Below are 72,089 nucleotides of genomic sequence, written 5' to 3'. Positions count from 1 at the left end.
TGTTAAGCAAGGAGACACGATCTCCCCAGTGCTATTTACAGCTTGCTTAAAGAGTGTATTCAAAGGCATGCAATGGGAGCAGTTAGGCATCAGGGTCGATGGAGTAATTTGCGATTCTCTGATGACACTGTCTTGTTAAGTTACTCAGGGGACCAACTGCAACTAATGAGGTTAACGAAAAGGGTTCTACTTAAGTTGAGGACAGCGCAGAGGGCCATGGAACAGAAAATGGTAGGTGTAACGTTAAGAGATATGAAGCGCGCGGAGTGGGTCAGAGAAGTAACTCAAGTTTCTGATATTCTAGTCGAAATTAAGAACAAGAAACGGGCATGGGCAGGACATGTAGTGCGAAGAGAGGATAACCGATGGTCTCTAAGAGTAACCAATTGGATTCTAAGGGAAGGTAAGCGCAGCAGGGGGCGGAAGAAAATTAGGTGGGTGGATGAGATTAAGAAATTCGCAGGGGTCAAGTCGATGCAGCCAGCACAGAACCGGGCTAATTGGAAGAAAATAGGAAAGTCCTTCGCCCTGCAGTGGTATCCCTAGCGAAAAAACCCTGTGAGTCACAATAACCACATACACATTTCTCATACTAAACTCGTATAAATCTCATATAATCTCATACAAATATCATTCAACGTATGAGAAATATATAAGATTGTTTGAGATTTGTATGAGTTCAGTATGAGTTTATTATGAGAAATTTGTATGCGGTTATTGTGACTCATACGGTTTTTTCGCTAGGGATATTCTTGCTGCTGATGATGTATTTCGTATTTCTCTCACTGCTCCCGTACAGGGTGAAATGGAAAACTTCCCTTCTCCACATTGCTATCTGTGAAGCGTGACAGGTGGATTTATCGTTAATCACCTGTTGCTCGGAGGCTGCACTCCCAGATGCTTTTTCGCTAGCGAGATACTTATTGCAAATGTGAATTCGGCACTTTGTTTCTCACTTCGGTTTCGCTTTTCGGATCCTCTGCGCACAGATGAAAGTTGACGAAGACGGCCATCACCTGCAAATCACTTCATGATAGTATGGCAGTTTAGCACGCGGGATATTCGACCGCGGCGACGTCGCGGTGGTCAAACGCTGTGGCCAGCGATGCGGAGTCCGTGTGTTTCGTTTTAGTTTCTGAGTGCTCAAAGGTTGAATCCCAGACATGACTGCCTTTTCGCTTGTGGGATACCTAATGGACACCCAATATTAGTTAACTAGTACCGTATAGGCTCCAGCATAATTTTAATGTGAGGCGAAAAGATCAGATAAACCTTGCCGGTCCCTACATTAGGCCGATACTCCATCACCTTAGCCTAACAGCTCACGCGCTTAGCTTCCAATCAGTGCACTGTGCTTTGGGTTTCATGGTCTTCAACTGCTTCCAGCCGCGCGCAAGCCGGTCCAAATTCAAGAGCTTGCGACCACTTGCAACTGAAGGCCGAAGTTCGAAGGCGTAACTGCATGCTTTACTGACAACACAAAGGAAGCGCAATATCTGAAACATGCAGAAAATCACGAAACAGAGAAAGATTCGAACCAGTAACCTAATTACCGTTTAAATGAATCTATTTAAAATCCTAAATGCTGTTACATCATTAACCGGTAATGGTTGTTAAGATACCGCGATTTTTTTTTTTCTTCTGGCGCGACGGAACACTGATTTAAACGACCATAACTGAAGCTCTCAACGTCGCTTTAAACCTGCGACGGAACCTTCCGCTGCGCCAGTGGTCCAGGCCCTAGCACATTCAAGCCGTCGTCTCTCTCTCTCTCTCTCTCTCTCTCTCTCTCTCTCTCTCTCTCTCTCTCTCTCTCTCTCTCTCTCTCTCTCTCTCTCTCTCTCTCTCTCTCTCTCTCTCTCTCTCTCTCTCTCTCTCTCTCTCTCTCTCTCTCTCCCCTCTTCCATTCGATTTTTTCTGATGATACGCTGACCGCGTGTCAGTACCTGCACGATGTCAAAAACATTTCGGCACACGCCGTCTCGCTCGCTGTCTCCTGGCCGTGACCGCTGCCGAAGAGCTAGAAGTTCCACCTGCCTTGTGGATCGAAGAAGGGGGCGGCACTCGGTCTCACTGATGTTTCCGTCGGCCGTGCCCGTACAACCTCCTTGGCAGCCGTGTCACGCAGCAGGCGCTAACGGATTCACGGAGTGCGCTACGTCGGAAAGAGGGGGGATAGATAATTGAGTTACCGCCAGAGTCCCCCGCCTAGATACGTAGCCTTCTGCCACTCATTTATGTCGGCGGTAAATGGCAATCAGCTCACACTTATTGCCCGCCGTAATGATTCAGCGATTAGGTCATTCGATTATATAACCGAAGGAGAAATGCAATAATTTTTTATTCAGTAGAATACTGATAACCTGACAACTTTATTCTTTGGCGAGCGCGCACGCACGCACGCACGCACGCACACAGAGGATATTTTCCTTGGGGTCGAATCATAGTTAGACTCAAAATAAATTACAAAGCGTATTAGAGGTCTCGCCAAAATAGCACCAGCCTTGTGCCCTGGTAAGTTTTGTGCATAAAGTATTGCGCATAAGCTCTGAGCCATGAGAGGTTTAATTAATTTTAACAGCACTCACCTTATTCATCCAATTGAAAACGTCTTTAGCCGTAAAAACACGTTTTAATACCTATGGACAGTCGGACAATAATATAATCAGTGAACAGAAGTTCAGTCTACGTTTTCGGAAACGAGAGTGATAAGTGGCTTTTTTCATCTATTTAAAAGCTGTCTGATGCTTTTATATATTTTCTCAGTAAAAGAAATAGAAACGAATTCAATCCAAGTTTGAACAAGGTGGATCATTAGAGCAGGCGAGCTGCATATTTGAAAGCGCTCACGAAGAGCACGCTTTCACAACGCACTGACGTGTTAAATGCTTCCAGCCACTTCAAATGTTCTAGAGTAACTCTAAAAGCTCTCATTATCGGCCGACATGTGCTCAGCAAAACTTGTTATGCTGGATGCTAAACACTGCAAACCGGTGCCTATACTTTCAGGCGACGACCATTCGAAGATGCTTTCCACGGCCAGCAGGGCGTCTTTGGGGATGCAATGGCTCCTAGTCAGGAGCAGTTCCTCGTGAACGTGCAGTACTACGACAACGCTCCACCCCCTCCCAGTTACTACGACTACGGGATGGCATCGCCCATGATGATGGCCGCGCCGCAAGCCATGCAGATGCAGCCCACCACGGTCATGATGGCCGGAGACATGAGACCCATGAGGAGCGGCACCGTCGTGTCCTCCACCGAGCGCGAATACTTCGAGGTGAGATGACTGCGTGCGGAACTGTACACAACCATCTGTACTCCGCATGCACCATTCGTAATGCAGGTGTTGCATTTGTATGAAGTTACTGTACGGTGGATTTAGTCCAGACGAACTACTTTCAGTCATCGCGTACAAATCCGCATCAAACGTACACTGATGACGGTTTCATTCATATAGGAGCCACCTTTTCCTCTTGTGTCCACGAGGCGTCAGTGCTAACATTGGCTTGACGTTTTGAGCCGGGACACAATGCATCGACTGTGCTGTGGAAAACTACTGGAAAGCAACCAGCGTGATTCATAGGATCAGATTCTCCCTGACGGAACGAATCGTAGAGCACCACCACTTATTCTGAGGGACAAAATGTTCTTAGAAAGCTAATACAATGAGAGAAGGTTGGTATTGTTTCCTTGCGGATGCGGGTGATTACCTATCTAGCAACATCAGCATCGAGGCTCGCGTGGGTGGGTTTGAGGAAAGAGCACTGTATAGATAGCGGGATTTCATGTTTTCTTACTTGATCACCTCTCTTCTATTCATCAGCTTCTTTCATTGCTCCAAGCCTATTGTATTCTCTCCGCCGTGGAAGTTTTCCCATACATCCTTTAATTTCGGGAAATTAAAAGCCAAACCTGTTGTAGGGGCAAAAATGGGTGCAGCGCAGGAGACTGATTTTGTAATAATAACGCCGCGCCCATTTCCTGCATGTTTCTGTCGTGTGTTGCTGTCGGGACCAAGGGATTAAAAGCGACTTGGCCAAACCATTCCTTCGAAGGAGTCATTTAATATCCACGCTTTGCAGTTGCGAAGGAATGCTGTTCGCCATGTTGGAGTGCGACCTAAAGATTGAAAAATATTTTTTCACGCGCTGCACTTCCCTGCTGCTCTACTTGGTTTCCGATGTGCAAGAAATCTGATTGGTACGAAGTTTCGCGGAGGGTATATACATGTAGGAAATCTCTGGTGTCGACATTCACGGAAGAGAGAGAGAGAGATCTGTAGCCGTAAACCGCGCTTAGCCTTGCTCACATCTCCAGCGGCACCTTGCATCGCACCGTCACACGGAAAGAGCGAAATCAGTGTGGCACTCCAAGCTACGTCGGCCCATCGGTGTGGCTGAGAGGGTACCGCGATCGCCGTGCGCATGTTTTCTTTGTTCTGACAAATTAAATTTCTCTTTTTCACTAGCCGATACCAATAACCGAACACATTTAACCGTTGATACTGGATACCCTGATGGCCTACTAAAATTATTTGATTGCAACCAAACGCCTTCAGTACTTCAGTACTTACTATTGAAGTACCAAGTATACTTCAGTAGTAACTACTTATCTCGACGTCCGCTAGTGTCGTCGCTATGATCGCGGAATTATTATCGCTTCACTGCAGAAAGCTTATTTAGGAGAATTGCTAGAAGTATTGCTGTGAACACCTTGTGTTATTTCACTTACACGTCCCCCAGTAATCAATTGTGATTCAAGGATACCTTAAATGGAGACTAGGAAGTCTTCGCCACTTTATCCGTACTCTTCTTAGGGAACCGTAACTTTTATCTTCCCACCGCAACGGGCTTAAACAATATAAAACATACTCGGAAACAAAAGGACAGCGGGGTTTCGGATTGATTACTGCGCCTGCTTACTAGTACACTGTTCTAGGCTTTCTCGAGAACACGGCAGTATTGTTTTTAGCTCAACTACAGGTGCTGAATTCCAAACTGAAGGGACATATAAACTCAACCTTTAAGATGATGTGACAGCTTTAATGGCTTCCGTCTGTGGCTATCCTTGCAAACTCGCTCGCGTACATGCACTTTGCTATTCCCTCCCTTAATCCCTAATTCCATCATTTGTGTCTCTGTAATCTCACACATACCATATAAAATACAGTCGTAAGCTGCCACGTTATGTCAGACCGACGGGCACATATATAGATTTCTTATTTCACCAAGCCGAACAAGAAAGTGCTTGCAAGGCCCTTGGGTGGCGTCCCTGAATCGGAGTTCGTGTTGCCCGTTAGGTTCGACTACCACACCACCATCTCATACCACCGCCATCTAAAAGGTGCTACCTGAGTACGCAGCTGCTACCAACTCGAGCATTTCATGGGGTCTCATGGCGTCATACAATCCGATGACTTCCTGGGCGTGTTACCTGCCATATAGCACATGCCAGATACATTCCCGTGATTTTTTCGCTCGTAACGCCGGTACTCTATTTTCTGGAGCATGCGACCGTTAACGCTGCCGGGTTAACAGTTCCTCCCTGGTACTATGGTTCAGCTCGCATAAGTAGTCGATCGGTAATACCAGATGTTTCCAATGCCTGCATTGCCTAACAACTGGGTTGGTGGGTGCGGTGATTGCAGTTTGAGACGAACCTCAAGGGTGAAAAAAGACAGAGTAGTCATGCTCCTTCCACACTTCACGATCTTCGGCTTTGGCGCGAGTGATATGTTTTAATATTGCAATATGAATTAAAATGGAGCCGGAGCAATTAGGTAATTTATAAACCATTTTTTTCTCCCATGTAATTATCGGCTTCAACCTCCAAAACACGGCTGCGACGTTCTGAGGTCACGTCAGTGGTACAAAAACTGGAGCATGTATACTGTATAGGTGCTGTTACTTTTAATATTAATTTTCACATGTTGCTACTTAGCGCTAGTCCTGTTTTCTTGCTATATATATATATATATATATATATATATATATATATATATATATATATATATATATATATATATATATAGCAAGAAAACAGGACTAGCGCTAAGTAGCAACATGTTATATATAGGGAGCACAACAGCAGGGTTAGCAGAGCCTCTTCCAAACGCACACCCCTGAAAGAGCCGTGCGCCAGGCCGGGGGACGCTTGTACCCAATTTTACCGGTGGGTGTCTGGCGGCGGGTTTCGAACTGACCACCTCCCGCAGCCGAGATGCCCGAGCTGCTGTCACGGGAACCGCGTTGACATATTACACTTGCATTTATTGCTCGTCCTGTCTACATCATCTTCTTCGCGTCCTAGTATCGGTATAGCAACGGCTAGTTTTATGAAGCAAAGTATGTCAATAAGGTTCACATGACAACATTTACTGAACTTGTGAAGTAGTAGCATTGAGTTCTGAGCACTTCATTCTCATTCTGACGTCATTTGTGAAGCAGCGCGCAACGTGAGAAAACGACCTTATCACAGTGAAAACATTTTTAAGTAAGCTTTTTGCACAACACACTCACTATACAGGCAAAGCACGCTTTACAGGGGTGTTCAGGTCGATAGGTGTAGTAAGCTTTTTTGCACTACGCTCTTACTATACAGGCAAAGCACGCTTTACAGGGGTGTTCAGGTCGATAGGTGGTCAAATTACCTGGAGCCTTCTACTACGGTGTCGCTCACAGTCTTAGTTACTATAAATTTTAAACCCCCCAAATCTAACCAAACTAAAACATCTGAGAAGCTTGCCTGAAATAGTACCTCATGAAAAAAAAAGTTCACGCTTGAGCATAACGACACGATTGCGAAAAATAAAATGACTTATTGAACAAAATGAGCACGAGAAAGTGGCACGCACTATACTAAGAAACATGACAGTCGCTCAAACATTTTCAACAAAGATCAGAAAACAACGGCTGACATATTGCCGTCAGAAACAGGACCATGCTTTTCTAAAAGTGCCACTAAAAAGCTTTCCTACATGAGAAATCTAGTTTAAGAGCGCAGCTCTTAGGCGCGCGTTACAAGACAGCACTTCGTAGTCGTCGACGGTACCTGCCATGGCTAGCAGGAGGTAGAGTAGACAGATGGAAATCCATTCCCACCATTTAGAGGAGAGGAAAGAAGGAGAGTGTGCATGATAGGCAACAGGTGGCCGAGTGGGTAGAGGGGGAAGGGGGCGTGCCCAGAGCGAAGGAATACACAAGTGGAAGAACATTGCGGTTGGTTGCTGTGCAAGGAGGAAGTTATGACGTGTACTGAAGAACGTGCAACCACAGGGTGGTGCTACAAGGAGGAGCCGAAGGTTGACTACCGTTAAAGAATATTATACGGAGATCGCAGGAATGCACCCAACAGAAGGGCGAGAATGAAATGCCGAGGGGGGTGGGGGGATTTGTCTGCAGGAATAGGAGGGCTGCGGCGAAAGAGGGAAAGGTGGACATGTAAGGTGGAAAGTGTAGGAGGAGGGTACGGTGGCGGGGCTGGCGCTATGAACGAAAAAGCACGAGCATGGTCCTGGCATACGATAGCTGGAAGGTTGTATGTAGTGCAAGCATGGATATGGTATAGGGAGCTACCCGATTTGGCAGCTGTCAGCTCGGCAGCTGCAAAATGGAAGGTGAGGTGGGAATCAAGTCAGGAAATCTTGGGTCTCTACTCAGACATACAGCACCTGTTATGTAGGCAGCAAAGTGCATGAACGGAAACGTAAATCGGAAAGGGAAGCCGCAGCCATTAACGCAGCAGCTCATATCCTGGATGGGGAGCTTCGGTAATGCGCAAACTGCGCTCGGTGAAATATGCTTATGCGGGTGAGAAACGCGCCAGCGTCGCGCATGCGTGAAGCGTTCGAAGCGAGGTCGACGAAATACAGCGGTAGGGCCAGGGGATATTATGCCGGAACAATTTTGATAATAATTAAGAACTGGAAAAGTATTCAGTGTAAGTTGGAGGATGGTCATATGGAAAAATAGAGTAGGCTGTAACTGCACATATATAAAAACATTTGTCTCAAATAATTTACCTCAGAATCCTGCAAAACTAATTATATATGATACGCACCTTCGTAGAACGTCGACGGAAGAGGAAGAACGGTCGGGTAGATCGGTGAAAAAGAAAGAAGAACGAGGGCAGAGGGACGTCTGTACGCACGGGAGGTTTATTTACAGGGATCGGTCCAAACAGGACTGCGGCGAAGTGTACAAACGTCCCTCTGCCCTTGTTTTTCTTTCTTTTTCACCGGAGTGCACTCCTGATGAAGGCCAGCTTCTGGTCGAAACGTCGAGTCCAATAAAATGTTTCTTTAAATGAAGCGTACACTTCGCTCTCTCTCTCTCTCTCTCTCTCTCTCTCTCTCTATATATATATATATATATATATATATATATATATATATATATATAGAGAGAGAGAGAGAGAGAGAGAAACCTTTACATTTTGGGCTCCCTGTGCTCTGCTATATTGTTCACTGGATAGTCGTGTGCACCGCGCGCAAGCGTAGTGGAAGCTGCAGCGAAACCGGTTTCAACAAATCCCTCGCTCGATGCAAAGTTCTATATATATATATTGCATGGCTACTGCTCCAAGGTGTGTCTGTCAAGTTTCGTCTTCCCCTGGCCAATTACAGTGGTCATCGTAAACTCAGAGTTGTACCGGTGCTTCTTTGTTGTAGTGCCGTGCTCTTTTCTGCAATCGCAATACTGCTGAAGCTTGCGTCATCCTTGATTTTTAGACAGCGGATGTGCGGCCTCAGTCGGTCGTTAAGGCTCTGGCGCTCCACTGATTGGGCCAACTGGTCCAAATGCAACGCTCCAAAATGTCACTATATGTTTTGCCTTTAGAATGACCTTTCCCGCCATTATTATTGCAAGTAAAATGGATGCCAGGAGACGGGAACATTGGCGAAATCAGTCAATCACTACGCCCGTGCATGCCTAAACTTTTGATAACTGATGTTGATTCCGGCCTCACTAACCATCTAATGTTATGTGACGTCAGGGAGATCTGTTACACTGCTTACAGCTTGGCGTAGTAGACACCAACTACACAAGATCGGAGTTGTTCAAGATCTCGAAAGTATTGGTGCCGAAGGATTCGGGATCGAATCCCGGCCATGGCGGCCGCTTCTCGATGGAGGCGAAAAGTAAGGCGCCCGTGTGCTGTGCAATGTCAGTGCACGTTAACGAACCTCAGGTGGTCGAAACTTCCGGAATCCTCCACTAGGGTGTCTCTCTTATCCTGAGTAGCTTTGGGACGTTAAACCCCATAAATCAAACCAAACCAAAACAAAATTTTCCTGTATCGAGGCTAGCGAAGATCTAGGTTCAAACAGTTTTATATTCGTCTGCTATATTTCCGCTATTGTGCGGTAATTATGGCGTTCTGCTACTCATAGTGGTGTTTGAACTTGGTCCTTGTCGCCTCATTTCGATTGAAGCTAAATGCTGCAAAATGATTTCGCTTTAAAGAACCTGATCGGTCAAATGTCATTCAGAACACTCTGCAGCGCCTTATCGCAAGTCTGCTTCCGCAATGGCCCATCGTTTCGCCCCCCTCCTTTGTCCGACCGCGCAGGTTGAGGAACGGCGCGAAAAGAAGAGGGGCTCCGTCGGAGCTGTGGGTGCCGGCGGCTCTGCGGGTGGGGCAGCCCTCGGAATGGCCTCTTCGTCTCAAGGCCTTGTGGGTAGCGGCAGTGCGGTGCCAGGAGCCGCGGGCCTCATCGGAGGCGCGGGCCTGGTGGGTGCCATGCCACTGCTGGACGTCAGTGACCAGGAACTTTCCTCCATCGAGCGGGACATGCGCAAGATGTACCACGACAGGTACCCCAGGTGCGTAGCGACTCACATGCAAGTACACTGAAACTGAATGCAAGAGTCGTGTCGACGCTAGTTATGCTCTCCACAGTACTCAGTTCAGAAGCGTCTTCAAAGAGCAATGCGAACTCTTGTTTTTCATGTTGTCTTTCACAGCCTTAATCGCTATTCTCTCTATCTCTCTCTCTCTCTGATTCTGCAGTGAGGAGACGACGCTGACTTTGTTCCCGGAGCGATCTCTCATCATCATACTCGTCATCATCTTCATCTTTGTCGTCATCATTGTCGTCCTTGCTGTTACCGGAAGCGGAATAAGTAAGTTTGCATGATACGGACCCGCTGGTGGAGTGCATTGTTGTGCCTATTGTCTTTGAGAATTCGCTCTTGCAGAAAACAGGACAGGCTCTCATGTCTCTCAGTGTATATCCTGTTTTATACTGCGCCTTCAAAAAGACTTGCTGATCACGGGAGCTCTTGCGGAGCGCAGTCGAGTCGATTCCGTGTAAATTACTTGTTCTAACCTGATCTAACGACATTTTTTCGGTATGTTTCTGAAGAGTATTTCCGAACTGTACAACAATTATCTAAGTCGTCCGGTCTTGAAGAGCGGTGTGCTATATGCTTGGAAATAGGGTGTGCGCGCGAGTTTATCCGATAAACTTTGACGTTATAGGATTAGGCATCAGCAATCAAGGCTTCTGAAGCCACCACTGAGGCAAAAATAGCCAATATGCAAGAAGCAAAAAATCACGTTTTATATTTTTAGCTGCAATTTTCTGTAGAAGGAAAACGCAAGCATTCGTGCGCAAAAAGAAAAAAAATGGATTTGCTCAGAATTATGACCACGTATTCAGAATTATGACCACTGAAAGGGAAGAGGAAAAGGGGGTGGGGGGTGGGGGAGGTGGAGTAAATAAATTTTGCCGAGCTCTATTGATCCTTTTATCTTATCTATAACAGATGCTTCTCTTGGCAGCATAGTTAAGGAAAACTGTACGCCTCGCCATAAAAGCCAAATGTATTGCCCGATGTGGTTCTATCTTCGCTGTTTTTCGCCTGTTTTGCGAGAATGCATTTTTTATTCCCCTGTGTGACATTTCTAGGCGTCCTGACGACTTCTCTTCCAATTCTCTTGCAGAACCAATTGGTCCTGGAGTGTCAACGGCGGTGGCGAGCATCTCGCCTGGGATTCCAGGCACAGTATCAGAGTTTCTAAATCTTACGGAAGTCTCTCAAAATGCATGAGCTATCTCACAAGAAAACAATAAACTTTTCTTTTTTGAACCGCGAACGGGCTATACTGCGCTTGATGCCGAATCGTTCTCAAACAAGTGGCCATTTAAGTGGCGCTTCACTAACACCCGCTTATATTACAAGCTCGTTACATCAAGTCCAGTATGCAACGGTATGCAACAAGGGACATTAAATGGTTATCCTACGCTTCAAGACCGTGTAACGCATTTATTAATAGAGAGATTTAGCATACCGTGATCCGCGATCCGCCACCGTGGCCCTCTACCGCTCGTGGGCGGGGCGCACAAGCTGATTGGTTCCGATGCTGCAGGTCTATGTGCCAACATCCAGTATGTGGCGAATCTGTCGGCGGCAAGGGGGGTCTGGGCATGCGCAGTGGAACGCGCGGTGGCGGATCACGCTAGCGGATCGCGGATCGCGATAAGCTAAAACTCTCTAATAACAAGAGGTCGCTAGATATCGGCTGCTGTCGCGGAGCGCATCATAAATGAGTTTTAAAATGTTTAGGTGACAGTTATAGACAGGCTCGACTTAAATTACAGCAGGTTGTTCTCACTGATATATTCATGTAGACGCCAAATCTCGTTAGTTGCCACTTAATGAATTTTTTTTGCTATATCTGGGATTGTACTGTGGTCTATTACAAAAGGCTCACAACTACGTGACGACCCAGAGAAGCCTGCGAGATTGCTTGATAATGAACTGATTATCGGGCGTATTGCTGCGGCAAGTGGCGTCTCATTGCTGCTGCCGTAGATGACAAAGACCGCAGCGGCACCACGTGCAGCCAAGTAGTGAGCATCTCGTTAGGTCCGTTATATGGCGTCCCTTTGGACCTTGTCCTTGATATATTTCGCGAGAAAACAATATTAATTAGGTGTTTCTATAGCAATAAAAATGAGAGAAAGCGAATGAAATATTGATGACACAGAAATGTAATACTGGTAATGTTCGAGCTCATATTTAGGATTCAGGTCAAGTGAATGACGCCTCTTGTTTTCGCCATAAATGTGTCGTTTAAATTAACTTTATGCGCTCGATCTGGCAAAGAAAAAAGGCAGGTACTTAATGTGGTCAAAGCTGGATTGTAGGCACAGTTCTAAGGCTGTTTCTGAAATATTGCTCTCGAAGATTGCCTAAAAAATTCAAATGGGAGTGTCTGATGTTGGGGGCATTGTTCTTTATTGCCCACGCAAGCGTTTGTTTTTTTAAATATAATTTTCAGAATGTATATCTACAACTAGGGCTAATATTTAGCGCACATTTGAAAAGAACTCGCCCCATTAAAGCAGCAAAGTATAAATGAGGCCGAAATAAAAGGCATCCTTTCGCCCGCCTTTAGTCAGCATCGTCCCTACGCTCCGGTTAAAAAGGGCGAGAATCATGCGAATGCACTTACATCCGGCGTCACACTGGGTTTGCAAGAACTTTGGTTGAACCACCCTAATGACTAGTTAAACGACATGCAGCTAAAGAAGAACAATAACTGGGTTATATGAGGGATTTGCCATCAATGTTAACCTAACACCACAGCTAGCGAACACAAGCTAGCCTTCGGGCTCCGCGTCCGAGCCATCAACGTCTCCTACTCTGAGATCTGACTTCTCAGATCTCAGAGACTGCTGACTGGACGTCGGAGAAACAGTACTTTGCGTTTCATCCTTCTCGTATACTCTGAGTATGCTATTATGTGGGTTCGCAAGTTGGTCGCATTCATTTAGTGCCACATCGCGTGCACCATGTTTTAGAGACCATTCTCGAAGGCGTTGCTCTGTTGTAAGTACGACTCTATTCCTCCGAGAGGACGTACTGGACAGGAGCTGCAAGAACAATAGCAGTAGCAGCTGAGAACGCAATGTGATGGGTTACCTGTTTTTCGCACACCCACGAGAGAACCTGACAGGCCAGGAGGCTATCGCCTGGCGCTGCCGCTGCAAAACCCTAGAATGTTGTCCCAGAGTTCAGCGTCGGTAGTGATGGCAGCATAATTTCTCTTGCTCATCTGTCATAATTTCTGTTGCTCATCTGTTTGTCGTGCCGCATCGGGTTCCCACTTTGCTAGACGTCTACGCACTCTTTTGACGGAGTGTCCTTATTGGCAAAAATTTCATTGTGCTTGTCACTCAGACCGATGAAGAAGCAAGGTAGCTTTTTCCCTGCTCTTTTCTTGTTACTTGGTTTAGGCATTGAGTGTAATTCAAATCTAGATGCCCCGTAATGCCGCATCAAGCGTATAAGGACGAATAATGTCCTTTGTAACTTAGGGATACCACTATGCATTGTGTGCCTGCGAAAACACAACAAGCTGAGATTGTCGCCTTTCGTTGAAAACGTGATTGGTCTTAACAGGTATATGCGACATATCACTCACAGCAGGTCACTTATTCGGGATTGTGACGGTCTCCATAAGTGAAAAGCAGTTAAAAACAATAATTGCGATGCTTACTACACCTATCATCCGCTTGCGCCTATCCTCGCACCCTACATATCGTTCTTCGCAAGCAGGCATGGGCCCTTAAAATAATGCATACTTATCTCTTTAGTTTTCTATACTCTTATTTTTTTTTTCTAGTTTCGTCCTGCGCACAGTCATTGCAATGTGTAGTACTCATGAGCAGTGATCTTCTCCTGGATGTGTTTTTCAGCCGTGCCGAGCTACGCTTATCGACAGCGTGCTCATCAATTCCGCTAAAATGGCCTCTTGCATCATTCGTTGGATCATTAATTAATTTCTAAACCTATATTGCGGGCGCAGGACAGTGGGTGCATCAGCGCGCAGCATTTAAATGTTCCAGAAAGAAAGCTTCTTTTTGTAGCTTTACCAAACAACCTCAGTACTTAACGTATATAGCATGAGGTAATGTACAAAATGTACAAATACGCTAAATATTCTTAAATTATTAGCTACACGGTTCCAACCATCTTAAAAATAAGTTTTGCACTTTTTATACCTTATTCCAACTCTTTAGAGCTTCTTAAATCAGAAACACATCTCGTTAAATTGTTGACAGTCTCTCTGGCTTGTCCTAAGCTGTTATTTGCCACTTTGTTTTTACTCTTAAATAACAGTTTCTCGGTTTGTTGTGGTCACGAAACGTGGGTGCTTCAGTTGCGTTTAACGTTCCACGTTCGCCCCGCTTTAGGTTTGTGCATTCTATGAGTCGTACATTTATGCGCAACAAAATACTCGAATATGAAGAAAACTCGATTTTTTTTTGCACTGCGGTAGACCACGCATGCTAAGCTACAAAAACCAACATGGTTGGTGAAAAGAGCTTGATGGACCCCTTGCATGCTTTACGAAAAACAGTGTTTCATAATTTATAATTATAATTATAATTCATAATTATAAACCACGGTATATAATGCTGGCATTAGACACAAATACAGCATCAGCGAACACAGTTTTTCTCAAAACTTGGTTCGCTGTTGCAGTCGATTAGATGCCTACTCGCCAGGAGCCGGCTTAAAATAGTTACCGTCAATCTCTCTCGTCCTTGTAATGCGCTTTATGGACCGTTCGCATTTATTTACGTTTTTAACAGGTCTTTGTTTTCTTCCCATTCACAGGTGGCGGCACAGGCACGCAAGAAGGTATTTAACAGAGCCTTATTATTATCGTTCTTTTTTTGCAAATGCTCGCTCCGCCTGAAAGTTGAGAGACGCACCTAGTCAATATATCATAGTGAACCACGTACTTCGTTCGTACGTATTTTATTTTATTTATTTGGATGATATGGACCGAATTTCGACGACTTCTTAAATGCGTTGCACTCCACTCAATGGAAGGACTCAATTGCGGCCTCGGCGTCCTGAAAGCCGTTGGAACATTTATGGCGGCGCGCGCCCACGTGACCGCTAAGAGCGAATCAGACGCGCGGCTGCGAAGAGTAATCAGATGCGGTACTTTGCCAGTTGTATGCCTGTGATGAGTTTCGATTGCGGATGTTACAGGACGATCGGAAGGACGAAAGATACGTCAGGACGTGCCGCTGTAGGCCGTCTTTCTGTGCCTTTGTGGGGTTTCCGTAGACAAACTCTGAATTACTTTATACGCGTGATATATATACAGAGTGGAGGGTGTAATCAACTAAGGAAGCCTGGAGAGGGAGGACTCAGAAGAGACTGGCGCGTTCTGCATCTTAGTATGATTATATTCTGAGACGGAAGTTGGCTGTATTTAAATGGCGTAACGGCAGAAGATTGAGTGATCCTACTTCAGGTTGTTGGTGGCACAGTAACCAAAATACCACGGTCTGTCTATTTGTCGTTTTTCGTTTCAGAGGGGGCTAACACTGAGAATACTGCTGCGCCATACGACACGTCAGAAAGGCCTACGGGTCCACATGGCCCAACACCGGGTCCGCCTCATCCACCTCGTCCACCCGGTCCACCCGGTCCACCTGGTCCACAAGGTCCACCCACTCCTCCCCGCCCGCCGGTCCCACCTCACGATGACCGTACTTACCCTACCGTCCGTCCTCCCTGGCCGACGGACGAGAGTGCCAAAAAGACATTCAGCTTCACACATAAGTCTCGACCCACCAGTGAGTGAATGGCAGCCATTTTCTGCAGCCTTCATTTTAAAGCTTTAGCTCTACTACTCAAGGTACAAACCCCGGGACTTCTTTAGTGTGTCAACTTAAGGTAAACTTAAGGTAAAGGTTAAGGTTAACAAGCCTAGCTTAGCAATTGGTGCATAACAGATGACTTAACTGACCATATCTGTGACAACATGACCATTTGACAAATTACGCATCTTAGTTACAACTAATCAGTTGTGATTAGGAATTGAACTTTACATTACTTATAAGTCACAAAACGATGGATAGCTTATGTCGAGTATAAATGCACGGATTAATTTTAATCAGGGCGGCTGTTCGGGCGAGATAGTTCCTCACAAAAATACAGCGCTTTGAATACAAGCACCAAACATGTAGTGAATAGCACGTGCGGTAACTTTCAATTGTGTTGTATGCAATGCATTACAGGCTGTTATACAATGTAGGAGCATAGACAAAACATGATACTGGCATGCTATCGCAACGCACGTCACCAACTATCGCACAACATCTGTTTCTATTTACTTAAGAACTATATCTCCTAGAAACAGATGTTAAGTTGCGCGATATGTGATGACGTACGTCGCGATAGTATGCCAGTATATTGTTTTGTCTATGCTCCTACAGTGTATAGAAGCTTGTAATGCACTGAATAAAACTGAGTTGAAAGTTAGCGCACGTGCTGTCCACTCTGGTTTGTCCTTGTCTTCAAAGCGCTGTATTTCCATGACTAATTATAGCTTACAAATAATTAATTTTATTTAGTTAATAGCAATTAAGAACTGAACATTCCACTGCAGCATGAAATCATGTATTGCTGGATTATAGGTTATGTCGAGTATAATTTGAATAGGCTAATGGCATGTCATAATAACCGTTAGTTGACTGATCAAAAATTGGGGATTATTATGTATTTACATATCGTTAAAAAGGCTTCGACGAATAAAATCCGAAAATATATATCGTGCAGCTATTCTTCGACCTTGAGTGTAGCCAAGCTTAAGCCCCTATGATTTTTTTGTGGCTGCACTTCTCCGTAGACGGACAACTCGCCCTTAACCTGATGGTCCTGGTGGTTCTATTATAACAACGATATTATTATGATCTTAATAAGACCAAAAATGAAGAAAAAGGTTGTTCCTCTAGCCAAATTTATTACACATCCATACAAGACCTGACCTGCCACCGAACGACCTAGGGAACCAGGTAGAGAGAGATGAAAAGAAAAACTAGTCAACCGAAAGTGTCGCGAAAGCTTGGGCTGCTGGTGACAGAGCGTTCTCCAATCTTTGAACCAACGTTCTGCAATTTTAAACACACAATAAATTACCCGCCTTTAACGACCTAAAAAAGAAAGCGCACCATTTCTGCAGTCTATTTAACTGCAAGCCAGAGTGCGTTCACTATGATCTCGCGTAAGTCACCTTGTTTCGCGAATGCTTCATGCACCAATATGAGCGCTCCGATCGAGCAGTCCCCCAGATTGGTTGTTTTGCTTAAATCGTTCAAGCTTCTCGCATTGCACCGAAATATTTGTGCGCCATAGAGGGGACACATATTGTTACGTGGAAACTCAATGTATTTACAGTATATTTACAACATAGCCTCAACTGCATAACAGCGAGCAGCAACATGGAACCAGCCCCACTTCGTCGTCATCTCCTTGTCCCTTCCGCGAGGCAAGAGAAGGAAACACTTCGTCGTCGTCTTCTCATAACATGACCCCCGGGAGTTGTAAGCGCCGTCCCGACGCTAAACTGGCATGAGTTCGTATGCCTTCAGGTGGGAAAGATGGACAATGTCAGTAGTGGGGCGAGAGGAAGAGGACGCGGGCACAAGAGGAGGAAGTTCATTAGTCACGTCGGCCACTTGGCGCACCACACGTTAAGGGCCACTATAGGGGGACAAAAGTTTATCCGAGAGACCAATGCGGCGTGCAGGAGATCATAAAAGAACCAAGGACCCAGTGTCATAGGATACGTGGTGATGTCGTCTATCCTAGGCAGACTTCTGAGAAGACTGAGAGGCGAGGAGCCGACTACGGGCTACTTGGCGCGCTTCAGCGGCTTGCGCAATGGCGTCACGTACGTAGATGGTTATGGGGCGGCCAGCAGGCGGAACCAATGTGCCCAAAGGTAAAGCGGGGCTCCTGTCAAAGAGCAGGAAGAAGGGTGAATAACCCATCGTGTCATGCTTGGAAGAACTGTAGGCAAATGTCACATACGGTAGCACGAGGTCCCAGTCGTGGTGATCAGGTGATACATACATACATAACATGCCCGTTAGTGTGCGGTTGAAGCGTTCGGTAAGGCCGTTAGTGTTGGGATGGTACGTGGTCGCGAGCTTATGCTTCGTAGAACATGAATCCAGGATGTCTTCAACTCGGGACGAAAAGTAGCGACCGCGGTCTGTGATTAATTGACGAAGAGCGCCGTGATGCAGAATGACGCTATGTAGAAGAAAGTCAGCGATATCCGTTGCGCAACTCGTGAGTAAAGCTTGTGTGATGGCGTAGCGTGTCGCATAATCGGTTGCCACTGCGATCTATTTGTAACCCGACCGTCACGTCGGGAAGGGGCCAAGAAGGTCGAGCCCGACACGATAAAACTGTTCCAGGGGCACGTCATAAGTTGGAGAAGGCCAGCTGGTGGCCTCGGTGATTTTTTTCCTACGCTGACACGTGTCGTAGGCTGCGATGTAGCGCCGTATGCTGCGGTATAGTCCAGGCAAAAAAAAAAAAAAGAAAGAAAAGAACAACGCCGTACTTGGTCGTATGTGCGAGACACACCGAGGTGGCCAGCTGTGAGCAGGTCGTGGAGTTCAATAACAGAGCAGCGGAGATTTTTAGGAATCACCAACAGAAGGGGAGAACTGTCATTATGACAGTAACGGCGATAGAGGACACCATCCTGGACAACAAAAAGCTGTAGAGAAGAATCCTATCTTCCAGATGTCAGGCCTTCAATTATGGGTCTTTGCGCTGTTCGTCTCCTATGTTGGCGATATTGGAGAGCGCGAAGACACAGGGAATGGCCTCTGTGTCACCGAGATCAGGGGCTTCTACAGGATAGCGAGACAAACAGTCGGCGTCTTGATGCAGGCGCCCCGACTTGTATACCACGTTGTAGGAGTATTCTTGAAGGCGCAGGGCCCAGCGACTAAGACGGCCGGAGGGATCTTTCAGGGATGACAACCAACAAAGTGCTTGATGGTCAGTTACAACTGAGAAAGAATTGTCGAATAAGTAAGGTTGGAATTTAGCGACTGCCAATACAAGGGCGAGACACTCGCGCTCAGTAATCGAAAAATTACTCTAGGCGTTGGAGAGAAGGCGGCTAGCATATGCGATGACGCGTTAATTGCCATGGCGGCGTTGAGCCAGCACAGCACCGATCCCATTTCCGCAGGCGTCTGTGCAAACTTCAGTGGAAGCTGAGGAATAAAAATCAGCTAAGACGGGAGGAGAGGTCAGTAAGCTTATAGGCGTTGAAAACACACCTTGCTGGTCAGGACCCCACGTGAGAGCGGCGTCGTTTTTAAGTAGGTCGGTGAGCGGATGAGCGATACGGGCGACATTTTTGATAAAGCGACGAAAGAGCAGAAGCCAACAAAGCTGCGCACATCCTTCGAAGGCTGGGGACGCGGAAAGTATTTGACAGCTTGAATTTTAGGCGGATCAGGTCGTACTCCAGAGGCGTCAACCATGTGTCCAAGAATGGTGAGTTGGCGACGATCAAACTGGCATTTCGATTAATTGAGCTGGAGGCCGGCTGTACGGAACACATTGAGAAAACTGGTGAGGCGTTCAAGGTGCGAAGAAAAGATCGGCGAGAAAACGGCGACGTCGTCGACGTAACACTGACAGATTTTCAATTTAAATCCGCAAAGGAGGAGGAGCAAAGAAGTCGCCAGCACATTGCAGAGACCAAACGGCATGGCTTTAAAGAGGTACAAGCCGCCTGGTGTGAAAAAGGCTGTTCTTCACGATCCTGCTCGTCAACAGCGATATGCAAATATCCGGACCGTAAATCGATGGAAGCGAAGTATGTAGCTTCATGGAGGTAACCTAGGGCATCATCGATTCAGGGAAGAGGGTCCGCGAGGCAAGAGAAAGAAACACTTCATCGTCCGTCTTCTCTTAACAATATATACACGCAACGCAATGTTTCATTTAAGGGGGGGGGGGGGGGGGATTATGCAGTAAGGTGATGGATTAGCTGTTTTTTTAAGTGGCATAAAGATAGACAAGTTGTCTCCCAAATTAAGGCATGACATATGATTGCGACATACAACAGTAAATCAATATTAATCACCTTTTCTCTAAGCTTCCACATCGCTGGCACATTTTACTCGAAGCTCGTCAATATTTTATTCACTCAATCTAAACAGCGATGCTCCATGCTTTTATCAAAAGTTCCTTTAATTAGATCAAAACATTCTTACCTCAGGTGCTTGTTAGAGAGCCATATGGACCACTTTTGTGGTTTTCATTCCGGGTGTAAAATTATGAACTGAAGTAATTATTGAACATTACTGAAAACAAGTATTGATTTTTGTTGTATTGAGTTTGCTTATCAGTTCATGTGCGTGGTGCACATAACCCTCACAGTAGACAGGTTCCAATAATGTAAATCCAGCAGAACCTCAATGTCGCGCAATGGAGGAAACGTCCATTTTGAAAACTAAATAGGTAGGCGTGCGTATCCACTTGTCTGGCATTAACGTGAATGTTTGGAACATTTATACTTGCCTTACAGGAGACCATTGGCACCAAGTTTGGTCAGGGCGCAATGAGTCGAAACCGACTTAACGAACTATGCAAGAGCTGAGGCTGCGAGAGGGCAGGAAGGTGGAATTATTGAAGAACACCGGGAAATCTGAGCAAGGTTTTAGTGGAAGCCTTAGTGCGCCAGGCAAAATTTCGGCTGCAGAAGGACTTGTCTTCTTCTGGGAACACATTCATCATTAAAGGGGGTTTAATTGCGGCTAGCACAAGGCCCCAGAGAGAGAAAGAAAGACGTAGTATGGGAAGTATGGTGGATTGGAAGGTCAGGCTGTGACAGGCCGTCACCCCAGATATCTGATAAGGTCAGCGCACTCCAGCAGCCTCCGTCACGCTGCGAATGGGCGACAAAAAGCCAACAAATGAAACTGCGAGCGCGGATCAAACTCGTGTCACGTGGTGTCCCCTCGTCACTGTACTCAGGCCCATTCACACAGATTCATTCTCTTGACTCTTTATAACCCCTCTGCAGTCATGACATGTCCGCTGCCGGGAAAGAGTGATGCACCGGCCTTGTGAAGTTCTCGGTGGTGACGGACAGGCCATCCTCCACACACCAAATCGTTTCCCCTCTCTCCGGGGCTTCCTCCTCGGAGTGCAAGCCACGTTTAAACCCTCGTTAAGGGTGAATATTTAGCCCACACGAAGACAATTCCTACTGCCGTAATGGTGGCTGGCGCACTGAGACGTCCCCTAAAATTGTGTTCATTTTCCTTATTATGCGAACGCTTGTATAAACCGAATCACTTTGTTTATATCTGGGACTTGGTTGCAGCAAAATCCTTATGTAAAAAAATAATTTGCTGAAAAGCAAAATACATATCACTTACATGGCCTGCTCTAGTCCGGCTCTGTGACTGGGACAGCGCTCCGTTAATTTGTCGCCCACCATTGCACAGTTTACAAGAGTTATTCCGACTAAGCTCATCAGGCAAGCTAAACGCGCCGTCGTGTTCCATTATTCGTCAGCATTCGCCTCAGCGTCGCGGGTGTGCTACTCGCTTATATAAGCGTCATAGTGAGCGTGTTTCTGCCTTGAGCAGTGTGACGTCATCCCTCATGGTCTAAATCAGTGGCAGCAGCAACCAATTAAAAGAAACCCATGTGCGCAAAAAACGCAATCAAAAGGTACATATGTATCCCCTTGTTCGTCAAGTTCTTATCTCGGAAAATCGCTCGAACTCCGACCTGCGATGCTCACTAATTAGCCTCCAGAAGCAGTGGAAGGAGCGAAAGACGAAAGTCTGCGTGGTGGCCATTGGAATCACCTTGTCCCTGTGCACCCCTCTCACAGCTCTGTTTCTTCCTCTTTCTGCAGATGTTCCGGCGGGTGACTACTACGTGTGCACCACCGACTACTGCGAGACAGAGGGTATGTACAAAAAGTTAACTCCCACCCTTCCTTGTTTTTTTTTTCTTCTCTCTTGCGCACAAGGGCTCACCACGAACACATACATGCACGGCACAACAGTGACTGTTCGTTCTTGTTTAGCTCGTTTTGAGATGCATGATGCTGCGTCATGGCAAATTAGTTCTTAAATTATCGCGTTGGTCTTCAAATAAATAATTCCTTAGGTTTTCATGTTTTCTTTCCGCATTTTTCTTGCTGTAGCATCTTTCAAGCTTGTGAAGCAGTGCCATTGATTAAAATTAATTATCGCGTAATAAACCAGGTTAAATGAATTGGGCTACAACGTGTACATATTAAAGGTCTTTCTTCACAACCAGTCGTTTGCCTACAGAATTTACCTCTTCTTTCCGCATGACCATCTAATGAACCAGTACTGCTCTTAATTTCTTAATACGAAATTACTTTAGTATTGAGGTTGCGGAGCATCGTGAGAAAAACAAGAAGGGTAAACTGAAAAAATGCGCGGCGGCGTGGTTGCAGGGCGGTTCCTTTCTGGAGCACTCAGCGAAAAGGCGAAGCCCTGCGATGACTTCTACGACCATGTGTGCAACAAGTTCCAGGAAGCGCACACGGTGAACCTGCAGAACGCCGAGATCATCAGCACCGATACACTACTGTTCAAGGAGATGGAGGACCGCATGATGTCCATCATGACCGGTAAGGTCGTACGCTTTTTTCGTGGGTGCTTTCTGGGGAGGTTACCTGACGGATCGATGCGTGTACATAGGAACTCGTCAAGCTGTACAGAACAGGCGCGCCGATGATGTCGGTGACTGATGATTTTTATCTCTGAACGGTACAGATCATTTCCCAGACTGAAAACTTCTGGTTAAGCGCCTACCGGCGGCAATTACAGGAGCTTATATAAGAGCAGATAAGACATCAAATAGTACTGTTCCGTGGTGCAGAGGAGTAGCGCTTCATTATGAATTTGAATCGCTTTGTTAAAATAACTTCTCTTTTTTTGTGTGTGTTTTGTTTGTTTTGTGCGTACGTTTTTTTTTTTTTTTTTTGTGAAACTAAATATTAAACAGTAGAGCCACTTACTGCCTCCCGTGAACGTACCCACAAAAGAAGCATTATGTCTTCGTCGTATTACTGAGAGTAATATGAATTGGGCTCGGGTTTGAGGGTTTAGTGTCCAAAAACTACTCAGACCATGAGGAACGGCGTAGTGGAGGATTTCGGGTTTTTCGTTCACATGATGGTCAATAACGTGAACTGACATTGCACAGCACACGGGTGCCCTGCTATTTGCATCCATCGAAAAGCGACCGCAGCGGCCTGCATTTTGCCCGCGTCCTTGCACTCAGCACAGAAACCCATCCTAATCGGCAGCATCTTTTCGTTACCCAAAGTTAATTAGTTATGAATAATTAGCTATTTCTCAATTATGGACTTGAGGCAGAAATGTCAATGGAAAAACTGTAGGTCGTTTTGGAAAATAGCTAGATACGTTGCAGCCACTACGCTACGATTTAGGCAGAAATATTTATTGGCCTTCAAAGAAAGCTGTCACGCAATCAACTGCTATTTTAAATCATTCGCGAAGTGTGTTTATAAATCTTCATCAAAGAGAACACTGCAGTTAACCTCGGATTCTGTTGCCTGCATGTGACATCGCCTAGAAACCTTGCAGTGGCGCCGCCGCCACGAGGATGCTTTCCTTTTACTTCCGGTATCGTTTTCATCTGGTAAAAACATAATTTATGTAAATGGCAGATTGACTAAACCTGCGCACCCAGCCGTTTTTCGAGGCCTGCTACATTTACATTTACATTTTTTTCCTCAAGGCAATAATTCAAATAGCTAATTAGTCTTTGCTAATGAAAGGCTAGGTCAAGCGACTCTGGACAGCTTTCAGCCGGTTTTCTTGATGCCTCATGTGTACCGCTCTTTTTAATGCGGAAAAAAGCGTCGGAGTTCATCGTACTGCCAGGCTCTAGAAAGCTAGTTTTTCTTCGTTTCAAGAACTGATATGGCGTTGTTGTTTTCACTGCTTCAAACGTCCAACTGGGACTAATCACCCAACTTCGATAAATAATAAGTTAATCAGTAGATATTTTGTTATTTGGCTCGATAACTAGTTTCACAGCATATTCTGTCCACTGCGGCTGAGAGTTTGTTCTTGCATACGCCTTCCCCCCCCCCCCCCCCCCCCCCCCCCCTATTTTGTACTCACTATCCTCAGGAATTTTCTAAAGTGTTCGGTGAAACACCAGGATATCACTTGGTTTTTCATTTGTGTCAAGATTAGCGCGTCGATATGAGGCATCCGAGTTTATGGATTGCTGTCTGCCGCAGGTCCACATACAGAAACTGAGAAACTCTACAACCTCTACAACGGCTGCAGGAATGGAGGTAAGCGCTTTCCTTGATAACATTTTCAAGAAAAGAGCTCTAGATTCCTTTCTCCGCACAATAGGGATAAAACTCGAACCATAGAAGAAAAGGAGATTTGTCACTTTACACAGCTGAATCCGCTTAGTGCAATGGAAACGAAATTAGGGATGTAGCAGGAATACAGACATGTCCTCGAATCTGCATTGCTTCCATTCAATGCAAATGATGCAAAGTCTATGTTAAGTACAGCAGCTTCAAGACTAGCCAAGAAAGACGACATTTGCTCAAAATAGATGCGAAGAACACTAGAGAGCGACAATGCGGTTGACCTTGATTATTACTCATGTTGTCCTGTATGACAATTTAAATAGAATTTACTTCCTGCGCGACCTCGTTATAACGAAGTCGAAATGGGCCTTATGATTTCTTCGTTACGGCGCTGCAACTCTTTGCTTGCAACTGTCGTACTCCAGTAGGCTTACCTGCCATACATAGTGTATAGCAAGAACTACATATTTCTTTCGTAATGCCACCGATTCGCGTTGCTGGAGGCTTCAGCTCTCGCAACGAATGCCTCCCACATGGACTAATACGTACACAAAGCGAATATGTCATCTTTGAAACACGCATCTGTTTTCTCCCTCACCTGCCTGAGATTAGCGCCTAGAACACAGTTTTTGGAGTAATAACGTAGTAAACGACAGGGAGAGACCTATTTTGAAGTTAAGCTTATTTTAAAACGTTATAGGCAACTGTAAAAGAATGCACCCTGACTATTTTTACACGAGTGCCTGTTTTTATTGGCCTCGGCGTGCAGCTCGCGAGCATACTGGCTACAGTTAACAGTCTACCAAATTACTGTCTTGCGGATGGAAGAAGTGAATAGCCGGCGAGGCCAAAGAAAGCGTAGATTTGTTCTTTACCTTTCCCTTTGATATTGGCCTGAACAAGTTCAGTCTTACATTTACAAAGAAAGATAAAGAAATCGAAGTAGAAGGAAAAACAACGCGTCGATTGTGAGAGCCGAACCCACGACCTCCGAATATCGCGCCCGGCGCTCTTACCAACTGAGCTACATAGACGGCTGTCCCACCTTCTACTTCTCTTGGTATTAATGTTGCCTGTGACCGAACCTTGAAAGTGTTCACCTGCGCCACATATCCTAGCGACGGACGTGCAACGTCCTATGTACCGCGAGCGTCACGGGGAACGTGATCAACAGGGGATTGATTGAAAAACTTTTATTCTCGGTAAGAGAAAGGGAGGGGGAAGAGGGCGGAATCTTAGCGAGAACCCTCCTGAGCTATTTCTATGGCTTCATGATTGCCAGAACCGAGACCCTCGAAAGCCATTAACCAGAAAATTGGGGAATTGAGGGGCTCATTTCCCCAAAATTTTCTCTTCTTGAGGATAAGGTGTACTTTAGACCAAAAGCCTTGACGATGGTCGCCTTGTGGTCAACAAAAATTCTTCTGCGCTTTGCCTTTTTACCGCTTTGTCCTATGAAACAGAGGCACGCGATATCGTCAAGCTCATATAGCGCATTGTCAACCCGCTCCAGCTATAAGGTCATGCTGCAAAAATTAACTGTAGATGGCACCACAGAATCAGAGTGCGCTCGCAGTATGGGCCCTGTACAGAGAGGAGGTTGGAAAAGAGGGAACTTCGTTAACGTTGGCAACCCTCTCGAAGAGCCGTATTGCGAATCATGCCATGGACACTGAATAGTGTGATATCCCCGGACGAGCAGCGTACGCGATATTAGCCGGAGAGAGCACCACCAGCGTCACACTACTCTGATGAGATTCCCCCCCCCCCCCCCAAAAAAAAAAAAAAAAACACAGTGCACGCAGGCGTCGTTTGGAGAGACGTATGTTTTCCTTCTGCTTTGTGCGGTTTTCGACAGGCCAGGCTATACACAGCGATTTCAGTTTATCCTGTCGAATCGGTCAACCATCGTTTGCTAGAGACACATATCTGCGTAATCAACGCGAAATGCCCGGCGTAGTTCAGAAGAGGTCCGTTACATCCGATTTTAATATATATGGCGTTTTCCAATGAGAATGGCTGTACTTGCGTTATATTACCGGGATAACATTAAAGTCCCATTCGCCAGAAAAACCGGAGTTGTCGTTGTCATTAACCAAAAATCCCTAGCATCCCTAGGCACTGACTGATGGGCGGGTTGTGTGACGTCATGATAGAGACCATACATAACAACCGTTTGTCAGAAGCTGCCAACCATCGTAGGTCCTTGCCAGGTGCTCTTTCACATATTCCATAATATCTCACGATTGCACGTTAACAAATACGTGTGAAATGAGAGACACAAATTGAAGGAATCGTGGTTAAGGGAGCAGCAAGTTCCTGTACGGGCGCGAGGACTCGCAGCGGGACCTGGAGATGGAAGCCATATACGCCGTCGAGTCGCAAAAATAAAATCGAAGCCTGCGTGTCCCTCATAATTTTGATTGCTTTGTTATAAAACATTTCGTTATATCGAGGTCCTGCTATAACTCCGCTGCCCCAGTACTCTCGCCACCGCAGGATTTCACTGTCTAAAATTGAGCACACATCCACAGCCTTTCAACAGAGGAAAAAAAAAAAAAAACTCGTGAGGCTTAGTGCTATATGTCTTAAGCCAAAAAAAAAAAAAAAAAAAAAAAACAATGCGTGCCATGCATGGTCACTGCACATTTGTGAAAAATAGTTATTCCTGAGGTTACCTTATCTGCCCACTTCTGCGGCCTTTAATGCTGAGATTGTTGCGTAAATCCAAACGTGTTGGTAGTCCGAACTGTGCATGGTGATTCTTTCAAGGGACGTCCGCAATGTCCTACAGAGCTGATTTTGACCTTGTTAACCCGATTACTGTTTCATGTCGTTTTAGGCGGTTAATAATGGTGTCATTAGTGCCCTCAGCTGTTAGAGCGATTCTTAGAGGCTGAATAAATGGTACAGTGTGTAAGCTTTCCTTAATTGTTTCTACAGCAACAGCTGGTAAGAGCCAGCTTCTCGATTAAGCGGGGTAATGGACGTCGGTGTCGTGGCCGTTGCAAACCAAGGTGTCATATGCATCACGCTGACTGCTCAGAAAAATTGGAGCGGCTTTCAAATTTCACCTTGACGGGTAATGGACGTCGGTGTCGTGGCCGTTGCAAACCAAGGTGTCATATGCATCACGCTGACTGCTCAGAAAAATTGGAGCGGCTTTCAAATTTCACCTTGACGATATGACACGACAACGTTAATTTCTCTCGGCTGCTGCGCCCCATCTGGATCCTCGTCTGCGTAACAATATACTTTGCTCTCTTTATCACGAATCCTTCAACTTCTCCCTCTTTTTTCTCACACATACTCATTAACATACAGTCGAAATCTATACCATTATGTGGATCACCCGCCATGGAAAATCACCCCTCTTTAACCCCCCCCCCCCCCCCCCCCCCTGTTTATCTTATGTGGTTTCGTTATGTGGTTTCGTGATTTCACAGTGCCCTCCGACCAGCCGCTATCGCAGTAATATAGTGATGTCATGTATACCGCAATGACAGCGAGCGCGCAAGGTTGATTACACATATGCGCCAACTCGGATTACTCTGATTATTCTGGTGACAGAGCGACATCATGGTTGACGTTATTGTGTTTGATATGGATGTTAATCGGCCGTTCGCGTTTAGTGCCAAATCTTACTAAACGCACCTACTGGCATCGGCATTTCGTAACGGGCTGGAAGTCACCGAAGTCTGGTTTATCGCAAGGTAAACGTCCGGTTAATTTTTAAGGCGAAGGCCTTTCTTGGCTCATGGGCTGTGGAAGTGTTCGCAGTAAACTTTCGCATGAAGCGACACTTAAGTAAAAAATGTCTCCACCAGGAAACGAACCACTATCCCTCCGACCCCAAGCCGTGAGCGCAAACCACTGCTCCACGCGAGCCCGTGAGAAAACCATCATAATTCTCCTTTTCTAGCGGGAGGATGATAGTGCGATGACAATGACGATGCAGTTAGTGATAATGATAATGCTGACAGTCTCGATGATAATGACGCTGCTGTGAGGGAAAATGATATTAGCGAAGACAATGCCGGTGCATTTAGTTGATAAGGATAGCGGAGATAGGAATGATGATAATGGTAGGAATGACAATGACGATGTAGCTAGTGAAAGTCCTCTAAAGTGGTTTTAGCATTTCCGCTCTTAAGTAGACGAGCACTGCGCAGTAATTTTTTTCTTACTTTCTCCGCATGGGGCACAGGTTCCGCATCGGAGCATGTGAACAAAGAGTTCAACAACATCAAGGACGACTGCGGCCTGAGCGGCTGGCCGTACTCCGACACGACGGAGTCTTCTGACTGGGACAACGTCTGGAAGGTCGCGGGCAAGATGTCCAAGCTGCTGGGTATCAATGCATTCATCAAAGTCACCATCGAGCCGGACCCGGACGAGGTCGACAAATTTGTCGTTGCGGTATGACGGCCTTTCTTTTGACAGGACAGGATGTCCTCTGCTGCGCTCGAGATCGAGAAAAGGGGAGACACTTTTCTTGTGAAAATGTCACCAAGTGCTTTCTCGCGGTTTGCACTATAGCTATAAATACTGCATGATAGCTTGTTGGTAGCTTATTGGTAGCTTGTTGGTAGCTTGTTGATAGCTTGTTTAGGTATTGAAGGTGAAATCGTCCAGGCGTTTTATGCGAAAGCCGAGACATGCTTGTAGCGGCTCTCAAAGCCAGGGAAAAAGGACACGCGGCCTTCGCGTACTGTGCTGTGGCCACTGAGGAATCAAGCACGAAGGCTGGAACTACAAAGTGTTCAATACATGTCTGTGCGTCTCTCCTTTGAAGAACTTGGCGAGGAAATAAGACAATGCGTTTGTAGAAAAAGAAGGTAGGAATAACTGCTAAATGCTTAGCTTTCGACAATTGGGTATCAGGGCTTGCTTCTTCAGAAAGGTGGTAGCCGAGAAATAGAGTTAATTTGACACTTGTATGAAAGAGAGAAAAATGCGTAGGGACAGTGGTACTACGAGAAACAAACTTACAGTTCTTAGTGTCTTACGAAAGTTCCTGCTGTTCATTTCAGGCCACTCAAATTTAGGAACAGGGTGGCGGGGGAGAGGGGGGGGGGGCGGGGTTGAGACGTTTGGGGTAGACGGGTAGAGTGTTCTTATCCAAAGGAAAATGTGGGCTGGTGTATTTTGATGTGCACCGCAGTTGGACGAGCCAGACGTGTTTCTCCGCAAGAGTGACGTCCACCGCGACAAGAAGGTGAACTGGTACACGGAGGCTGTGACCACGTCGCTGAAGGAGGGCGCCAAGATCGCCGGCTTGCCGGATGCCTCCAGTCATGCTAGCAGCGTGGTCACTTTCGTCACAAAGCTCGTCAAGGTTTGCGTTATAACTAGGTCATCGGTTATTGAGGAACTTCACAAAAAATTACGAATATTTCGGTGAAATAGACGTTCGCTGCCTGCTTTTTGAAGTCGTGCCGAATGCAGGAGTTGGACTGCAGCATAAACTTCTGCTTTCTGCGCCGGCAATTCAGTAGCACTGGAAAACGTTCTTGTAAGCTCGAACAAGAAGATCGCGAAGATTTCGCAATCTCGATTTCAAAGTGCTACTAGAAGAAATTCACCACTAGGATGCCGTCGAGCAGCCAGTATTTGGCGTTACAAACTTTAAGAGTGCGCAGTGTCGCTGTCTCAAAAGCGAAAACAGTGGACGTTAAAGACCCTGTTTTAGATATTAATCCGGAAGACCGCAACCCTCGTGTCTCATTGCCCGATGTAGGTATAAGACGGTCATCAACACACGTGCTGCTGAAGTGTACTAGACACTAAAGAGCATCAGTAATTCTACGGTGCCCGCGCTGAAAGGAAAAAAAAAACGACTTCATGTAGGACGGTTGCCTTTCGGTAACACGAGGTTTTGAGGAAGATGAAGGACAAGCGGCATGCAGCACTTTTCCTTCTTTACTAGCTCGATATTCATCTGGTGCTCCCCTCAAGTCTGCCGTTCCAAGCGTCACAGACAATTCTCGATCAGTGCATTTCGCAGCAATTGCCGCTGACTGCGCTGCATTCTTTCCTCCTCCACGGTAAACACATTCCGGAAGCACATTTCTCGCTCTCACCCTAACCTCGCCCTAACCCTCTTGGCGGTTCCCGCGGTAACTGCCGTCAGGTCACGCATTCTTGCGCTCTTGCCTTACTGATCCTCCTTCCATAATTAAAGCGAAAGCCTTTTTAGGCTCGTGGAACGAAATCCTGTGCTCGAGAGTTGTGCGCAAGATTTGTGCGCGAGATCTGTCATATTCCGCGAGATTCCGCGAGATGTATTCTCGTCGAGCGTTCCTGCCATCTTCAATACCACACTAGAACACACGCCAAAAAACGCCACGAGACAGGATCGATGGTGTACGGTCGAAATTCGCACTTGCCGGAGAAAGTGTGACAGATACTGCGCCCTTTCTTTCCTGTAAATCAATTGTGTTTATATGTAGCACTGCAACGAACGCCGATAAAAGGCAAACGATGAGAGGCAAGTGATACGAGAAGGGTAGGCTTTTACCGTTCTCCTCTTAAGAGACATCTAAGAGACACTTTATTTTTTTTTTCGTGGCAGTCCTTCTACGCTTGAGCATTTCTAGCGATCGCCGTGTCGAGCGCCCCCTTTCGGTGTGACCACCCTCCAAGTGATTCCCATGTTAACCACCTCCACGTACTGCTGTTGATATGGCGGCGTGAAACACAAGGAACGGGCGCTTATTAAGAGCTGCGGCTGTACAAAAAAAAAAAAAGAAAAAAAAAATAAGAAGCAAATTGCTGAGACTGGGGGCTCGGTACTAAATATCACAGGCAATGTTTGTAGTTAAGAGCTGTGATAACGGTGCTACGGTACATCCTATTTTTTTTTTCATTACCTCCTCTTTCCTTCAGAGCCTGAGTCTGCCGGCAAAGATGATCATGGGCACCACTAGGTACCGGATTAGGATGATAAAAGACCTTCCCGAGAAGTTAAAGAAGGTGAGACATAAGGTTTCTGTATTCCCGTATACGAGAAAGCACTCAAATTCTCGTCATCCAGAAATGTGTAAATTTTCTGGCAAAGTTCTCAAACCAAGCTTTTCACGCATTGTCTAACATTCTAATAAAGATCAACGTATACGCAAATGTTCCCTCAACAGACTTTTATCATTCTTCGCTATTAATTTTCAGAAACGCACCTCGTTGGCTTTCTATGACTGATCAAGCAACTTGCGAGCGCAGAAATATTTTAAAAGCAATTTTTTTTTGTGCTGCGCATCGGAAGTTTAGACCATTTCTATACAATGTTTCCGTAAAGGTATCTAGAATATCCCCCACTTGCCTCCCAATTAAGATATCTCAGAAACCTGGCCCTCTGTGCAGGCGATTTTCACGACATCGACACTGTGTAGCGATGGCAGCGCTGAGCACCCGAAACCGATCTGTTCACTCGTTTTCGAGTGCTTCGCCAGCGCATTTCACAATTCATACCTTGTTGCCATAGTTTTCCTCAGAAAATACTACTTCAAATTTTAACGTCATAAACGCCGCATTGCCACCGCACCACTATCATTTCGACGCAGAACTCGCTCGACAGATTCGCACTACGTGCTGGAGGTGCTGATAATAGCAGGTTTCGCACATCATCCCAAAAGCGTCTGTTTGCACGTAAACGAGATGAAGAAGACTACAGGCAACCTTTCATTGCTTTTCGACTGCCAACAATCGAACAGAAAGCAGCTTTGAGTGCACATATGTGTGTAGGGGTAAGATAATGAAGGCGCGGCTGATAAAGTGGTCATTGCATTTTCAGGGAGACGGCCTTTTTCTTCCAGGTAAAAGCTCGGGATCAGTATAGGTTCGTTTCCTTTTAAATAAAGCAGTATTGTGATGATTGTAGTTGGTCACTGGAACTTTTCGCGATACAACCGCAGCGCTCGACAAATTACGTTTCTTCGTAACCCAAGCTGCAATATATAAGCGCCGGCATTTATTTCCACGTGTGGATCTCGGTGCTTGTTTATGTTAAAGTAGCCCAGGGAGTGACCACAAAGACGCGTTGTTTCTGTAGCTTTGCTTTTTATAATTTGCTGACTCGTACATACGGGAAAGTAATGAGTGAGCCTGACGCACCCCTCTCCTTTTGTTGATTTCAGTACTTGTCCATTGTCGTCAGTTGCACAGTACCTCCGTCCGATTTAGGCAACGAAACCAGGATCCTGCTTAAGTCACCAGAGTTCATCACCGAGACGGTGCAAGCCCTTGTTGAAGGCCACCCAAGGTAAGCTCCTTCTTCTTTGATGCGTTAGCACTATATGATTCACTCCTGCCTGTAACCGTTGTGCGGCGTCTGAAGCCTCCGAGATCGAAAAGCAGTGACGCTCGCGCGACACACTTGTGCATGCGTCGATGGTTTGCGTGACGTCACAAGGCCACGTGACGTGGCCGAATCAGCAGGAGCTGCCAGCATGAATAGCGTTCTTGCGATGAGAATTGAACCCACTCGCACCCCTGAATTTCGATCCAGACAAGCTATTCGTAGACCTCGCAGATACGTTCGTATGGCTTAGACTTTTTCAGATGGTCTTACACATAATGTGGTAGCTAAAAAATGTGTGTTAATGAATATGCGGGACTCGAGTCCGAAGTGAAAACCGAAGCGTTAGCACACTCATTTCGGATTTGGCCGATGCACGCTAAATTGCCCTAATTTTCTTTGTATCTTCCGCTGCTTATGTCACGTGCACACAGTTACTCTTTCATTCACAAAGTGATCGCCGTAACAGCCCGAAGCAGGGTTGAGGGAAGTAGTCGAGACGTGCTGTTGACGTGGCGTGTGGACGAATGCTTTACATGTGAAACTGATTCAAACAACGGGCGAAAACAGGTCATTTACCGAATATGAATTTCGCCGTGCTTAGACGAACCAGGGGACTTTTTTGTGCCAGCAGTGCGGTCCGCTATGTTCCTACGCAGATATCTTGCACCATGCTCTTTACTTATGTTGAGTTACTAGTTATACACCGCCAATGCTCGAACATATCTTGAAAATGCGAGGAACCTATCGGGGTCAAACCTTTAAACGTTTCACCTTCCACGAATGCTCAGGAAGTCCAACTACATGGCTTGAGTGAAAGTGAAAATCATTGGGCTTTTTACTTAAGGAAAAGTGTTGCATTCCAGCATCACATCCTCCTCACGATATTTCAGTGGCTTTCAAATTACAACTTCGCATGATGTTGTCCCTTAATTGTACCCTTATTACTACTGCGCTAAGGCCTGATGACAAATGCACTACGTTTTGATGGGGATACGGCGAGGATAATCCGCGGACACTGATCTGTGCTTAAAAAAAGAAAAGCTTACAAATCGCAGTCGACTTCGCTCATGAGAATAGATGTAATCAGGATATGACTTGGAGGAAAAGGGCACTGCGTTTAAGGGCTAAGGTACTGATTACACAGTTTTCCCCTTTTAACTTTTTCCCCACAAAACCAGAGTAGAGTTAAGGAAGATATTTGCTGACGCATGCGCAGCGCCAGCGTCAACGCAGCGTCTTAACACAGGTTTGGGAGTGTACCGGGGGGGGGGGGGGGGGGGGGGGGGCATTTCGTTTAGGCTCCCGTTCCCGTTCTTCCCTGTTCTCCCTGTTCTTTCCGGTGACACGCCGACAACAGACGCTAAGAATGGTCTTTTTCTTTTTTAAAAAAAGTACTAAAATGCGTCTTATTTTTGCACAGCACATGCAGTTTGGGTCGCTGTTAACCCCAATGTCGATAAGCAGTTGAAGAGTTTAGACACCCTAAGGCAGCGGTGTGTACATTGCTGCTCTCTTCGCGACAGCTATGTGGAGATGAACTATCTGGGCTTTCGGCTGATGACGGAGCTGTCGCCATACCTCCCGGACACGGTGCACCAGCTGCGAGACGTCTGGTACACGCAGTTCACCGGCATGTACACTCCGACCGTCGACCGCTGGCGGGCCTGCATGCATAGCATTGACCGCGCCGTGCCGCTTTACCTGCTCTATCTGTACTCGGACCACCTCACCAAGTCCACCTTCAAGGAGGTCGTGGTGAGCACGCAACACTGCCCAGGCGGTACCACGTTGTTATCGGCTACTCTAGTCAAATTGCCCTCATTCCGTGAGGGGCCACTGTACAGGAATGTACTGGCGCTCTCTTGAAAGTCTACGATAGTGCCACAGACGGCTCGAAGCCACCCTCGTTTGGGCGCCATCTGGTAGTCTGAAATATATTCACAGCCTGATGCTTCCTGCGTTACTTGATGATGCTTGCTGCAACCGGTACCGCTTTCACATTTATGTAAAGTTGTTTCATTTGTGTTCCCTCGTCTACATCGTAGGACGTTTGCACCCTGTTGAATGCAAAAATGCGGGTTCCTGAGTCTCAGTGTATTATAAACCATAGAGCCTGAGCGCTCGTCTATGACAGACATCACAGTCGTGGTGCAGAGTTTTCATATTAACGGAGCACCGAATACAAGTCCACTCGATTCCCCTTTTCGTTAAAGACTGATTTTACAGGTCTTTCTGCCTATGTTGACCTTGTCCGGCCAAAAGAGATGCATTTATAGCCGAGAAATTAAGATTCAGAAACCTTCCGCCACTAAAATCACACTCAAGATGGGGGAGGGGGAGAGAGAGATTACGGACTGTTTGAAGTGCATGACGTTGCAGTGTAGGCTCTAGGATCCGCGGCGAAAATAGTAATGAAAAGAGAGAAAGAGCTCGACTCACGCATTTCGCTTCAGAAATTGTCCTGTGATGGCGGCACCATAGTTTCTGTTGTGGGAATTTTTAACTAATAATGGTTCGGTTTGCGCTTACAGTGGCGTTTTCCTGGATATAAATTGGTATCCTATCGACACAAGTTAATATTCACTGGACCCCGTTGTCCCTTGAAATAGTAATAATGCCAGGAAAATCACCATTTTTGAGTTTGTCTCTCTTTTTTTGTTTTCGTTGCAAAGAATTATTCTCATTCGAGCCACGAAAATGCTGAGCTCTAATTGCGCGTACTGCGTTTTCGCGGTGCTAGGCTAGGATGACCACTGACAAGATCGGCCGAGTGTTCGCGGAGAACATCAACAAGACCAAATGGATGGACAGCTTCACCAAGTACATCGCGGAAAAAAAGGTGAGGTAGCGCCCTCTATGTAGTTACACTGTGCGCTGTTGCCTTATCGAATAAACACATCGCAACAGGCAAAGAACAATGTAGCGAGACCTCATCACCTGCCTTATCTAAGAAATGCTTCGAGATTTCACATCTTTGCCTGCGTGTGCCCTTACGGTGCTTATCGATGTTTCAAACGTGCCTTGGCAAATATGCGAACTGGTTAACAGCGATGTTTTTGCTCGCATTAATTCTTTAGAGGTCGCTTACTTCAAGATATGGGTCCTAAGCTGGGTAACTTGTTCCACTGCTAATGTTAATTCTAATCGATATCTAGAGACGTCGAGGGTGATTTAGATCCTGCGAACTATATTTCACTAAACTGTGTCGGCCTCACTATTGTGCCGAAATTTATCTTGCAGATCATGTCTCAGAAGATCTTGAGTTTCTACCCCGTCTGGGTGGCCATCAAGGACAGATTCATTGAACACATCGCACAGGCATGTTTCTGTTCGCCTTTTATCATGTCATGACAAGTTCACCATCCTTACTATTTGCATGCCCTACCGATACATCCCTCTTAAAGCGACACCAAGGAAACACGCATGCAAGGACCATGCTGCGATGACAACTCAGTGCAGCATTGTCCTCGCGTCGTATTTCTTAAGTTTCGGCCACAGCTGCAATTTTTAAATAATGGTAATTATTAGTATTTAAATAATTTAAAATTAATTACTTAACATGGTCGTAAATGATTGTTCATATCTATAAATAACAATTATTAATTTATTAATTGATAACGAAGTGGTTAAACACATCCCCTTATTAAAAGATTGATTCTGTTTTGGAGTGATTGTGCGCGAAAATACGCGGAGAATGAAACTGACATGCAAAGAATAAAGCGCACAGTCACTGCTTTTAATGCTCATAAAATTCGCATTTGAGAGCCGTAAAACAAGAAACCTACAGCCCAAAATGATCGACGGTCGCGCATAAGCCAGGGCCGAAGCTGAAGCCGGGACTAATGGCTTTCCGTAACAGCTACGATGGGAACTGTTTGTCACAAAAATAAAGTTGTTTTAGCAAAACTCAAGGAACTGAAAACATGACTTTAGAAGGTCGCATAATACTTTTTTGCGTCGCTTCTTCTTTCTCCGTACCTGGTGTCTAGAGCATGCAAGCGAGTTCAGAGGCTAATGAGTTCCTCAAACTCATTCGATCGCGAACATTAATCGAACTTAACAGCATTTAACGTCCTCGTGTAATCATTAGATGTCAATGTCAGTCGACGCGACTGGCAATAATTTTTCTAGTGTGACAGAGGCATATAGGGATTTCACCCCCCCCCCCCCCTTCCGTCTCCTAACTCCAACCATGAAGTGCAGTGCTCACTTAGGTTGTAAGACCAGAGCTGTGCTCATAATAATAAAGAAATAAACTTCCGCTTTCTGCAGCTTCCAAATGGAATGGGCCAGGAGGCCATCAAGCAGTACTTCATATACATGCAGCACTTCCGAGAGGACATCTTCACGGCATACGTAACGCAGAAAGCCAGGATGAAGCAGTGAGTGTATTTGAAGTCGTTTCGGCAAGTGGTATCCTTCCTCACTCTCCCTAGGGTAATTAGAAAAGGCTTTGCAGAAATTCATGACCAATTTTCGGAGATTGACTTCAAGAAGATTTTTTTTTTTTGTTCGTGGGGAATACTGGGATTCAATGACCTTGATAATCACAACGTTTTAACGAGCTTTTTTTTTTTTCTATAAGTAGAAACAACCGGCGCTCTTCTGGCTGCATTCTCCGTGCGTAAGCGCGAGTACTTTGGGAAGCGACGCTAGAAGAATGACGAGTACGCACAGCAACTCACGCGCACTTTGTTTTCTCTGGAGTTTCATTGCTCATGAGCCTAGCCTTATATTGAGTTGGGGAGACTAGCGTGGCTGCGCTGGGACTACAACACATTGAACAAAAACCTCTGGTCCTTGATTATACATTATCTGTGGATTAGTAAAGTAGGTACTGGTAAATAGTTTATTCCGTGAACTACGCCTCTATACACTACATCTTTTAACTACCTGCATGGCCGAGAAACTGTATGTGGTGTTGTTGGTAGACGGCCCGATCACCAAGTTAGACACTGTCCAGAGCATGTTGCTATCGTTCGCCTAGCTAGCTCGTGTTCTAGCGAGGTTCACGGTCATGCTTTATCACCCTCGCCATAGAGTGTAGTTGAAATTTGTCTTACGGCACATGTTTGTGTGTGGACTTGTCTCTCCTCATGCGACCCACATTCTGATCCTCACGTTTTTGTCCCCAGGTGGCCTGGAAGTATTTTTGACACAACTGTTACCTACGACATCCAGAGGCAAGCTGTCTGTAAGTAGACACCCCGCATTTTGCCATCACAATCCCTGAATCAGATCAATCACAATACTGCACCTCTGCGGACAGCCTATTGTAAGCTGTGTAATTAAGCATCCACGGTGCCGTGCAGACTTCCAAGCTGCCCTTAGCATTTAGTGCCACATGGGGAAGCGAAAGCTCTGACACTCTGTACTGTGCAGCGTGCCATTTTATTAAGCACAGAGCGCAGCGCGTCGTTCGTGACAACTGTGAAGGTCGCATGTGGTAGATGTGGGCTTCTTTTGAAATGTACTCTCTTTTTCACTCCTACTTGGGGTGCGCAAAAATCTCTTTAGGGGCTTCCCATGACGAAGATGTCGGCGTGGTGTTAAGTTGACACAGCGACCAAATTAAAGGATTGCATTTTCCTGCACACGTGGATAACGGCAATCGGCTCCTTCAGCTGCAAAACTTTGTGGCAGTAAACTGTTGTGTTTGTTGTGGCTGTAGAAAGAAGGAAAAGAAAATGCACGGGCCTGCTACTGGCCCTGTAGCTGAGCCACCTCCGCTGCCTCGTGCAGATAGAATAGAATATAGAGAAGAAAGAAAAGCAGAGGGAAAGACACGCGCCGCAACAGCAGCCGTCGTCCACCACCAGCGGTGGCGTGTGCAATGACGGCCTACAACAGATAAAACTTCGGTGCCAGGCCAGCCCCCGCCGCAAGCAGCGGTGACCCACCTGCACCAGCCCCATCAGGGCAGAGCACCCCTGAAGGGTCCCGCAGTAAACTCTGCTACCAACTTCACATTCTTTGTTGGACGAGCGCTGTCATTTGTTGCCCTAATAGAAATGAGTGACCTGTTTTGTTTTTCAAAATGGATTATTTTTTTTATTCTTGTCGCTTGGTGCATCAACACGGGAGAGCGAACTCACTGTGTGAGTGATGTGAGTGAGGTTTTTCAACTAGCTTTTCCAGCAGATAAAGGCTTAAGGGTATAAAGAAAGCACGGTTATTCTATGCTCCCGATGCGTGGTGACTCACAAAAAAAAAAAAGAGCCATAAATCAAGGCATCACGTCCTTGCGTTGTTTCCGGTTTCGGACTGCTGAGCGTCGTTGCCTCCTAGAGCACTTACTGTTTCTCCTCTTTGCTTCCTCCACAGTCATTCCTATGGGTCTCTTCAACACGTCCGTTCCAACAAACAGTTCGGTCTTGTAAGTTGACGGCGTGGCCGGTTTGACGCGACGTTTCTTGATTGTGCAACATGTTAACGCCGCACTTAACGCGACAATGTGAAAGGCTCTGTTCACTGTAAAATCCGACATGGGCATCGCCTTAAGCGAAATACCACTGACGCGCCTCTTATGTGATAGTTTGCGTGTGACATGGCCGATCATCAACTGGTCGTCAGATTATGTGAGCCCCGCCGAGGTGGTGCAGTGGCTAGGGCGCTCGACTTCCATGCCCAAGGATGCGGAATGGAAACCCGGCCGCGGCCACCACTTTTCAGTGAAAGCGAAAAGCAAGGCGCTGGTGTGCTGCGCGATGTCATTGTACGTTAAAGAACCTCTGATGGTCGATGTTTCTGGAGCCCTTCACTTCGGCGTCTCATAACCTGGGGAGCTTTGGGACATTAAACCTCATAAACCAAACCAAATCAAACCAGATTATGTGACATCACGAAACCACATAAATGACAGAATTTGCAGAAATTTGTTGCATAAACATAGGGATAAGCATAAACATAGGGATAAGTGAATCTGTAGATAGTATCCAATAAAGCTGTCGCGTTTGATATTGATACGTGATATTGATATTGGTACCCAGCACCTCCACCAAGATGATACTTGGCAAGAAGGTTAGTTCGAGAACGCAACGGCTGATGACTTGAGTGAATGGTCGGGTAGGCGCCAACCTTCTCGTAGTACCAGCTGCCGTTGCTACACCTTCGTCTTCCTTCCGTGTCACTACCGTTGATCGTCGTCTTCTTCAACGTCCAGCGACGCAGGCCATATATGTAACAATATTAAACGTAACGTAACACGTGGTGGCAGCCGCATAAACTAGATGTCTTTGACAAGACTTTCTCGGTTTCTTGCACAATAGTAACTTCGCGGAATTCGCAGGATACGGAGCTGACTTTGCTCGGCACAGCGCCAACGTCCGTCAAACTTAGAACCTGTAGCTAACGAGAAAGAGTTGCACGTACAGGCAGGCTTTCAGAAACAGTCAAACAATCGAACCATCTTCTAGTACAAGAGATGTGAAACAACTTGACAGGTTTCAAGAAAAAACAGCGAAAAAAGACATGGACACGGGAGAAGAAACGCATACACACACATAAACAGTCGCTGGACTTAAACTTATTTGTAATTAGCACAACTATGTACTTGTAGCCACCTTCCTGTGCAAGCGCACATGGTAAAAAATTTGGGTCGCTTATGCATTTCAGAGTATGCTTTGATTAAAAATGCTTGAAGAATGAGTTGGCGTGCTTACACGGGAAGGTGGTTATAAGTATGTGGTTGTGCTAATAATAAACCAGTTGTAAGTCTGGCGAAAGTGTGAGTATATTCGTTTCTTCTACTCTGTTCTGCGCTTTTTCCACTGGTATTTTTTTTTTTTTTTTTTAGCAAACATGAGCTTAAGCAATCCGTCTGTGGTTATCACTGAGAAAAAATGCCGGTTTCTATCGGGGGTTTGAATTATGATTTCATTGTGTTTGTTTTTATTTGCACGTACGCTTGCGCAAGAAGTGCATAGTTATGCTAATAATGAACCAGTTGTAAGTATAGCGGCGATGTGTGTATATGCGTTTCTTATGCCCTCTACAAGAAAAGACTGACGCGCTGAAAGCGTTCGCTGACACTCACATTTTGTACAGATTATTGCGCTGAGGTTTACGTGGGACGAAGGGACGCAAATAAATAGTTCCCTCTATGAAGTGGTTAAGAGAATATTCATTGAATTTATTCAAAGCTAGTGGCAAGGGCGGAATTCAAGCTGTCTTCTGATTTCGTTACTTCCAGCGTCGTCCACTCAGCGCGCTATGGTGTCAGGCAGACCAAGGCCATGACGAAGATGATTTACGAAAAGAGTAAGTGCTGTTAACGGGTAAATAGGAAATATTCGCCCACTACGTTTTTTTCTCTGTAGGTTTTTCTCTGTAGCCAAACGCACTATTCTTGGGGTTGGCTCCAGTGGAATAAGTTATGCTCGTAGTTTTAAAGAAAATGCAATATCCATTCTCTCTCATGAACGCTTTTTTTCCTTCTTACAATCCATCTGTCTACTTATCAGTTTGGGGCATTGCGACCATGACGTCATTACGATCAAGCCTGTAGATCAGTACAGTGTTAATCACACTTAGCGGGAACACTGCTCCGCGTGGCTGTGCATGTGCGGAGAATCACTGTGTCCCAGCCAGTAGCAATTTCACGCAAAATGGCGGACAACACGAAGCACTACATCGAGGTCCCAGTAATCGTGCGTCGCTCAGTATTGATTTGCAAACTGGTTATGTGCAATGGGGTAAAGCCCGAGCATGACAACGCGTAGACGTGTTCCCGCTAAATGTCATTGCCACTGTATGTCATATCCTTCGCAAGTAGCATGGTGCCCTATTGCGCACCGTTTCGCCATGATTTCAAACTACATCTATGATGAAGGACACCCCCCCCCCCCCCCCCCCCCTTCTCTTCAACACCATTCCCACACATACTGGACAGCGGGTAAAGTGTGAATGGTACCAGTAGATACAGAATACGAAACAGCGCCGCGTATTTCAACCGTGGCTACGTTTCCAGCTAGGAAACGAGTGCAGCAGAATGATGGCTCATTTGAGCTGATTACCGAACGTGTTCGCACAACAATCACTGGAATGTGCTCTCGCCGACTCTGCGCAGGCTACTACTATGACACGGGCAAGGTGTTCCCCGAGATGGTGTGGAGCGAGACTTCGGCGCAGAATTTCGAGAAACAGCTCGCGTGCTTTGCTGACCAGTACAGCAAATTGGACGATCCCGTGAATCCGGGGCGCAAGGTGACTGTCTTTGGCTCTCCGAGCTTTTTGTTATCTGCTTCGGCGGGTACCATCGTGCACTTTATAAAGAACAAAATACTTTCCTGGTTTAAACTCCCTTCGGTACCTCTAGGTCTGGTATTTTAACACGTGTGGAAGATGTTGTGAGCCCATTGCTTCGATATGTCAGTTAATTCTCCAACTTAACACGCGTTTATATAAACTGTACAAACAGTGTGTATTAAGTGTTCAAAGAATATGCTTACTGCTAAAACGTTTGAGCCCTTCACGCGAGCTATATCAAGACGCAACGGCGTACGGCAACCGTCCCAATCAAAACTTCGTTCGACCTGGTGCTGTGGAGCCTGGTTAAACGTAGGGATAGATACCACCCGGCAACGAATCAAGTGTAAGATAAAAAAAAAATACGGCCGATTTGCATAATTAACCATATGCGAAGTATGTACGTAGCACTGCTTAACCGTTCTACTTCAGCACGTCAAGCACAGCAAACCTGTGCCGCAGTGTCTGACGGCTCGGCTTCATCCATTGCGACGCGAAGCAAACGCGCGGCGCAGCCGCGTCCTCAGCTTTCCTTACACCATCTTAAGAAATGAACAAAAACAAGTACAATGTACCTCTTTACAATGCAATGCTCTACGGCCGAAAGGTCTGGGGTGGGATCATATGAGCAGAGAGAGAAGAGAGAGGAAAACGCGTTTGAAGGCGAGCGCCAGTAAGGGCGCGGAGGTAAGCACAATCAGCTTCACTGAGGGGCTTTAGCTTCACGACGCGGCGAGCGGCTCAGAGCCGAGGTCCAGGAAGCACAGCGCGAATACGTCTGCTGTCCGAGAAGGCTGAGGAGTGACTGATGCGAGGGAGAGATGCCGAAGTTGAGGACGCGCGAGCGACACACGACTGATCATTCCGACACATGCCTGTGAAACGCTGTCCAGTGACGGCCACCACGTCTGCAACTGACATGCCCCTCTCTCACTATCTTACTCTCTCACTGGGTGCATCTATGCAACCGCTCAACCCCTCAGTGTTAAGTCGCGTGATGCGGACGTCGCTACTTTCCCTTCCTCCTATTCAAGTTCACGAGAAACGGATGGACAGAGAGAGAGAGAGAGACTTCTGCTGCATCTATACGGCCGCTCCACCTTTTGAATGCTGAGCCACGTGACGCGCGCGTCACCGCCTTCTCTTTCTCCACTTCAAGTTCACCAAGAGAGAGAGAGAGAGCGGCTTCAGACAGACATCGGCGAAATCCGTGATTGCGACTAGTAGTGCTAGCACTACTAGTCGGATGCAAGGGAAACAGGAAATCGGCTAACTGCGGTACGTCGCTGTCGTGATAAACGGCTCTTTCTTGAAGAGAATGACTTCATTTGTAAACATAATCGGGTCCCCTAAAAAGGCTCACCGTTTCACCCTAAGAGATTAATGATGATTAATGATGTCCTTGGTGAACATTTTCTTATCCGCTGACCAACGCTTTTCTTGTTATGCCTCCTCCTCCGTTATTCTTTCTGGCGCAGCTCAACGGATCCGACGTGCAAGAGTCCCTGTTCGAAGAAAGCGCTGCTATCATGCCTGCGTTCAAGGTGCGGAAGTTTTGTCGCTTAGCCTTAAACGCCATTCTTCATATACTGTGGGCACCCAGACCTTCCCAATTGTTTTTTTCTTTTTTATCTGCGTGCATGCTCCAATAAATGCAACAATAACAGAGCCAAATTAAGCCATGCCTTTGCGGGATTGTAGATGCTTTGTGCCTTTGTTGGTGTCCTTTAACGTGATCCTCGCAGGTAAAAGCGTCCTATTGGTTTTCTGCAGCCTTTTAACTGGCCGGTGCATGGTCAGGGCAAACCTTAAGGGCAAGATTCCGCTAGGCGTAGCAAAGCTAGAACAATGCTTTTAATATAGCCGTTTCATTACAACATTCCACAGTTAGCTGACAACTGAATGTTTTGTTAAAAAAAAAAATTGTACTTGTTAATTCTGACCCATTATCTCCTTGGTTGTGTGCGGCGATGTCATGGATTATAGGTTGGCTGTAGCACAAGCGGGACATCTATAATGCTTCGACAGTCATGCATCGTTTTGTTCATGCATCAAAATGCGCTCCTCGTTTCTCTTTACGGTTTTTTGAGCAAACAAACGCGTAATCAGTGTCCCTTACTTCTTGCAAAATTAAGGAAATATAATAGGTTTTTCCTCTTCCGAAGACGCCGCAGAAACCATTTAAGAGAATGGAACCATCGCTAGATGTTGAAATTAAACGTCAAACTGCCCAAAGAAGGATTTCAGGTTGCATCGATCTGCACGAAAGGAAAATAACTAAACTTGGCCGCACTTAGCGGAAAATCTAAGGACATAATAAGCGGTTCACTAATAACGCTCGTGATGATAGCATATAATAGCTGGACGTTGTCAGGACTGACATTTGGGGCCTATACGGGGGCGCTAATGAAAATGCGGTAAAAATAAATTGAACTGACCAGCGCATCTAGCTGTCGAAAGTAAAATTACTGCGGACTCCGACACGATATTTATGGTAATATTCTAAAGCTATAAATCCGTAGAGGCAGTTACTTTGTTTTCGAGTCGAACTTGAGAACTTTGCGTGGACCCCATAATTTACAAGTAATTATTAAAATGCGCTCCAGGAAGCAGCTCGCAACCGATTAGGGGCAACACCTCGTCGCGCGTTCGTAGGCGCCCCTTTCCCATCGGTATCATTTGGGCTTTCTGAGGCGGCCCTCTCATTGAGAGCTTCAAAATTACGCGTGCGGGACGGGCACCATCACGACCAGTTTTATCTAATCTTGTTTTTTTTTTTTCTTTGAAATATCATGCGTTCAGTTTATTGTGGCTGAAGGAAGAAAGAAAAGAAAATGCACGGGCCTGCTACTGGCTCTGTAGCTGAGCCACCTCCGCTGCCTCGTGCAGATAGAAGAGAATATAGAGAAGAAAGAAAAAGAAGAGAAAGGCGCGTGCCGCAACAGCCGTCGTCCACCACCGAAGCAGTGGCGGGTGCAATGACGGCCCACAACAGATAAAATTTGGTGGCTGGCTAGCCCCCGCCGCAAGCGGCGTTGACCTACCATATACCAGTTCGTAGGGCCAGGAACAGCCACCCTTCCCCACCTCCCACCCCCGTTCAGTTCAGGCGGTAGAGGAGTAGCATTATATTTAATCGCCGACAATCTTATTTAAGCTAGGTTTTTGCTGTTGTTGTTGTTGCGTGATGGAAGACTGATAGTTTCAGTAAATAGCTTTACGTAGTTCCTTTAACAAACAGGCAGTGGCGTGAATGTCGTAGAGGAAAGGGTGTATGTCAAAGAAAACGGCGAGTGAGAGTTTGATGGGGAGGTGAACTTAAACATTCACGTGGATAGGGGCTCATAGCTGGCACGTATATATAGATAGGGCATAGTTCATTCGGTGTACTCGACTGGTGTGGCGATGAAGACCGAGTGTGCGGGTGCCTCGTTCTAGCAAGAAATTGCTCACAGCACTCTTGCCCTACTCGTGGGCCTATTGCTTCGAGTCAGCTGATATACGAGCACGAACAAAAATCACAGATCATAATAAAGGCTGCTTCACATGCAAGCAAAATTTAGCGCTCACAATTTCTACCATCGAGGCACCAAATTCTATTTCGAGGGGTTCGGGCCACGAGTATCCAACACGTTGGAAGCTTCACCGCTTCGCTTCCATTTGAGCACAATTAGCTCAATCACTTGCACGTGAATCAGACTTAATCCGCTATTTTTTCACGCCCGTTCATCGCGACCATTTTTTTGCGCACCTTTCCAGGCTTTCCATCAGCTGCTGAACGTCTTCAGGATATGGCAGCGAGATTTCCGCATGATGAACGCTGAGCACCTTTCCTCAGACAAGCTCTTCTTCATTTACTACGTTCTGGTGAGCCTCGCTTTGCCAATACGCTTCGTTTTGTGGCACATTTGTGCTTTTCTTCATTCCTAGGTAATTGTGAGCTCTGCCAGGCAACGCCTCTAAAGCGAGCAATCAGTACCTATTTCGCGATAATGTCGCTTAATGAGCGGGATTGGCTTGGTCGGTGCTTGCATGAAAATGAACATTTCGTCATTTCCGCGCTTGTGATTTGATGCACCATTAGCTGTGCCGGTTGAAAAACTTGGTTGTGTTAAAGGGCGTGTTTTTAAAAAAAATGACGAGGGACTCCAGCGACTAAAGTAGGGAAAGACGAAAGTCTGAGGGCCGTATTCTGCTACGCAATAGCATTAATGAGTAATTAATCAAATAATTTGTCCTTAGTTATATGTTGAATAATTAGTCAGTAATCTGTTAATCAATGAGTGACTTATGTATCAATTAGTAAACAATTATTTATTAATTAATAATTGCTCATTGATGGACACATGAACATATAAGGCAAGCATACATGTTTACTGTGGTGGTGCTCGTGATTGGTTGAGACCTCTATGGCGTCATCCCGCCTCGGCCAATCAGAGCTGCCGCAATAGCGGGACACATTTTGTCCACAACAGCATGAGCCATTAAAGGCTTTCGCATTAATAAAAGTAATGCTAGCACAGTATTCTAAGCGGTATAGAAATTGTATGCACAAGAAACGTTTATGCAGTGATTTAGCAGGAACACCACGCTTATTGCGAATATCATTCAACTTTCACTTGATAATTGCCATCAAAGTGTCTCGAAGGCGTTCACTTCCAGTTATAACAGAAAACAATATCACCATAAGTAATAGACGAAAGTAATAATGCTTAGTCTTCTGCAACACTAAAATATAAATGCAGCCTCACCAAAAACTTTCCCGAACAATTATCATGAATTCCTCTGCTGCGATCCACGACTGTGAAACGTTTCCACAATCCATGAGTGCGCCTCGACTTTTCACGCCCCTTGCCTCGAATTCAGTGAAATTTCTAGAGGCGGTTCAAGATCATCATGAGCGATGCGAATTGCTACGACACTCCAAAAAAAAAAAAGTGTGATGGCTTCCAGATTTATGTGAAGACGCATAAACCAATGCACTTGCAAAGCGCAATTAAAAAAAAACGAAACAAATGAAGCGTACTTGATGCCGCTAAACACGTTTCTCGCTGTTGTCGCACACTCACTACACAGTTTCGACTTTAGCCGCTAGGAGAGCCATGCGGCGCTGCTGTTGCACCGGCAGATTTGAGCTTAGTTCACTAACGTAGCGTAAAAAAAAATGTTGGAATGATAGCAGGGATAATGGCATCATCGAAAACACATGGTGCGAAACGTTAGGCTTTCATGCGACGTCTTCTCTTTGCAAATTGCGAATTGCTACGACGTACCCTTAAAGGGTGCGTACATGCCTAAACGACTGTACACAAATCATTTCGTCCGAAACTGCCAGGTTCTTTCACTAGCTACCCTTTCCTTTGTAGGACTTCTGAGGCATCTTTTTTTTCGATCCACTCAAATCTCACCTCTTTATTTCCTCTACTGTTGCCTAAGTCATGCGATTTCTATTCTAGGACAACTGCGTCAAGGCCAACCAGGACTACATGACGTACCAGATGTACAACACCAACCAAGCTCTGGTAAAAGAGAGGTAAGAGTTGTAGAACTTTCCTGCTTATTCGCCTGCCCCTCCCAAGCTATGAGTTACAAAAGGTGTGGCGGTCCGGATTATGTCAGTGATATGGCCTTTTTGCACGCAGCTTCGAATTCAGATATGAGAACAATAGTAATTCGTCCCAGCATTCTAGTATGGTCGTCTTTTGCAATTTATTAAGCAGCGGAAACTGCTGGCGTCGTAGCAAACCTTCAGTACAGTACTTCCTGAAGAGTGCCAGTGTACAGTGAAGTGTAGGTACCTCTAACATGTGCGACAAGAGATGCATCTAGAGATGCATCAAGTGCTAACTTGTCCGCTGGCGGCGCCAAGGTCGAAACATAGCCCAGTTCTAGCATTAATTGTGCTAAGTTTTTAGAGTTCTTGACAGCCTTGCAACGAGGGCTAAAATTTCGTTTCCGCTGTTTAACCGATTCGTGTTCTTTTATTTCATCGTTATTACGAGGCGATGTAGTTCCTACCAGTGCAGGAGGACCTAGGTATTAAAACGGGCGGGCCCTGGCTTATCCGACTAGAAAATGGCAGCGAGAACAACTATGCAATATCACGAAATGACCACATATTTCTAATGTCTTCAGATACTCAATATCCTGGACCTTATATAATGGTCGCTATCGCAGTGAGAAATCGATGTCGTCTTCTGTTATTTTGCGTCTCATCGTCACCACTACCGCCGTTATCGTTGGCGCAGGGTGACGCTGGCCTTGCAGAACTCTCGCGAGTTCTCGCGGGTCTTCGAATGTGCCCCGGGCAGCCCCATGAACCCTCATCAGAAGTGCAGCGCCTGGGGCGGCTAGCCATCGTCGGTCGAGTACCGCAAAGTGCAAAGCTGATGGAAGCTCAAGCCATGACTGGGCAGGAGAAAAGAGACTCCTGCATCTTGCCCTCCCCTTTCCACCATCACAGAGTGGGCAGAGAGGAGGAAAAAAAAAGTTGTGTGGAGCCGCGCACACACCATCTGCGCAGCCCTGCCTCCTTGTGCGTGGGCCCTGGCCGCGAGACGGGAAACTTCATTTCCTCCCCAAAAATAAAGTGTCATTGCCTCCTGTCATCGTCAAACCGGTGATGTGCGCGCACTTCTTTTGCTGGGTCAGTAAACGATTTCGCACTGAGCGCCGGCACTACGGATTGCTCACGCGACGTTCTCGACAGCAGCAGCCGCAGTCTTGCCTGCTAATGTGGCGGTAAAGTGGTCACAGCTTAGGGAAAGCTCAGCTATAACACCAGAGCTACTAAACACGTGCGTTTGTAGATATGATACACTATACTAGCTATTTCAGGGAAACCAGCCACTAATTATATAAAGGTATTTTTATGTATTACAGAGCTTCTGCAATGCCATAAATAATAACAAGCGTTGCAGACATCACGCACTGCCCAATAAACTTTTTTGACGAAGTGTCTCCAGTCTGGCTTAGGACTGCGCAAGTACTGAATTACATCCGTCAGCACCCTCCGGAAGGAGTGAATCCCCACCATCAGGACGTTGTCCCTTTGTATGGCGGACTCCGAAGGCACATCCATGCCCCGAAGGCAGGCTCGTGTGACGTCTTCAGAGCGAAAGCATCGCAGTTGGTGCCAGGATATTTTTGCGGTATTACCTTCATTTAATTTACGTTAAGATCCTCTCTAGGCCGACACGCCTTAATTATTACTCTTTTGGCATTAAAAGTTGTTTCTCGCTCGCTCTCTGATGGGTAATACATGCAGTTAAGTGCCGATAGCAGGAAGTAACCCCGCTCCTCTTGCCGCGACCGAATTGGCAGAGCATCCGCGTAAAAACTATTTTGAGCCCGTGTGCATTCGGAGCATTCGGACACGTTTCAGGACGTCGGTGGCCTCATTTAACCGGCCATTGAACTGGCATTTAAAGGACCCTGCTTCGTTCCTGGGTTTCAGCACCAACAAATATGGTGTAATAAAAGAACGCAAACGGCCGTATGGCTTATACCACTTATGGAAGCATCTAGCGGGGCCCACGGGCGAGCGCACTGGCTAGGGCTAAGGCGCAGCTTCGTCTTTATTTTCAGCAGGAGCTGAGGCTGACAGAGCGAGTGCCAGGGCTCCAAATTAGCTGTGGGGGAGTGACGTCATGTTTGTCACGTGAGTAGGCAGAAGCGATCGCGCGGTTACCTCGATTTCGGCCGCCATCGGTGGCCGCGGCTGACTGACGTTGATCATAGCTGCCACGTGGTTTCTTCTCCGTTTAAGGTCAAACACGCGCACACGACGAAGAAGCTGCGGAGGGTGGTAATAGCTTTCGCTTTTAAAAGGAGAAGAGGGTCATGAGTGGGTGACGATGTGATGAGAAAGGGTATGACGTACTGTATAAGTCACAGTAATTTGTCTCACAAGCGCGAGTCCTGTCTCAAGTCGCTCAAGAAATAGCAAAATGCGCGCATTGCCTGCAGTGTTTTCCACCTGTCCGACTAAGCGCCCGGTAGTAAATCTTCCAAGAGAGTCCTGCTGCCCAAACGCTTCAAGGAAGTAGCTAGAATTATCCTTTCGCGCGTATACACTAGGCACGCCATTAATACATGCTGCACGGTCTACGTAATACCACAAGCTGAACATTTCGGGAAGTCCGCCTGTCCAATTAAACGCAAGTATTGCTGCTGTAGTAGCTGGAGGCTTCAGCGTAAGCGGTAACTAGAGCGCCATGGCGAAGCGTCGCGTCGTGGTCAGCCATTATACAAGGTGAATAGAACCATGCGACTGAAGAACTGCTAGCTAGGAGAAGTTATGTATTGCTTGCAGAAATACAGGAACCGTTGAAGCCCAAGTTCTAACACCACACGGACGAGAGGGGCAAAGTCCGCCTCCCCGGAGGCTCCAGAGTATATTCGTTCGCCGCACTTTAGGCTCGTACGTGGATCGCCAAACAAACATGGCCCATGTTCAATGCAGTCTGGTGACTGACTTGTTGTCCATAGTTATGACCCGGACAGAGTAAAGGACAGCAGGGTAGATGATTGTATTCCAGACGTGAGCTATATAGGCTATATAAGAGCTATACAGCGTGCCCTGTGTGATGACTGAAGCCTCTCTTCTGCTATCTGTGGAATCCATCGCCCACCTATTGAAGCGTTCATATCAAGGTTAACTCCGAGGCACCAACCAACTGTGTCGCAATCGCAGAACCTCCTTCTTTCTGTGCTGAGCTGGTTGCCGTCCAAGACGCGCTTCCCGCTGTATCCGGCATTACCTTACTGCCTACAGCCAAAATTGTCATCCGCACCGACGCCCTTCAAGCAACACGTCTGCTCCGACGCGTCAGTCGCCGCGCAGAAATTTACCAGAATGTACATCGTCTGGCGGCTCTCATCTCGCAAAAGGTTAGAATTGAGTGGGTCCCACGTGACCTATTCAGTTCGCAAAGCTCTGCAGATTCTGCAACCCGCCAGGTGACTCTACCCTCATCAACGACAGCTTCCTCAGTATGGATGATGCCACTTTGCTTCGCACAAGGAGCACCTCCGGCACCGCACACGTGCACGGTAACTCTCCCCAGTGGACCGAAAAAGTTGACAGGCTTCCTGAGCCAGACAAAGCGCTTGTGTCGTCTCCTGTTCCTTTTAGTCCTGTGTTTTCGCGCTGCTTTAAGATGAATCCTATCCAACTCGCCCAGTTTTCTATACCAGCCTCCTCCTCCCTTTGACATTTTTAAGGTTCGTCTCAGCCTCGGACAAACAGCAGAGCCAGCGGGTGAGGCGTACAACGGCGGGACCGTGAGAAACTGATCATAACTCTCCTTTCTAACGTGACGATGATAGTATCGATGACCATGGGGAAGCAGTCAGTAATATAATTATGATAATGATGATAATGACAGCTCTCTGTCACAAGTTGTTTCGCCGTTATTAGCAGCGCCATGGAGAGGCCTGCAAGTAGCGCCAGAATGGCTCAATACAGACGACAGGCTGCGTCTTACCACCTGGCCGACATTGCTTACCGTGCGGGACTACAGTGGAAGCGACGTGTCATGTCTAACCACGTGCCCGGTTGCTCACAGAACACAGATATTAGTTAAACCTGGCTATTTTTTTTCTATGTCCACCAACACTGTATTACGCTGCTGGACAAGCAGTACTCTTACAGTATCCGGCTGCTCTGAAAAGCACCTGGTAGACACCGTAATGTGCAACACGTAGGACGAAACGCTCCAGCGATGGCCAAGTGTTGTGTGGCATAAACGCAGCTACTGTTTTAGTACTAACGCTGGCGCTCGAACTCAACTTGGCTCACTTTTCTTCTGGACACCACTGGATGGGAAAATTGAGTTCCCGATAGGTCCTCTGTCATGATCGCCCTCAGGTTCGCTATGGTTTCCAGATGATGTACAGTTTCCCACACGCCTAACACGAACGAAGGAAAGCTTGGTTTGGTTTGCCGCCAGCGCCGCGAAGCGATAGTCATCGAGTGGGGGGGGGAAGGCTCTTAAGTTCGTGTTAAGTCTGTGGGCGGCTGTACATCCTAGTTCGCACAAAATGAGCTCAAAACGTACTCAAAGCATGCTTGTAATGTGTGTACGCTGTCGCCATGCGTATGTTCGGCCTATAAACGGTGCAGTGCAGGAAGTCCACTGTGCAACCTAGCGAAAAATAGAACAGCATGCCCCAAACAGTGTTACTTCCGTTATGCAACCGGCAAGTGCCCTGCTTCTTAACGTGTATGACAGCAGATGGAATCCCTCTTTTATTGCGAAAGCAATACTACTCTAGGTTTCGAGCCTTCAGCGTAACGCGGCCGGTAGGCACGTCTTACTCACGTGACTCTGTGACGTAACACCCCTCATGACACTAGGGCGAGAGCTGGGAGAGCTGCCAACTTGAGTCTCTCGTTTCACATGGAACGGTTATGTCAGAATCATCCTGCTAGGACCCTGGCATTCAAGTTATCCCTATAGGCCACTAAGACATGTTCATACGGCTTGGTTAAAGTGGGTCTTTATATATGGGCTGAGGAAGAAGAAAAAGAGAAGAACGCTCGGTTACCCGCAGCTAATGCTTTCGGTCAATACTTTGTTCAGAAGTGTTGAACCCTTGTAATTTTATTTCTACTTTTATCGTTACCTTAACAGTTAAGCTATGCAAATGGCGCTTCAATGTGGTAAGGAAGAGGAAATAGAAAAACGGGATCAGCTTCCGGTACATAGATGCGACGCGGAGCTTTTCCCTGGCAGTGCGTTGCAAATTGGATACGTGTGAAACTAAGAAAACCATATTTACGAAATCTTTTAAAAAAAATTACCATTCTTAGGATCAATTATTAGCCAATACAAGTACGATATTCGCCCTTTCCAAGATTCCTACTCAGTAGAAACGACAGCGCCTCTTTCTTTAAAAAAAATTTCTTCAAACTCAATGGCACTATTGTGCACTCGTCAAGATCATATATACTTGTTTACATGCATCACAATCTGTGCTTTAATCTCGCTGTCGTGGCCAACGCACGACTGTTTCACCGATGGTTTTTGTGTTCAATTAATTATGTTTGCAGGCAGCTGTTGCACAGATAATAACGCTTGTAGCTACTGTGGGAATGTTGCAAATCATTCTTTTTCTTTTTACTTTCTTTAGTTGATTGATTTTTCGCGCCTAGTTGGAAACGTTAAAGCGATGTCAATAGCACACCTATGTGCCAACATCTTGCTTTTGCTGGCCCAAAGGTGGTGTGCACTGGTGTTTTCTTAACCGGTTCACCGAAGTGTAAAAGTGTCCAGTGTCACGGTGCTGTTAAATTGTCTGGTGCTGTGTAAAACATATTCGCCGGTGGTGTTCATAGACACAAGGATGCTGGCCACCACCACGGTCTTCACGAAGGCACCGGTCAGAATCTGAAAGGGGAACAAGTGTAGGAGGGGCGTGATTAATAAAATGTGTGACTGAATCATTGAACAGGCAACATTCGATGTTACAAAAATATGCTATGATAGATCCGAAGGTATAAATAAGCCCTAATAAAAGCTTGTGCGGTCTCCTCACCAACTGCTTGCGTGTGACCGGCGCCATGTCGTGCAGCATGACCAGGGGCAGCGATACCGGCAGGATTGTGTTCACCGAAGCGCCAACAGCCACGGGCAGGCCGAAGTAGAGGGCGTCGTGCTCCGTGTCCGTGGACTGCAAAAGGCGCCAGGGGGCACAAGTGTTTACAAGGGTATGAAACGAGCAGAGTCTACACGTCATATCCTTTAACAGTGGAGAGCGTTTGTTTGTTTTCACTGGCCGAAAAGCTCAACATTAAGATATCTGTAACCTCTAATACTAGTTTTGAGACATAATACAGCACGAAATTATATACATATATCCTTGGTTTTATGATTTTTGTTCTTTTTCTGACTGGTATATTTTTTTATAAGTTTTGTGTGATCACTTCTAATTTTTGAAACATTTCTTTCCGTTGTAAGCAATATATTTTTTTTCTGTACCATGAAAATATATTGAAACTCTCTCTGCCCTTAAGGGTATGACGTAACGGTATTACAGTTACGAGCCCTTGTTCGCGCACATGCACTTTAATCAATACCCAATATTTCATCCGCTATTGTCTTACAAAACGAAGATTCTGTCCGCGTAATTTTAAGAAAGTCACACAAAGGTAATCCATTTGCAACAGAGCTACTTTGTCATGAGGCGTCACAGTCTGGCATCCGCCAGCCATGGTGTCAGCCAGAGACACCGACAAGGACGAGAAGAGACATCACGTTTACGAAGGTGGAACTGACGAGGTTTATGACGATGGGCAGAATGGTGTTGCACAGCGCGGCAGCGGTCATAAACTCGGCCATGAGCGACGAGGCGATGGTCAGCAGGACCTGCTTGACCAGGTCAGACTGCTGGCTCCAGAACTGGTTGTCGAACGCCACCTGGGCCAGACCCGTGCTCTGCGGAACACGTTGACGAAGACAACGAAATGGTGTATTGCAAGTAAACAGCATGTTGCTCCGTCAAATATCTCTCTTGGTTTCTAGGGTGACCTTCCAGCTCAGGCTAGCTTCAGTGCCTGCATCTGAGTAAGCTTCGATTCAGGAGTTGTCATGGTCGCTTGCATCCTGTGTGAAAGTAATGCGAGCAGTACGCTGAGACAAATAACTGTCACAGCCACCACTATTTGTAGGCAATTACGTCCGTTTCCGGTTTATATAAACACAGCTCGCGGCACCTTAAGCGCACATGTTGGGCGACATGCAAGATTGCACAAATAGGGAGCTCAGCTAACTCTTACAAAGTTTTGCTGCGCGAACATCAGATTAGTCGTGATACTTCCACGCAAATGCAGCACTGACATAACATTATCTCAAAATTTTATGCTAATTATGATAATAAGGAAAGAAAGGAGCAGTTTCACTAACAGTACGATTGGCGAAGTGTTCTGAGTAATACAAACTGCAAGCTGTCCTCTGTTGCACAGGATAACAAATGCTGCAGGTATGCCTTTAACGGCTTGATCTGTGCGGCAGCTTCGACGTAGCGCATCTTGAATGTACTCGCTGACGATAAAAATCCATCCACAGAATAATATAGACAAGAGTAATCAGCCTATACGCAAGCGTCAAATGCATGCATGTACCGTCTTTGCCAAAAGTAACCATGCTGCATGTTTTGCTTCTCGCTTGTAGTCTAAAGCCAACATTGATTTCCAGACTGATCACGACTTGTTAAGAAGTGAGGACAGAAACTCGTCTTTACTTTGCACAGATATACAGCTCAGAAGTGGCGCGAATTCCGTCTGAGAAGCGGAACACGCCGCCTGGTTACTCTTGGCAAAGACGGTACATTCATTCGCTATTGGTCGCGAATATTAGACGGACCTCGGCAACCCTAGTGAGTACTGAAGCGGCGCCGTAGATGATGATGGTTCCCCAGGGCAGCCTGTTGGCCCGCGAGGCGAAGCCCTGCTCGGCCGGCCGGAAGTCCGGCGTCTCGTCCCCGTCCACGTCCACATTTTTCCGGAACTGGACCGGGCTCGGCTTCTTCGGTGGTTTATTTACGGATCCGGGCAACGCCGACGCCAGCAATACAATGCCACCGAGGAAGCATGTGCTCAGGTCCCTGCAACAATCGTCATCGTCGTTGCATTCGTGTTAATCGTTTTTAGTCAACCGTTCAAAGGAGAATGGGCACAGACATTCCTGCCGCATCCTCTACTGCAGGAATAACGTCCCTCCTGAAAATAGATTAAATATAGTGACACTATATGGAGTAGATGATGTGGCCACACTCCTGTGCATACTCTCTCCATACTGTCGCCGAAAACCTGGTGGGGGGTTCATGTATTTGTCGCCACTTCTTAACAACCGGTAATTATTCCGACGACAGCATACAGTGTTCACCGAATTAACAAAAACAATCGCTTTACATCACGTGATTCTAGCTGTATCAAAAAGCTGATATACAGACTGCACTTCTGCAACTTTTTTATAAAATCACCTTTTTACGCAGTTAGTCATGGATTTCGCGCCTCATTTGGTTCACACAAACACGCAAGACAGCACCGCGAAGAGCTAGCACGTACGACCTTCTTTTCGCTCTTTACTTGCTTTCCGTGGCAAATTCTTTCCTCAAGCATTCTGTTCACATTTATTTATTTATTTATTTATTTATTTATTTATTTATTTATTTATTTATTTATTTATTTATTTATTTATTTATTTATTTATTTATTTATTTATTTATTTATTTATTTATTTATTTATTTATTTATTTATTTATTTATTTATTTATTTATTTATTTATTTATTTATTTATTTATTTATTTATTTATTTATTTATTTATTTATTTATTTATTTATTTATTTATTTATTTATTTATTTATTTATTTATTTATTTATTTATTTATTTCCAAATACTGCAGACAGCAGCGCTGCCCAAGCAGGAGAGGGGTTACATGTTCTGCAATAACAGTTCAGCAAACATGTTTTCATTGGTGGATTCAGCCTTCGTTGCATCTGCGCCCGTCTCTAATTTTGCGCTTGAGCTCACTACAACAGCAGCAGAAACACCGGACTGCTCAGAAAAAGGGAAAAGCTGTGCTGTGGGAGCTACGAAGGCTGTAGGATACGGCTTGTAGGCTGTTATGGCAGGTTCATATGAGCGCGAGAGTACAGTTGTGAGATTAACTGTCTGAAATTTCACACGGCCCTTCTTTGTGCGCCCCGCCACGATGGTGCAATGGGTAAGGTGCCCGATTGCTGTGCCGGAGTTCCCGGGTTCAATTTCGACCACCGGCGGCAGCGTTTCGATGGAGGCGAAACGGAGAAGCGTCCGTGTGCTGCGCGATGCCAGTAAACGTTAAAAAGCCCCAGGTGGTCGAAATTACACAACAACCCTCCACTACAGCACCCATTTCTTTCTCCGCTTACACTCCCACCTTCCACAGAAACAAATATAACAGATACTGCGCCTTTCCCCTTCTTCGAACAAATTATTTGGTTGTTTATATTCTTTTGGCCGGGCTGAACTGCTCGTGGGCTATCTCAACCATTGTCTATTGTAACACTTCCGCGGTCTTAGTTGTAAACCCTATAAAAAAAAGTCACTTCAGTCATCACTGTTCTACAAAACCTAGAAAACAGCATCGGCTTAGCGATTTTAGCCAATGAGCTTTTTCTGCGCAACCACTCAAGGTTCAGACTCATGAGCAAAGAAAAATATGCCGCTCCATGTCCCGGCAACTTTTCCATGGAGCTTGAATGAATGGGACTGAGGAGGAAAATTACTTGTCGTGGACGGCCGTTGCGTACAAGAATGGTCAAAAGCCTACAGGCCACATAACCTGCTATTGAACCTTGAAGGAGAGCATTTACCAGACCATCGGAGCTCAATCATTGGAGGCTAACTATATGTCTTCAATTTTTGAAAAACCCTCTGGGTTGTTAACTTCTGCCAAACTCTATTCTTGCTGACAAGCCTCTAAGCTTAACACCTTTCAATGGTCACTCTTATATTTCTACGCATAAGTAAAAACATGCAATTTTGGCGACCAATAAATATATCAAAAGGGCGGCTGTGAGCAGACGCTGAAAAGAGTACCCCTTTGTTAATTGTACTTCAATGTAGGTTGCGATGCTGTTTGCAAGATTTCGATTTGTCCTTGCTTCTTTGGGCACTAGCACAGAGTTCTCTTCAAATTATTATAAGATAGCTCATATTTAACTTGCATCAAATAGTTTCACAGTTGTTTCTTTGATTGTCGCGATCGCAGCACGTGAACAGCAGCATAACCGTAGGCATTGGCATACCACAAATATCACGACCTGCACCACGAAGCATACGAGGCACAGCAGACTCATTGCTGAAGCAGACTACCTCACCGTGGACGGTTTACATCTCTAGTGACGCGAGAATATGCGTATAGTCTTCAGGAAAAGATGACTGTGTTCTGCAGACGGACTTAGTTTCTTGGTGAAATAATTGCTATGCACTAAACATCAAGGTATACTGTAAGACAGGATGCGTCAGCAACTCAAGTGCTTAATGTGCTAATGCACGGATACAAAAAGCACACTTACTGCCTCTGTATGAACCTGCACCCGATTGTAATTCCAGAGTATACAAGCCAAAACAGCAGAATTATCAGTTCGAAGATCCTGCAGCACATGGATGAGAGAGAGAGGGAGAGGGAGGGAGGGAGGAGCATTATTAGTAAGTGAATGCTTTCAGAGCAAGGTGAGATCGCGTGAAACCTCGCTTAATTTCCTGCCGGTGGTCGTTAAAAATGTAGTAAAATGAACATAATTCACAATTGCAAAAAGTTACACGTTCTTAAAGACTAGTCGTAACCTTTACATGTTCCCTTAGCGTTCACAAACTCAATACCTTGTACAGGATCACTTTTATTGACTGCGATAACTCAGAAATGGAACTATCCCCGATACGTTTGCTGATGAGTGTAAACACAGCTTGCAGACTAGCTTTATTTTAAACATTGACTGCTTGAGAGCAAAGGCTGTTCGTTCAGATGTAAGCCATCCATAATTTTTGTAAGAAAATAATTTACTGAAGGTGAATTCTTATTCCACAGTTTATTCAGACTACGAATTTAACGGCGTCTAGAAGCCAAGCTTCATACACGACAAAACTTGCGCAGCACTGTTATGTTGAATTTCAATGGCAGATCTGGGGCAGGTTTTTCTGCTCTGGCCACAGAAATTCTATTCCAATGGCAGAACGGGAGCGCGAGTTGTCTTTTCCAATGGCAGATCGGGATCTCGCGTCGATCCCGGATCGTTCCGTGGAGCAACGATAGTTGCTCTGCCGAAATCGGCAGGTTTGGCCGGAAGCCAGCGTGACATTGTACCCGCTTTCCTTACACGTCAAGACTGACTGCCGCTCTTGTCGCGTGGTGTTCCTTGTTTCGCGTTCACGCGTGGGATTACTCTGGAGCATAGGCGCAGTAGTGCGCGTTTGGATGTACGCCATCGCTCCTGTCACGTGGCGTTCCTTGGTGCGCGTTCAAGTGTATGATAATCCGGTCGCGTCTAGCGCCGCCTCAAGAGGTTTTCTTGCACATAGTGCTCCCGCGGGAGCGAACGCGTTCCAATGGCAAATATGGAGGAAAGGATCTCAGCGCGAGCGAGGCGCTCCGTTGGTGCTCCGGCCGAGCGCTCGCGATCTGCCATTGGAATTCAACATAAGGCACGTCCTACTTTAATAACCAGTTGATCGATCAGCCACAGGCGCTCTTTAACGCATCAACCGTATTCTATTTCCAGTCGCTTTGACGATGCCAAAATGAAGACTTCATAGTTGTGATACAGGCCTAATTTGGAAATGTATAATTGTCACAATCAAGGTGCTCACGCTACATGTGCTGCCGGCCACCTTTCAAAGACGAATTTTGTTATACGCTATTGTCAAATAAAAACGTGAATAACAGAATTGCACTTGCTTATATTTTTCCAGTCTGTTTAGCCTGAGCTTGGCGTAGCAGGAAACGATCCGTTCTGCTTGTGCGTTGAGCTGGTTATCACTGAAAGCAAAACAGGAACCAGTGCTTATAGTAATCACCTCACCTCCCCTCCCATACTTGACAAATGGGCGACAAGTGGGAACAGGTGCAGCTTGGCTGAGTTAAAACCCCTACGCTCAAAAGAACTTTATACAACATTGCCTTTTTAAACATAGAGACGTCCGCGTGGTGTGAGATGTCAGTGCACATATTAACGTTACCCTGGAGCCCTCCACTACGGCACCTCTTTCTTCCTTTCCACTTTAGCTCCCATCTCCCTCAATTCCCTTTATGGTGCGGTTCAGGTGCCCGCAGGATAAGTGTGACATATACTGTGTCTTTCCTTTCATGTTGATGCGTGAGCGGGACGCATTTATTACTGTGCGAATGGATTAAAAATTGAACATTTTGTCCACAGCCGATCGATTTAAACTCGTGACGTCACCGCTTGCGAGAAAATGATACTTAACGGTAGAAAGTTTGGTTTGGCTTAGTTTAGTTTGTGGGGTTTAAAGTACAACAGTTACTCAAGCTATGAGACATGTCGTAAGAGAGGACGCCGTATATTTTGACTACCTGGGGTTCTTTAACGTGCAATAAGAATGCACATCACACGGGCTTTTGCTGAACTGTAAGAGGAGAGCGGACGTTAGCAGGTATAGCTTGTGATAACAGCCAGGTATAGCGATACTTGCCATTTCATCTTCTTTGAACTCTCTCTAGCACGCGTATAAAAACTCAATTTGCAGTAAAATAGACTCATTGTCGATAGGTAGTGGAAATATATTGATAGAGGCGAATCTCAGTTAACCGTGTTAATTTAACTTTCACAGTTCATACAAAAAATATATATATTTTCATCGAATTATGCACATGCGACGGGGCACAGTAAGATGCATACTCTCGAAGTAGACTGCACGTAATAAGTACAGAAACATTTATAGTTACGATTTGATGTGATACTTCCCCGAGGCATGCCCCTAACTCAACATGTCTATTACGTTTTCTTTCTATAATATACACGTCGGACTGACGCGCTCAAATGGATAGAAATTAGGCACTCGAAAGACCGAATGGACTGTGCGTATGCAGTGATATTAGCGAATTTTGAAGTTTTGGTGCACACCACGGGTTAGCTTTTGATTTGTTTTTGTCTTCGGCCGACATGTCGGCGGTATACTTGGTAATAACCGTGCTCTGTGCATCAACATCTTGCTCGCTGGGCACTTGTGGGTACGGGCAACACTACTTTAGCGCATAGGTCAACTGTGCGTGTGATACTGCTGTGAGTTGGCGAGCACCACACAAGCAGTGTTGGGAGCGTCCTGCTCGCAATAGCAGCATTCGAAAAGAAACACATACTAACGCTTCCGTGAACCAATAGGAGTCTGTAGTGTTCGACGCTTAAGCTTCACAGAGTTTACGTCAGACCCCTCACCCAGTTAGTGCTCAGACCAGCACACTTACCACCACCACTATCATTGTCATGATCATACCACGTACCTGGCGTGCAGGCTTCCGTAGTAGACGCAGACGGAGGAGAGCGCCGATGCAGCCAGGGACACGGGCAGGGTGATCAGCGTCCAGCTCCAGAATGACAGCGACGAACTGCGCACCACAGAGTTTCAGAAACGAGTGTCACAATACAAAGCATACGGGGCAGAAAGCTAAAGCGGCAGCCATCATATTAATCCTGGAGGTCGTATTTGCTATTGCATCGCTGGAGGGATACGTAGTTTTCCTAGGAGACGTCAGCTTGTGCGGGATGCGGATGATGCCGCCTGTATACACCTTGGCAGTACACGCTCCACAGACTGAGAGCCTCTCAAATGCGACAGGCAGGAAACGCTTGAAAGTGCACCCGGAGTGAGCATGTGCCCGATTCGATGCGTTTAGATTCGTTGCACGTAGCGCAAGTCATCTGAGCTACAAGTATGTTAGTGCCCACTACCATCCGTGCGATGCTGTAGAGTCAACGGTTTTGGTTTTGGAAAAGTATTGCGAGTCTTAGAAAAAAATACCTGTCCATGACGGCGATGGCTTCGGCGGCAGGCATGAACCAGTAGCTGGCGATACTTCCTGTCACGCTTGTCATGCTTCCGCACATGCACAGAGCCGCCAGCACTTCCTGGTGACGCCGCAGCCTGCAAGCCGGACAAAAGTATTAAGGTCAATGCCGCGCTTAAGAGCCGCGGTATAGCGGCACATTTTATAAAGACATTAGAAATAAATCACCTTGCATATCAGGCCTCATAAAAGGAAGCACTTTTACTCACGCAGTAATCGTAAGTTTGAAACAGTGGGAGCAAGCAAATTCTGTATGACGTTCTCGCAGCTGCAGCAACATGGTGGTGTATTGCCGAGTCGGGCGCAGTAAAATATCGCATCACACGATGCCATAATATTGTGCTGGACGAAGTTCGCCTTGCATTGTCATAGCTCGCTTACGTAGAAAACGGAAGTATTCTGGGTTTGGGAGACCGGAGTGACTTGGTGGCATACCAGCTTAACAGCACAAGGAGAGTGGACGTTGGCAGAAGTGCCCTCGTGAACGACCGCGGTTTCACGACAAGCGAACTTTGCAGGTAATAAACTTCGCAACACGAAAGGTAATACGCATGGGTTCCACATGTTTGTTTCTTAAGGAACTAGGAAGTAATGCGACAAGTTAAATATGTAACATAAGCTGCTCTTCCTTTCTATGTAGTAACCGTCCTTTTCTGTGGTGGGTAAGCCGCTATTGCAGCTTGCAGGCACTTGAAATGAAAGCATTGTTGCGCATAGTCTATACCGCTTCGCAAGATTTTCTTTCCAAGGAACCCCCGGGGGGAGTTCAAGCTGGGAGTTGTCTCACCGTCGCTCTTCGGGGTCCTCGTCTTCGCTGTCTTGATGCTTCGAGTGAAACGATGTCACTGAAACACAGTAAGGAAAAAAAGATTACCGGTCATTTGGTGCTATATTGTATCAGTGTAGTATTGCAGCTTTGAAATTAAAGCAAGTAGGTTACGGATCGGTACCATATGGCACGGTACATTACAGTATAGTATGGCACGGTACGGTATGATATGATATGGTACGGTGTATTACGTTGTGGCGACCGCGCCAGCGTATGTATCCCTTGGGCAGAGGAATTGTCCACAACGTATGGTATGGTATGGTATGTTATGGTATGGTATGTTATGGTATGGTATGTTATGTTATGGTATGGTATGGTATGGTATGGTATGGTATGGTATGGTATGGTATGGTATGGTATGGTATGGTATGGTATGGTATGGAATAGAATGGTACAGTATGGTGTGATATGGTATGATATGATATAGTGTGGTGTGGCGTGGTGTGGCATGATGTGCTATGGTATGGTATGGTATGGTACGATATGATATACAGTACGGTACGGTACGGTATGGTATGGTATGGTATGGTAAGGTTATGGTATGGTATGGTATGGTATGGTATGGTATGGTATGGTATGGTATGGTATGGTATGGTATGGTATGGTATGGTATGGTATGGTATGGTATGGTATGGTTCGGAGAAGAGCAATCATTCTGGTTGCAGCTATAAGCTAATGTATTTGCAGCCTTTTTGGGAAAATTGACCGTATTCATGCTAAAGACGTCTAATCAAAATTGGTTCAGCCTTAAGTGGTCAAATTTAAATTGATTTAACACTCTATGTATGGCATCGCATGGGCTATATGACAAACGCTGTTGTGGAGGGCTCCTGATTTCTTTCGAACACCTGTGGTCTCATGACCTGAGAGCCTATCACACAGCATTCGACGGTTTTTGGATTACGTCTTAATCAGAGTACGATCGGGAGAGACGACCAGACGACCTTTGGTTCTAAGAACTCCATAAAAGTGTATAACATTACAGAGTGTTCAATGAAGTCATTCGCAATGACCGCAGCACAAAACAGCGGACTAATAGAATACAGGCGTGAGAAGGAAGTGTTCTTTATCGAAAGTTAAACTTGTTGTCATATGACTGCCCTCTGCGCATGTCCGCAGTTCTTCTAGCGTTCCCGAGTTTATCTGCTGGTGTTCTCACTTCACCGAGGTCTCCTCCCTCGGCACCTTTTGTCCCACTCAAAAGTAGAAGTTCAAGTAACCTGATGCATTTTATGGTGTTTGTGATAACGCTGCACATACAAGTGGCTTAAATGAGCCTGATAGCTGTAAAAGTGAGCACTAGAATCTGGGCTGCACATGAAGCGGGCTTCTGTAAGCAGAAGGAGATGTCACCTGCAAGGTATACGCATTCCTTGCATTTTCCTTTCTCCGCCATCATTGTGCGTTTTCAGAACACCGAGAAGCTTGGCTGTTGCTACTTTGCATATGGAGTGGCAGCCTCGCCTTAAAAACGGCTTAGAAATGATACAGATCAAAACAAACAGTCAGTGCATGTGCATTGCATATTTTTTACTGCACTGTTTTTATCGCTCTTATAGCGTATTTATTCCGTATTTAAGAATCGCTCAGCACCATTTGTGCGTGCGTGCGTGCGCGTGTGCGTGTGCGTGTGCGTGCATGTGCGTGTGCGTGTGCGTGTGTGTGTGTGTGTGTGTGTGTGTGTGTGTGTGTGTGTGTGTGTGTGTGTGTGTGTGTGTGTGTGTGTGTGTGTGTGTGTGTGTGTGTGTGTGTGTGTGTGTGTGTGTGTGTGTGAGAGAGAGAGAGAGAGAGAGAGAGAGAGAGAGAGAGAGAGAGAGAGAGAGAGAGAGAGAGAGAGAGAGAGAACCGTTCAGCCCAGACCCCGAGTAGCCACGTTACACCTATATAGGTCTTGTTCGTTGTTATACGACGTAAAGCAGAGGAAAGCGGGGACTGCTTTTCTATAAGCAAAAGGAAACAAAAAAGCTGTCGCACATTTAGTAGTGTATGATCTCCTACATTTCTTGTCAGAAACTAAGCCTTGAGAATGTTTAACGCAGCAGCAGCTTTGCAAAGAACTCTCTGTTAGGTAGACTGCGTCGTATGACTTTACTGAAACTCCGTCTCCTGCCGGCACACAACACTATCCAGGTGAACCATGAGAACAGGGTAACGGATTGTCATGACCAATATATCATCAGCGATCGGCTCATACAAATTTGCGCAAGCACGAGCTCATGTGAAGGCCGTAGTAAAACTGTCGCTTGTACGTACTCGGCCCTTGAAGACGCCAAGAACCCAGTAAGATTTTTTAATGTACCTTTGAAGAGTGCTCCAAGAAAGATATGCTCAACCTTTTTGGTGCACTTACACATGGCAGTCACGAAGGAGCGGTCCTGGCCGCGGAAGCGCTGGAACTGTCCAGCACGCTTGGGAGACTCGCGGCCCGGCAGCACCACCTGGTTTTGGTGGCGAATCAGGATGCGGGGCTGTCGCCCCCCTATCAGGTGACGTCCGCCATTCACCTCGGGTTGTGGAGCGGGTAGCACAGGGCCTTCGATGTGAGCGCCGACCCTGGCGACCGCTGGGACCACAGGGCGAAGCGGAGCCTCCAGCTTCGCCTGAAGCCTGAATGGCGCATGAGCCGCCTGATGGGAAAAAGGCTGCGAAGATGCAAACATTGTATCGAAAATGAATGCCATTGGTGCCTCAATGACTAATGCCGTTATGAGAACCACGGTTATACAATGCATGGCCTACATGAGAGTTAGGCCATTTCCATAAATATGCGTACGTTCCAACAGTGTTTTACAAATTCTACACTTGTCTCACAGTATTAAGTGATAGCCAGGAAATCTGCACTTTTAAGGACTACCAAGAGGCATTGCCTTAATGGTTGCCACTAAGGTGTGCAAACTTTTGAGACGGTGGTGCGTAGGGGCGTGGTCACACGTTCTCAATCAATCGCGAATGGTAACGCGGAACACTAAAGTTTCGAAACGTAACGGCAGTTCAAGAAAACAGTTTTTTGGGTTTGATGTATGTCGGATTCAGCGATACTCAACAGAAGTACCACATCTTCGCCCTGAAGACGAAATAAACAAACAAAATAGAAAATGAGGAGTTATCTTGTTTCATGTGTTTGGGGGAAATTTAGTTTCTTCTCTGTCCAGACACTACCTTCCTAGTTAAAATTCTGTGCAGACAGCTATAGTAAGTGAACTTTTTAATCCTTTTGCTCTGTTTTTAAACTATGAGTTCAGTCTAACTCACACAGTCAAATGTCTTCTTGCAAACTATGGATAAACAATGGTGGCCAAAGTCTAAGATCCAAGATATCTATGCTTTTCAATAAAAATAAGCACCTTGTTACCTTAATTGAATGGCACACATCACTTCATGCGTTCAAGCGTGCTCTGAATGACGTATAGTTCTCCTTTATTCCTTTTTTTACTACAGAGAGAAATCTGTAAAATAGGTGAATGAGTGTGGACATGCAGACTGTCTTAAAATATGTACTAAGTTGTCTTCCTTATTGTTTGTTACATATGTAATTTTTTTCCGTGCATTTGTGCTTCGAGATGGCTGATTTAAAACACTTTGTGAGTATATTGAGTTTCTGCTATGTTGTTTCATTATTTGTATCTAGTTGTATCTTTCTGAACAAAGAAAACGATATTTTCATGTTTAAACTGTATGCCGATGCATCCCCAGAGTACAAATCCTGTGGGGTCCTGAACCTCGTCAGGTGCAAGGAAGCACCTTTTGTTCAGGATCCTGCAAGTTTTTCTATGGGGAAACTAAAAAAAAAATAAACTTCAAACTGTACATTTGGAGGCAGCCCACACCTTGACCACTGAGTCCTGCGATGAGGCTGCCGGTCCAATTCTTGCTACGACGCCGGTCAGCGCCGGTCTTGGAATAATTGGCGGCAGTGGGCTTGTCGGACTGAGTACCCTGGCCCGACCTCTCGGCAGTGGTCGAGGTGGCCCCGCCCCGCCAGCAACAGTTGGAGCTGCCGTGGCTGCCAAAAACCAGGGCGAGCCGAGTGCGATGCGTGGCGGCTGGTGGGTGAAATCCGGCCGCGGTGGCGGCGGCGTCCACGGGCTGCCCGAAAATGTTGAATACGACAGTCAGTGCAATTAACTGCACTTGTTTCTAATTGAGTAAGCCTGTAAGATGCGGGCGTGCAGAACTGCGTTGTGTTGGATTTCATGACGCATAAACAAAAACAAGGTTAATAAAACCGCGTTCTACGGTAAAAAAAAAAAAAAAAAAGAAAAGAAAACGTTACTTGAGTTGCCATTCGAATCCTTGGAATTGCAAATAACTATGTCGTAAGATACAGGGGAATGCTTTTTTCGTACTTCAAGTCTTGTACGTGCTTACATTGTTAACACTGATTTTGTCTCCACGTGCTTCGCAGCGGGGTTTCTCTTCTCTACTGGGTGTGAAGTTGTGAGCAAGGTTATGTGACAATAGTGAGGCCGGTTCTTAGATCGGTTCTTAGAAAGCGGTGTTGCCGCACAGGAGATTTAGAGGTGAAAGTCTTAATAGGAGTGTCTGTACGCGGAGTGTCTGTCCGCGAGAAGTGTCATATACTACTAATTCTTGGCGGGATTCCGTGGGATACCGTGAGATTGTGACGTCATCACCTGGTAGCGTCATCGTCCATGGCCGGACGCTACGTCATCACCGGATGTCATGTCATGATGACGTCACGGCCGGACAAATATATCTGGAACTGACGTCATCGTGACGTATCTTTCGGTCATGACCGATGACATCACCAGGCGATTCACGCATGTACGAGAGAGAGAACAACTTTATTTGCCCCAGATGTCGTGAATTAGGGCAGGTGGGTCCTGTGTGGCCCCCAGGTGGGGCGACATCCTGGGCCCACGAAATAAGTGCAAGTTGTGTGTTCTTGTCTGGCTTGGTGAGGAGTTGGTGCCAGTTTTCCGCAGGTGGGCCTTTGGGGGCGGGTTATTTTCGCATCACCAGAGGATGTGCACCTGAGTGACGGGTTCTCCGCTGTTGCAATTTGGACATGTGGGGTCGTATTCTCCGTTAGTAATTAGTGATAGCCTGGAGCGATTAAGAACTGAGTGTGTCTGTAATCTGCGCAGCAGGGTGGCTTGTGCTCGGTCGAGGTCGGGGTGGGGAGGCGGGAAAACACACCGCATCTCTGTGAAAATTGGTAATTTCGGCGAAAGTCTGGGGGGGGGGGGGGCTTCAGCGAGAGCGTGGGCAGTCGATCTCACGCATCCAGGCACGCATATACGAAGCTGACCCCGCCGGGCATCCGATCCAGGCGTCTGTGCTGCGCGTTTCATTTGGGGCTTACTCGGAAATGGAACGATGTCGCCAAAGGTCTCTACGGTCTACAGCACGCTAGCTAACTTTACTCAATCCTCCACACATATTCACATCGCACAGCACACGGGCGCCTTGCTTTTCGCCTCCATTGAAAAGCGGCCGCCGAGGTCGGGATTCGATCCCGCGTCTTTGGGAACAGTAGTCGAGCGCCGTAACCACTGCACCACCCCGGTGGGGTAGAAACCTGTCTTGGTCATTATCTTATTAGTTTACTCTCCACTACATTAATACAGTTTATGTAATGTCGAGTAACGCACAAAATTTACCAAAGTATTTTCTAGTTAGAGCGGGGCTCTACGCAACACGTTTTAAGGAACCACTTATAGCGTGCAACATGTTGTAGTAGTGTCGAGAGTGCTTTTTTTTTTTCCTGAATAGTACACAGATGGGGTGAACAAAGGTGTGGGAGACAAATGTAAACAGTTTTTCATACTTTTGAGCAAGCGAGTGATGCGTAGCAGGCAAGACAAATTGATGTCCAAAACTATCTTTTGCGTTTAATGCAATATATTAAACCAGTGCTATAGAGCTCGCTCAGACGAAAGGATGTCGCCGTGCCCTAGATTTGGCTCGGGATTTGTCGGACGTGTTTGGAACAAGGTAGGCAAAATGAACGCATTTTGTTGAGGCGTCATTTCTCTAACGTAGTCTGTCTCATCTGTGGACACCTGAACCACGTCTTAAAAAGAGGGAGGAAGAGAAGGAAGGCAAGGGTAAAGCGCAAAGAGAGATGCCGAAGTGGAGGTATGGAGAGTAGAGTACCTTTCTTCTCTATTTTCTCTTCTGTCCGCACGAGGCAACGGAGGGGGCTCAGCTACAGAGCCAGTAGCAGGCCCGTGCATTTTCTTTTCCTTCTTCCTACAGCCACAACAACAACTACAAAGATGGCCCACGATGCTAAGTCGGCTTACTTCTGACAACTGCCAGTTCCTGTTGCGACTGTAAGGATAAGGAAAAGAAAATGCACGGGCCTGCTACTGGCTCTGCAGCTGAGACACCTCCGCTGCCTCGTGCGGATAGAAGAGAAAAATAGAAGAAATAAAAAGAAGAGGGAGAGAAAGACGCGCGTCGCAACAGCCAACAGCCACCTGCCAGTTTGGTTTGGTAAAACTATTTCCCACAGTAGGGGTCCTGAAGGACAGTTGGCTAGGCGCCAGGTGTAGAGGGCAGCTCCCACGTCGGCACGACCAACCCACGCAGAAGAGGTTGCCATCGCCCTCGCAGCCTCTGACTCCTACTCCAAATACATCATAACTGACTCGCGAGGGGCTTGTCGGAACGTCCAGCAAGGATGGACTGCACCCCTAGCTTACCGCATATACCAAAATTGTAGTCGAGATTCGAATCCCGCGTACCGATCTCTCGTTTGGGCTCCAGATCACCAAGGTCTCCAAGGGAATGAGGCAGCCGACGCCGCCGCCCGCGCGCTCTCTCTCCGGGCATTACCCACGGGACCCGACGGGGACCAGGACTTTGATTTCAGCCCAGTTTACAAATTTAAAGAAATATGTGAATATTAAAGATCTACGCACCAAACTCTTCCCACCCCGTGCAAAGGAATGGGGAAGGCTAACGAGCGAGTGCTTCTGCGCCTGCTCACCAATACAATAATGTGGGGAGGTGACTGACACCTGCCACATGATGTGGGCCTGCCTGAAAAACCCATCTTTGCCCCCTATCCCCAACCCCACCCGAGAGAACTGGGAGCCGACCCTTTTCGGCTGCTGCACCCTAGAGGCCCAAAAGGTCTTAACGCAGCGCGCCCGGGCTGCGGCAAACGCCAATGGAGTGCCTGTCTAGGCATCCCACCTAGTGTATATACCTCTCTGTAATATAATAAATGCTTTCACCACCACCACCACCACCACCACCACCACCACCCAAGTCGGCACCAGAGAGCCCGAAGCTCTCCGCCGCTGCTCGGGCCTCCTGGACAGCCCGAAGCTGATTATGTGCCCCCTGAAGACTATTATCATTCAGAACCCCCCTCCTACCTGCCCCTCGCACTCTAGTAAAAAATATGCGCACAGTGTGGCGCGCGTGTTGTAGAATTGTGTTTGAAACAGATACCGACAAGAAAATAGCATGTTTTCAATGTCTCTGTGCTTCTTGAAGGAAAATCAGAGGTTCTCTTAGATGTCTCTTGAGAAGGGAATGGCGAATGCCTACCCTTCCTCTGCTATTATCTGCCTCTCATCGTTTGTCTTTTATTGTCGTTCGTTGCAGTGCTACATATAATTATAATTAACTTACAGAAAAGGAAAGGCGCAGTCACACTTCCTCCGGCAAGTGTGTTTTGGCGGTACATCATCGTTCCTGCCACGTGGCGTACCTTGGCGCGCGTTCAAGTGTGGGATTGCAGATGGCAGGAACGCTACACAATGAAACATTTCGCGGATAGTAGATCTTGCTCACAAATCTCGCGCGCAACCCTAGCACACCTCTCGCGCGCGTGATTCCGTTCCCTCAACGGTAGGGTCTAGAGTCACTGGAAAAATTGTAAAAAAGAATAATACCGGGTTTAAAGCTTGCTGCACTCGTTGCTTCAGTGGTGCAATGAATTGGCACTACTTACCTCGGCACTAAGCGCATAAAACATCTGTTCGAATCCTTTATAGAAACTTTTTATCTTTTTACCGCAACATTAAAAAAAAACTATCAAGCTCATTCCTGGGGAGTGTTCCCCGTGCTTGGCACATTTTTCAACAGTTCTTCCATCTTCCTATGGAATATGGCAGGGGCTGATGGAATACCATATGGCAGCCTAATGTAACCAAATAGGCCTTTGCGGGTGTTCAGTACAAATATTTGCTTTGCTTGCTCGTCCAGTGGTACGTGGCAGTACGCTTTAGGTTGCGTTCAGAGACACCTTTTGGTAACTATTGTCATTTAACCCGCTGAGAGGCAACCAGTGAGGAGAAAAAAGTTGCGGGACCCAACCATTGAGGAGACGGAAATACGCCTCTCTCGCAAGGGATTTCCTTCCATGAGCCTAGAAAGGCTTTCGCCTTAAGACTCTTTCAATGCCTGCGGCACGCAGTGCTAGCAAGCAGCAGAGTGACAGCCAATTCACCTGACGCTTGAGATGCTCCCGGTCTCATCCGCGTGCGACGGCAAGTCCTGGGGCACGTGGCGACGCTCACTGCGGTGAAACACGTGCGGCTTGTCGGCGAACGACTGGCGGCGCCGCTTGGCACGGATAAGCTTGCCGCTTAGCTTGTGGTCCATCGGCCGCTTGCTATCGGGCTTCTGATCGTCGGGCGGCACATTCGGAAACCTCGGGCCGCTGTTTCGAACAGAAGGCCCAGCTGTCCCGTTAGTACGGCACCAAAGATAGAATTGAGTGACGAGACAACCCATTAGGGTTTTAATTCGAACGTCGAGAAAAGCCGTCTTCTCGCCTCTCCATAACGCACTGACAACTCTGGATGTGGCCCTCGTATAGAATTCACTGTGTAGTACCGTAGACCCTGCGGCATTCACCTCTGCGCAGTTGCATAAACTATCACACTGCCGACGTTACCCTAACGCGCAGAAAAGTAACGTTACCCTAGTGCCCAGTCTGTGCCACCGAAAGCACTACCACGGCCGCTCGATGGAAGCGCAGTGCGTTCCATCGAGCGGCCGTGGCACTACAGAGGTTATCTTAAAAAAGCAGCAAGTGCGGTAAGCACTGCCCTTCTGAATACAATACGGCAGCGCTAGCCGGGCTCCACATGTACAGCATGAGCATAGTACCAAAGTGCAATGTAAATACCTTGGCGTACTCTCATCGTTGTTGCCCATCATGGAGGAGACCCGGCGCGGTGAAGAGGCACCGATGATCCTCATGGGATGTTTCAGGATGGATGCCTTGCGTCTCAGAGCCGCCGCCTTATAAATAAAATAAATAATAATTGGTTCACAAAAAATTAAAGGCGCAGTATCTGTCACACTTGTTCTGTGGACACCTCAACCGCGCCACAAGGAAAACTGATTGATATATAGCAAGGGAAAGGCGCGGTAACTGTCACTTGTTTTCTGTGGACACCTGAACCGCGCCGTAAGGGAAATTAGGAAGGTGGGAGAGAAAGTGGAAAGAGAGAAAGACGAGCCGTAGTGGAGGGCTACGGAGTAATTTCGGCCACCTGGGAATCTAACGTGTGCTGACATCGCACAGCACACGAACGCCTCTTCGTGTGCGAGGGGAAGAAGGTGGAAGTGAAAGCGGAAAGGGGGGTGCCGTAGTGGAAGGCTCCGGAGTAATTTCGACCACCTGGGGAACTTTAACGTGCACTGACATCGCACAGCACACAGACGCCACTTCATTTCGCCTCCATCAAAACGCAGCTGCCGGCGGTTGAGATCGAACCCGGGTACTCCGGCACAGTAGTCGGGCGTCTTACCACTGCACCAGAGTGGCGGGGCGAGCCGCCGCCTTCAAAATTGTGTGCGTCATTGAACAATCACGATCTGCAACCCTCGAGCTCGAGACAAACGGCTAGAACCGCGAGTTTTACGGCCCAGGTGTACTCGGAAAAGCATCAATAGCAGTTTTTACCAAAATCTCAGTAAGGTGCATAATGAGTGCACT

At 46.5% G+C, this 72,089-nt stretch overlaps 1 protein-coding gene and 1 pseudogene across 1 annotated transcript; both read left to right on the top strand.

Moving 5' to 3' along the window:
* The window catches only part of LOC146196590 (uncharacterized), a 13,520-nt pseudogene extending 2,463 nt beyond the window's left edge, over positions 1-11,057 (top strand).
* Positions 11,058-17,726: 6,669 nt separating this feature from the next.
* On the top strand, positions 17,727-48,109 carry LOC146196589 (membrane metallo-endopeptidase-like 1). Its single transcript, XM_084597041.1, has 20 exons — positions 17,727-17,763; positions 21,730-21,783; positions 22,303-22,479; positions 24,127-24,183; positions 28,421-28,632; positions 29,378-29,551; positions 31,102-31,188; positions 32,346-32,470; positions 34,033-34,264; positions 35,250-35,348; positions 35,750-35,827; positions 36,782-36,891; positions 37,645-37,703; positions 38,834-38,885; positions 40,701-40,768; positions 41,577-41,713; positions 43,234-43,299; positions 45,515-45,622; positions 47,212-47,288; positions 48,004-48,109. The coding sequence occupies exons 1-20, from the start codon at positions 17,727-17,729 to the stop codon at positions 48,107-48,109; spliced, it is 2,115 nt and encodes a 704-aa protein (XP_084453167.1).
* Positions 48,110-72,089: the final 23,980 nt, after the last annotated feature.

Source organism: Amblyomma maculatum, chromosome 3, assembly GCF_055883805.1.
Source record: "Amblyomma maculatum isolate TAMU_Amacu chromosome 3, ASM5588380v1, whole genome shotgun sequence".
In the NCBI taxonomy this organism is placed as follows: domain Eukaryota; kingdom Metazoa; phylum Arthropoda; class Arachnida; order Ixodida; family Ixodidae; genus Amblyomma; species Amblyomma maculatum.
The sequence above is the reverse complement of the archived record's forward strand: the minus strand, read 5'-3'. Positions and strand labels throughout refer to the sequence as shown.

Coding starts and splice junctions, on each gene's coding strand:
- LOC146196589 (XM_084597041.1), top strand. CDS start 17,727: ATGGGGCGGCCAGCAGGCGGAACCAATGTGCCCAAAG. Junction 32,471..34,032: donor CTTGTTGAAGGCCACCCAAG/GTAAGCTCCTTC, acceptor TCTTCGCGACAG/CTATGTGGAGATGAACTATC. Junction 47,289..48,003: donor CAAGCTCTGGTAAAAGAGAG/GTAAGAGTTGTA, acceptor TCGTTGGCGCAG/GGTGACGCTGGCCTTGCAGA.